Consider the following 72,089-nt stretch of genomic DNA (forward strand, 5'->3'; position numbering starts at 1 on the left):
CCTAGGTTCATAACGATTACCCTTGGCTCGTTTATTGTCGAAGGTGGAAGGCTCATTGTGTGGCCGTTTCCCACCATTCTTGCCATTACCGTTGCCGTTTCCGTTGCCGTTGCCATTGCCATTTGGTTTGGTGCCATTGGCGGCTTTGGCGGGTTTGGCAGCCTTCTTACCCTTGTTCGAGGATTTTCCATCATCGGCAATGGCTTCTTCGAGTTTGATATACCGATCAGCTCGGTCTAAGAACTCCTGGGTGGTTTTAACCCCATCCTTACGAAGACTTTTCCATAGGGGAGAACGGCGCCTCACTCCCGCGGTTATAGCCATCATTTTTCCTTCGTCCCTGACTGTCTTTGCTCCGGCTGCCGCTCGCATAAAGCGCTGGATGTAATCTTTTAGTGATTCTCCATCTTGCTGGCGGATCTCAACCAGTTGGTTTGCTTCGGTCGGGTGGACACGACCTGCGTAGAACTGTCCGTAGAACTCCCTTACGAACATTTCCCAGGAAACTATGCTCGCAGGTGGGAACTTAAAGAACCATTCCTGCGCGGCTTCAGAAAGTGTTGCAGGAAAGATCCTGCACCGAGCGTCTTCGGACACTTTCTGAATGTCCATCTGGATTTCAAACTTATTCACATGCGAGACGGGATCCCCGTATCCATCAAAGTTTGGGAGCGTAGGCATCTTGAACTTGCCGGGAGTTTCTGCGTTGGCTATTCTTTGGATAAATGGAGTGCCTTTTCTTCTATCGTGATCGATGTAAGAGGTCCTTCCTCCGACCAGCTGTTGCACAGCCTGATTTAGTGCGTCTATCTGGGCTTGCAACGCAGTAGGAATAGCTACGGTCTCTGCTGCTGGGGGGATGTTCTCACCATGCTTCTCTCGACGATCATTGAGTATGTCTCTTAGATCTTCCTCTCTTCTCCGTTGCTCGCTACCTCCGAGCCGGTTGAAGACATTATTTTGCCTGGGTTGCCCCCCAGCATCTTGTCTATTTGGTTGATCATCTTGAGGTATTTGGCTCCTGCTCTTACCTCTATTTTCGTTCCTCCCATCAGCATTGTCCTTGCCTGAGTCAGCCTCGTTGTAGCCGTGGCCATCTTTGAACTTTGACTGGCTGTGGTAAGACTGGTTGTTCCCTCTATTCCCGTTTCTGGCAGAAACACCCCGAGCGTTAGAGGGTGGCCTGCGCTGGTCGCGATGTCCCCGTGCATTATCATGCCGTTGGGATCCACGGACCGCAGAGCCTAACTCCGAGTCTCTCCTGTTACCAGGAGGGTAGTGACCCCTGTTCGCTTGGTGTGGCCCATCATTCTCGCGGCGTCTAGGACTACGAGGCTGTCGCTCGGCCCTATTCTGCCTCTGCTGCGGGGGATTACCCCGAGCAGCGTGGGATGGTGGATCTGCCTCGGGGTCCAGTGGGACGTCGTCATGGGGCATCTGGGCCTGTTCAGGCCTTTGCGGACTTGAAGGATGGACCGGTGGGCTAGGATTGGGACCTCCCTGGGGTGGCCCATTTTCAGGTTGATTAGGCTGCGAGGCAGGCGCGGCCTGATTTCTGGCCAACAGCAAGGCCGCTTCAAGGGCTGCCATGGCCTCGGTCTGGCGGCGATCCACCTCCGCTTGTATCTCGCTTAACTCCGCCCGCTGACGATCAAGTTCCTGCTGCTGCCTTGCCATAACTTCTACGGCAGTCTCTTGATTGGCTCTCAGACTAGCCAACTCTTCCTGCAACGTGCCCAAGGTGCTCCTCAGAGTCGCATCGTCCATTTCCTCCTCTTCAAAATCTAGTTGTGGCTCATCTTCCGCCATGCTTGCAGGTGGAGGAGGAGGTGGCAGATTCGACGGTGCAGCGGCGGCGGTCTGAGCAGCTTTCTTCCCTGCTTTCGCCATTAGTTTTATCAACAACGATGAATTGTCCTCTCAATGAAAGCACCAGAATGTTGACCCTCGATTTAGCCAACTGACACGGAGTCAAAATATGAATGATATAGACGAATATGTATAGATAATAACGTAATGACAAAAGTAAAGAAAACACAGTAATTTATAGTGGTTCGGCCCCAGGATCTGGTAATGACCTACGTCCACTTAGAATGATATTGATATGGGATCAAAAGTGTGATCAGAGAACTTGGGTTCAATGAGTTTCAACACTCCTCATAAACAATACAAGTTTTCTTAGATAAATTCTCTAATCTCTATGATTTCTGGGCTCATCCAGTCCCCTTCTCATGAGCCATCCCCTGCTATTTATAGGCTCATGGAGGGTTGCCCAATATTGTTACAGATATTATCCCCTGAATCGTGGGATATTCAGAAGATTACATGAGATAAGTTCGGGATTCATAAGATCTTTCCATAAATGTTGCTTTGCCAGCGGAACCACCGACCAGTCTGGTCGTGGTAAAGACAGGTCTGTCCTGCTTCTGGTGTTTCTCCTGGTCGATACTCTAGCAGACGCTCCAGGTGTCAGCCACGTGTCAAGAGATTATTCGCCACGTCACAAATGCTAATTTATTGGTTAACACTAATAATAATAAAAAGAAATTATTATCTTTTACTTTGACTTTTATTATATATATATATTCGTATTTCACTTTTTTTATATATTACTTTTATTAAATATAATAGTATATTACCTTTAATATATATATATATATATTCAGTGCACCCTCACCACATTTCCCACACCCCCTCGTCGACCACAGCCGCCACTGAAACCCCAACCCCAGAAATCCCTCAGCCGCCATCCGCGACACCCACTCGCCCAAACCACCCAGCTCCGCCCCACACCGCCTGACCACTCCGAGCCATCCCATCGCCTTACCCATCTCACCCACCCACGGACCCAGCCTCGAAACTCTCCGCCTCTCCACCTCTAGAAAACCCATGGCCGAGCCACTTCCCTGCCATCACGCAGCGACCCAGCACAGCCGAGTGAGCCATGACCCCTTCGTGCGTCTCCCCAAGTGCATCCGACAGTCCCTGCCTCAAATTTGGTCAGCCGAGAGCCATCTCTCTCCAGCACCCCTGCTCCGTGTATCCTAGTCGAGCACCGCTTCTCTCCGCCAAGGCACTCTCGGCTCAGTGCAACCATTTGGGGTACTAGTCCTTTATTCAGATATACATTTGTGGCTGTTGTTGCTATTGTTGGGGGTTTTGGTTTCTCTATTCGTGTATATTTTGGGGGAGTCAGCCAATGGATTCTTGGTTACCCGTGTTTACTCTACTGCTCTGTGCTGTCTCACTCTTGCTGTCATCCAGAAATTTGCACTCCTAGTCTACAACCATGCCAAGGGTCAAGAAGTGTGCGTACAAAGCCCCACGAAAGCCCTTTGCCGAAGTGCCCAAGTTCTACTGTGCGACGGCCGAAACAAAATACCGCACCACCATCTCCAACCGTGGTTTCTATATGGAAAGGGGCGTTATGGATAAAAATACGCAACTTTCTGAGCTGCCCGATTAGGTGGCCGATATTATTCGTGACCGGCATTGGGAAGTTTTTTGCCAGCCACCAAAACCCGCGATTATGGAGCTAGTCAAAGAATTCTACGCAAATTTTCTTTCCCATGAGTGGCCTACCGAAATCATTGTACATGGGGTGGAAGTCCCCTTTTCTGCTGAGGTGATAAATAACTACTTCTCGCTGGATGCGGTCGAGTGTTCCTTCACTGCCTATCGAGGCAAAGTCACCGATGACCTCCTACAAGATATCATGCCTGCCTTGGCCAAACCTGAGTCGGAATGGGATTTGGACATCCATGGCAATCTTCGTTTCCGTCGCATCGATCTTGACCATGACTTGAAATGCTTATACAGTTTTGTCCAAACTTCCTTGTGCCCCACTTCGCATGATTCCACAGTCAGCCGCGACATCGCTTGGATGCTGTTTTGTCTGATAAAAGGCATGCCCATTGATGTTGGCACGGTCTTAGCGCAAGAAATATTCGACTGTGCCCATCAAGGAAGTGGCAAGTTATTCCTGCCCTCCACCGTCACTGCAATCTGCCGGGATGCAGGCGTCCCGGTGTGGCCCGAGGAGGGGCTGCTGCATCTCAAAGGTCCCATTAATTTCGGGCCTGACCGAGCTCTTAAAATCTATCCTGCCTCCGCCTCTTCCTCTAGCAGTGATCCCCTCCTGGAGCGCTTCACTCAATTCGAGCAGATGCAGCAACAAATGCATCTGAGGCAGGAGGAAATGTGTGGCCGACTGCAGTCTTGGTGGTTGTATGAGCAGCAGCGCGATGCCGTCATGGAGCGCTCGCTAAAAAAAGTGACACCCCGAGTGGTTCCCCAATTCCCACAGTTCCCCCAGTAGATACTCAATCCGTGGACAACTTCATCGGCTCCAAATGCGGACGTCCCTCACGAGGACTCTGAGTAGAGGGGGTTTCCTTTCCCTAAATCTATTTTATAGTTTCTGTACTGTGTTTTGTATTTTTGTTCTGTCTGTTAGTTGTTAATTATCTAGTGTCCAGTAACTGTTTTTGTGGTTCTGTTTGTGTGTGTTGTCCAATGTGTCTTTGGAGATTTGATGATTTGGTCTGGCTTAGTGTACTGCTCGATGATGAATTTTTTCCGCTCACTCCTTTTGTGTTTGCTGCCTGGATTTTATATGTTGTTTATGCTTGATGAACTGCTAGGATATCATTGATGCTTCCTCTTAGGCTCTACTCAATAGTGATGTACTTTTGTTCTCCCACCTTGTTTTGAGTTTTTCCAATGACTGCTGTTTGTGAAATTTTAAGCATCTAGAATTGGTTAGTGCACCCCTTGAGGCGAAATCCTAGCTAGTCTTATCCTTTAGACATGATCTAGGCCATTTTTGGACGATTGAGCCTTTCTCGCCTCCCTTATATCACAAGTTCCCTTAGTGACCCCGTCTTTGAGCCTATAAGCCTATTTTTCTTGTTTATCCCGATCTTGCATGCTACATCTCCCCTCCTAAACATGAACTTTCCACACACCTCCCAACCTAGTTGCTTTCACTTGTCAAGAATTAATTCCTCACACTAAGTTTGGGGTGAGTGAGGTGAGTGTAGCTTTGTGGTGAGCTAATCCGAAATTTCAATATCAACCACATTGGGGACAATGTTGGGATGTAAGTTTGAGGTGGGGGAATTAGCTCACAAGACAAACAAATATATACAATCAAACCAATTCTCTTGCTTTTCGTTATACAGTTTATTTTACTTGTCTTTAGTATTTCCTTGCATATAAAGTAAAAAAATAAAAAATAAAAAATAAAATAAAATAATAATAATAATAAAAACAGAAAAAAAAATATTATAAAAATATATATATAGTAGAAAAGTTCAGAAATAATAGCAAGAGAAGTACATTAGAGCAATATGTCTTTGTGAGTATAAAAGAAATGTTGGGGAAGTGAGTTTGAGAGATATGAATCATGATAAGGAGGTTTGGTTCTTGACAAGTGAGGTGGTTAGGTTATGAGCTAGTTAAATGACATCCTTTACCGTACCCTAACCCAAGCCTTACATTACAAGCTTAATAAAGTCCTTTTGATCGAGGGGATAAGATTAGACTACATTAGTGGAGAGGAGTGCACTAATCCAACTTATGGGAGCAATAGTTAATTTTGAGGATCAAGGGGCAGTTGTTAGAGGAATTCAAGGTCAAGGTGGGAAGCATATGTATACACTATTGGCTAGGTGACTTTAAGGAGGTATTAATGATATCCTGAGTACTGAAATTGAGAAAAACAGCATATAAAGTCAAGGCATAAACACTACATCATTTCATTCCATTCCACTTTTTTGAGAGCAACTTGTTCACTAAGCCATATTGAATTATTTAGATCTCTCTCTCATGTTTTATGGCGTTTGTGTGTATGTTTGGTTTTGTGTGTGTTTTTATTTATTTCTGTTTTATCATTACTCGAGGACGAGCAATAGGTCAAGTTTCGGGTGTTGATAACTCTAGGATTTAGAGTTATTTTTATAATCTTTGAACTTGCTTTTCAAAATTAAAAAGAGTAATGAGTCCTTATTTCATGTAATTTTGTCAGTTTTAGTGTGTTATTCTAGGTAGTGAGTCTGGGTAAGAGTTAGGTTTGTATTGTAATATTTCTCAGTGTTTTTTATGTAAATTACTGTGTTGTGTTAATCAGGAAAGGAAGCTTACAAAATATGTGAAAGGGGACTGCTGGAAGCAAGGGGAAAAACGAATTCTGAAAGGGGCGTGTTGCTACTTCAATGCTGTAGCATCACCACACAGCAATGCAAGGGATCAGGCAGGTAACGTGGCTAGAAGACAGCTGGACTTAACGAGTGAAATCAGCGCCTATGTGGCTAGAATTTTAATAACTTAAGTCAGCTGGGTGATGTGGCACTTGGAGGACAATGTGGGAATTGACTTTCCTATTAGGGTAAAGGAAAGTACCCTAAAACAGAGGGGGCAGCCGCAACATAGAGGGGAACCATTATTCTGAAAGAAATTTTATCACCATTTGAAGAAAGAAAAGAAGTACAGAGGAAAGCTGAAGAAAACAGAGAGAAAATACCAAAAAGGGAAGAGGACCACGGCAGACGCCTAGGAGGACTTGAGCTCATCAATTCATTCTACTCTTTCCTTCTTCCTTTTAATTTTGTATTAAATTTTCTCTCCATTTCAACTGTGAACAACTCTATGGATAATCTATTTGCTACTGGTTTTGTACTTTTCATTTCAGACATGAACTAATCCTTAGAGGTTTGGGTGGTTATGAACCCTACAATATGAATTAATGTTTTGATGCATGGTTAAAGTAATTGTATCCTTGTTCAATTAAGTGTGACTACTGCTATTGATTGTTATTTACTGGCCATAATTGACAATTACTGAGCTAGATCTAAGTTTGGAAAAACTTAAGCTAGCTGAACCCATTTAATTGATGCAAGAAACTTGCCTATTTGTAGGTAAATTTTAGTGGTGAAATAGGGATATTTTGCTGCCTTGTATAACACAATATTTGATGCTTAATAGACTGTTTGCAATCTGGTTTAATACAGGAGTGTGTTGAGAGGGTTGTATGCATTATAAAGTGGGTTTTGGAAAAGACTTACTGGGCGTTTTTTTTTAAATCTGTTAACTCTGGATGTAATTGCTGAGCCATTGCTGAACTTATGCTATAGCAACTGGAAAGAAATTATAGGGGGATTAACCACCCAGATCATGTGTTCACATAGAATTTCCTCACAGACTTGATTTCTCTTGGTTCCATTATTTTAGTTTAATTAATTCTGCATATATACTTTTAATTCCAGATTCAATTACCCATTATTCCCTTGAATTGGTTATTGTCTTTTTGAATTGTTCTTTAGTTGATTTTGCAATTATTTAGTTTAAAATCCCTGTGGAGACGATACTCATTTACCATTATATTACTTGTGCGACTACGTATACTTGCGTATTTTAATTGCTATAATTTTCGCACCAATCCCTGTGTTGCTTAATCACAGTGCAATATAGTGAGTGGCGTGAGCCACATTAGGGTTTTTCCTAATTTTCTCATTTGTTTGTTTAATTAATATTTAAGACAATAAATATATCTCAAAATAAATATCGGTTAATTCAAAATTAACTGTATCTTAAAATAACAGTTTTAATAAATAAATAAATATTTTATTATAAATAAGATAATTATTAATCTATCTTTATATTAATCCAAACATGATTAATATTTATTTTAACATATAGTTTTTCAAAATAAAAACTATGTAGTTAAATAATTAATTAATCCATAATTAATCAATTACCCATAACTATCACATAATTATTTCATTGCATTGGAAAATTAATTCCTTCGCAATTTAGTCATTCTCTCTACAAATCTTTTTTTTTTTTGACATCATTGCCCTTGACAATGTAGGACAAATGTGATCTAGGGGCCATGGACCTATAATACGAAGCTCAAATAAACCAGAGTATTAATTAAACTCTTTAATCTAATAATCTTATTTATTAATTCCATGATTACCCCACTATAAATATGGAATTGCACTCTAAGTATTTATAGAATTATATTTATAGAGTTTTCTCTTGTAGTCCATAGATATAATCAATAAATGTAGTTCTGTCCTCCATTTATTGGTTCATTAATTAGAGTTGGTTAAGATTATTTTTTACCCTTCTAATTACCTCACACTACAACAAAAAAGGCAATTTGCGTCAGTTTATAACTACCACAATTGTGTTTTTGTGTCAATTTAATATGTGACGCAATTGCCCATGACGCAAACCAGAGTGACATTTGCGTCAGTGGGGCACTGCCACAAATGCTAGATTTCTGGCAGTGCCCCACTGACGCAAATGCCACTCTGGTTTGCGTCAGTGGGACACTGCCACAAATGTTAAAAAAGAGTTTTTTTTTTTGCGTCAGTTTGGAACTGTCACATAAAGTATTAACCAGAGAAATTGCAAATGTTTATGCCAATTTTCCTGGCCTATTTTGATAAAAAAAAAACAGCAGCAGAAACAGAAAAACATCAGCAGAAACAGAAAAACAGAAGTATGAACAGAAAAACAACAATATAATTTTTTTTAAACATTTATCTAGAGTTAACATTTGTGATCAAAACTATAAAAGTAATTCAGATTTCAAAGTTAATCAATGTATATATGTACTCTTGTGTTCTAAATTTCTAAGTATTAAACCTACTTAAACGAAAATTTCCTCACCAACTTGCTCATTTGTTATCTGATATACGCCATAATTGATTCAGTCCACTCATCCTGTATCTTGTTGATTTCGTCAGCCAAATATGGACTCGTATTCATAAACTAATTAGAAAATATTTAAAATAATAAGTTAGAAATCATCCAAATAAAATCATGAACGATAGGTTAAATGAAAATTAAAAAGTAAAACAATACCTCATTTTTCAAGTAGGTCTTCGGTCTAGGCTGTGAAATCAACTCTCTAGCAAATTTCATAATGTAAAAGCCACACTTGGTTGGCCCAGTCTGGTTTCGACACTATTACAACATAGTTATCCAAATTTAAGTATTATATTTAGAAAGTTATTATAATAGAAATATGTCAAAAACTTGAATACGAGAAGTAATATAATTTACTTACCTTAGGAACACAAACTTTTAGATTGATTGACTCTTTTAGTCTTCGGTGTGTATCATATTGATCCAATGCCCTGCACACAATATTAATATTTACCCATATATGAGTTTGAAATAAAATCATAAATTAATTAAGTAATATGAAAAAATTACATGATAATTATCTCCTTGATTTCCAGACGAAAATGAGAGTTTACAGGATCCAAAAAAGCCACCAAATGACTGTGCGGCTGAATTAATACTAACATCCAATGAAAGCTACAATAAAAAAAACTTGTGTAACATATTTATCATTAAACAAAATATATGAATATAAAATTAAGTTGACTTTACTTGTTGTTCCAAGGACAAATTAGAAATTGTGTCTCTTGCTCCATCTGTAGAAAACGATCGAAGAGATTTTTAGCACGTATTTCATTGGTTCCTAGATTAGTGGACGCTAAAGCAAGATGCATGAAAGTGTACATGTGGTTCAATCCATTCGTTTGCACTAAATCATCAAGGAAGCTACATATAATTAAAAAAGTTAATAAACTATTAAATTTCAAGTTAAACTAAATAAACTAAAAGATTAGAAACACCATTGTACCTCATATATAATGCTAGCTCAGTCTGTCCAATCATCTCATAGTTGCAAAATTTGACGATATCATCTTTCCCTAACAGAGAGATAGTTTGAAATCCAAATACCCTTTCAACAATTGGAATTTCTACCATGCAGTCAGCTTTCCATTTATCAATAAACTTCACCAAACACTTCAACATTCTTGTCATAGGCACTTCTGTAGGCTCCTGTGTCAACGCCTCTACTCTTTTCTTTGATTGTCTTGGTTATTGAGTAGAGGGAGCAAGTGGCTCTTTCGTTTGTTGATTAGTAAGAACTCAATGTTGTGGCCATCCAACATCATACCCGACTGCTTGTCCAACCAATGTATTGTAACGTCCTGTATTTTCGGGTACCTTAAAATGACTCGGGTAGGGATTTTTGTCCCCAAGTTAAGAATATCATTTTAAATAATATTATATTTATTTGGAAATTATTCCATGAGTTATTGTTAGCCAAATTATGAATTTTGTGATTTAAAAGTCAAGACAAGACTTTCGGTCCTGGACCGACACAAAAACCTTGATCGGGTAAAAATCTCAGAAAATAAAATGAAAATCTATGGAAAATATATTTTGGGCATAAAATACATTCATAAAAATTAAAGTTTGGTAAAAAATAATAAACCTAAGGAAAAATAGAAATTTTACGGCATTTTGTGTTAAATGCCTAATTTTACCGAAATGGGGAATTTTATTCTATGAATGGACCTTAGGTTAAATTTTATAGTGTGATTAATTAAATTAAATGTGTGAGACATTTAATTTAATTATTTAATATTAAGTTTTGTGATTTAAAACTTAATAAAAGTGAAAAAGGTATCAAAAGTCAATTTGGACTTTTCTTCTCGTGAATTAATTATTCACATTTATAAAATATATATATATATATATATAAAACATAGATAGAATAAAAAGGGTGGCCGGCCATGTGGTTTTGTAGAGTTGTGTGAACTCAATTTTATTAAGTTTAAATCCCATTTAATTAAGACGTCAAGTGGGCAAGTGGGTAGAAAAGCACTCAAGTGTTTTGTGAGCAATTCTAACCCTAAGAACCGACCACTATCCCTCTCTCATTCACTATCATCTTTTTTGAAAACACTCTCAAAGTTTTCTCTCAATATTCAACCTCAAGAACACCAAGGAAACTTGGAAGCTAAGTCTTGGTCTAGGAAGGGTTTTCCCTAAGGTAAAGTTTCATTAATCTAGACTTTTGTCAAGTTTTAATCATAGAGTTTCAAATAGCTAATTAACTATGTTGTTGGGGGAAGTTGATTAGGGTTTTTGAAAGGTTTTGAAGGAACCAAAGCTAGTAGGAAGATCCACACCTTAAGCAAGAACACCAAAGAGGTAAGAAGTTTACTTTTTATGATTTTGTTGTAGGGTTTTTAGTTTTAAGCATTATTTTGTATATTTAATGCTTACAGTTTCTTATTGGTGATGTAATAAGGTTATGGTAGTTGTTTTATAATTTTTATGATGCTTGTGTATTGATTTTTGAAAATAGGAACCAAAACCCCCAAGGGTTTTGTAGGAAACCCTAAAACAAAACATGTTTTGAGTTGTGACTTCCAAGGGATCAAGCAGCCACTGTATATTGATTTTGTAAAATTAAATTGTACAGTGATGTTTTTGAGATTGAGTACATAAAATTGAGGTTTTGAAACACTAAAAAATGTTTAGAAATGAGTAAGTTATGCTATTTCAAAGTTTAGGTAAAAAACTGTTTTTTTGTATTCTTATTTTTGGAACCAAGTTTGGACAGCCACTGTATAGGGCAAATGAACCCAGTTTTTTCTAAACTTTTGTGGACATATTTTTGGTATAACCTAGTATTCCACTGTAAAATTTGGCAAGAAAATATTTAACGGTTTGAAAGTTATTAACTGTCAAAGTTTGGAAAAAAATAAGGACTTGAAAATAAGGTCATTTTTACCTCATTGTTGGAAAATGATTTCACCAATAAAAAATGCTCATTTTGACCTAAGATTTTACAAATACCTAAATGGCATACCAAAAATGGAATTGGAAAATTTTGGTAACAATTGGGTAAGTAAATTTCAAGTTATGAACTAACGAAGTATGTAGTTAAAAATGTGAAAAATAGGCTTTTCACACTTAGTGTAAAAATGAGATTTTGGAACTTAAGGTAAAAAGTAAAATTTTGCTTATTTTAAGATATAAATTGGTAAGTCTTGAAAACATATTTTCACTAAAATTACCACTTTGAGTTTAGTGTGAATTATTTTTATTAAAGAATTTTTATTCTTTTTAAAAATAAAAGATTTAATTATTAATAGTTAATAAATTAAAAAAGGGTTTAAAACCCTATATTTTGAGAGAATAATTAAATAAATTATTTTTCTAGTAAGTAAAATTGATTAATTGATTTTGGAAAATTAACTAGTCAAGATGGGAAATTTTTAACGGTTTTCCTAATTAATACAAATTAGGCAATTTTCTTAAAACGATTTTTAGAGATTAAAACCTTAAGAAAAATGAAAGGGAAAATTAAGAGTTTATTTTCTTTAAAAATAATTAAGGAATTTATTAGTATTTTCTGGATATAATTTTGGCTAAAATCTTACATATTTTAACCGACTTGTCGAAAGTGCGGGTTAATAACGATACCTTGAAAGAATAAGATTTTTAGCAGATTGTGGGAAAATACCATTGTGATACCCGAGCCTAGGTATCGAGACCTTAGGATAGGTCTCCCCGAGACGTGTAGTCTCAAATATTTTTGCATGAATTTTCTTAATGGGTTTAAAACCAAATAAGGATCATAAATCCTTACAAATGATTTTGAAAATAACCAAAATGCCCAAAATAATAATGATGAATTATGTGCCATAATTAATCTGAGTATACTGTATGGATAACTACAGTATTTGCTAAGCGTAACTGGACTGAACGTTGGAGGGTGAAAACCTACTGAGCGCTAAGGACTCCAAGTAAGTCAACTTATATTGTATGGCTGCAACATGAAACGATTGTTGTCTTGTATGTTAGTATAGGGATACATGCACATATATAGACTGTCGTAGAAAGTTGCTTAAAGACGTTAGTCTAGTGAGTGCTGATTTAGAAAATATGAACGGTAGATATCCTTCATATCCTAGACGGCTGCTCCCCGTCACACTGCTTGATTTTATTATGTCCGGCTCATTACCGCGACGAGTGGCCAAGAGGTGAGGATTAACTGGTTAAACCTAGGGGCGCCAAAACAAATGGGACTTAGGGGAACTTATGCTTACTTAATCAGTGAACGGTTAGAACCCGAGTAAGTGCTCTGATAAGTTATTCCCGGATAACAGCCGTGAATATTGGCCATTCAGTGAGAGTGCCTATAGATACTAGGGGTTTCCAGATTGAGTGAGGCTGAACACCCTAGGGGCAACTACTCACCAGCACCACTGATTAGCATAGAAGTCTCTGTAAAACCGTGTAAAGTCGATTTCACTCTTGGATAAGTAGTGATGCCCTAGGTAACGCGATAGTTACCCTTGATGGAGATATTTATTGGCTAGATCTTAGTATTGAGAGTCGGTTCTCTCTTACAGATTAGCAATTATGTTGGAGGGTGCATTACGCCTGAATTGTTGGAAATTGTCGAGCGTTGGTCTCGAATTATATTGTGATATGATATATCTGCTTGCTCTGTGATTTTCTGAGTGCAGGGATATATTTGTTGATAAGATATAGTTGTGAAATAATATATCTGCTTGATCTGGAATTTTCTGAGTGCAGGGATATAATTGTTGATAAGAATTAGTTGCGATATAATATATCTGATTGTTCTGGGATTTTCTGAGTGCATGATTTTATCTGTTTATAGGAAATAATTTATCATTGGTTATCAGGCATGAGCATAAGTTTGCCAGGATGCTTTGCGTTCTTCAAATTGATTGTGTAGGGTCCGGATGGATCCGGAACCCTAATCCTCTACATGCTTTTGTTTGAAGGTTGAACTTACTAAGCATTTTCACTTACCTAGTTCCTTCATGTTGTAGGTAAGAGCAAGGGCAAGGCAGAGAAGTGAGCGCTGGAGTCTACCTTGCAAATGTACATGTCGAACGCCTTTTGGGAAACCGTTTTATTTTTGGAAATGTAGTGTAATTTTCCTAAACTAGGCTCACTCTACTCTTTATAAAATATGTTTGTAACTAAATGTTAAGTATGGCCATACGACTCTTTAAAAAGTTTTTTTTATACGGGTTTTTGAGACATTTTGTTAAATGAAAATATTTATATTTCCGCATTATCGAGTCTTGAAATCTGGGTCGTTACATGTATAACCTTCCATTGTAAGCAGATATGGTAAACTAGTCTTGTCTTGAATGGATACCTCAACTCTCACACGATAATTTCCAGGAGGCAGTTGAACGCTATGTATTTCTGTGCAACAAGTACTTAAAAGTTTCCCCTCTACAACTATATTTTGTCGAACCAAGACACAACTTACAATTAATCTGTTACATTCCAATTAATCAGTTAGACTTTTTGATAAACTAGTTTATTTTTACTGTATCAAATATATGCAATAATGAATTAATAAGAAATTATTACCTCATCAGGAAAATCTGACTGCGGTGGTGGGGGAGCACATGGTGCCTGTGTCGGTGGTGGAGGAGCATATGGTGGTTGTGAGGGTGGTCGGTGGGCATATGATGTCCACGTCGGTGGTGGCGGAGCATATTGTGCCTGTGTCGATGGTGAAGGGGCATATGGTGTGTGTGGCGTGTTTGAGGATCCTCCTACACCCGAACCAGATGCATTTGATGATCCAAACACACCACTTTGTTGAGATGCAATATACGCCATCAACTTGTTTAACTTTTCCTCGTGTTGACGTGCCCTTTCTTTATATTGACGCCATTTCTCTTCAAGGTTTTTATAATGAGCATCTTCCACGTCTTTTTGTTTGTGACTTTTTCTTCTTGGCAGTGGGACATGAAAAAATCGATGGGGAGCGACATGTGCACCGACCCCCCTAACACGTCCCCCATGCTCTAGAGTTCCTAATGTCATTGTCAGTATATCGTTTGAACCTTCCTCCACCAACTCGCCTTCTGCTACTTTTTTCCTGTATTCTGCCTATATACATAGTAAATAAATAAATCAATTAGAATTTAACACACACATTAATCATTAAAATTATTTAAAAAAATCGAATAACACTTACAATCTTCTTCACCACCTCTCGAGCTTCTTCATGCAATAACTTCTCCTTTCTTGTTCATCCGTGCTCGTGCCCACATCTCAGCTCTGTCATATTCGGTCAACTCATGACCCAATTCCTCTTCCATTTGTTGCTCTACCAGTGCATAACCGCCACGCCCTGAGTGATGTGGATACTTGTTCTGAGCCCGAGAATCTTGTTTTTGTTTTCTCATCTCTTCCCAATATGGGGTTAGTCTTTTTGCAACAATTTTTTTCCAATCTTCAGGGTCGTAATATTCGATGTAGTCTAATGGCGGATTGGAAAGAAGCTCAGGAGCTACATTCTTATATACATAAATAAGATCTTTTGTTAGTCTTGTTTTCCAATTCCTCCATGTTTTTCCCGCTTCTTTGAGGACGTCTGTTTTAGCAGAATTTGGAAATTAGAACGTAGTCTGCACAAACGAACCCAAAAATATTATAATTTTTTCAATATATTAATTTGTTATGATAAATTTAATAGTTAATACCATAACTTACCTGTATTTAACCCCATAAAGTCTCATTTTTATCCTTCGACATTTGTTTCCAATTGTCGATATCTAAAGGAAGGGTTGTGCGTGATAGAATACCGATGGTGCTGTTCATCTTGATCCCCCCTTCTCCCATCGCTCGACCTAAACGATTGTACTCGACCTCATAATTGCGACCCTCACTTCTTGCTTTGAATACATCACTACAACTCGTTTTACCCCTATACTTCTTATCTTGTGTATTTGTTGGTGCGGTAGGATTAATCCCCTCCAGACCATTACCATGATCATCAACAAATGGATCGCCCTCTTCACCATATGATGGTTCTATAATCAATAAATCGGCAATTAAGTAAACCCAAATATTTATCTGGTATAAACTTCACAAAATACATAAAAACAAAATCACAAAATTAATATATATACCTTTAATTATCTACCCACAACCCTTCACTATTCTCGCGTATATAGTCATCATCATTATCAATGGTGACATCAATAGGCGGTGAAGCAATGGTAAATGTTTCTTGTTCAAGTATAATGTCATCGCTCCCAGACTCTTTGATCAGATAATCTTTTGGTTGACTTGTTAGGACAACTGACCATCCAGCATCTACTGGATCACTCACATAAAATACTTGCTTGGCTTGTGACGCCACTATAAAGCGGTCAGATTTATGTCCTATTCGGTTTAAGTCCACTAGTGTGAATCCTGAGTCATCTGTTTTGACCCCATTATCACTTTTCATCCAATCACACAATAAGACAAGAATTCGAATAGTCACATAATCTAGTTCCCAAATTTGTTTGATCACCCCATAAAATATCATATCACATTTTATGGGATTTTTATCTTTGGAACTAGATATTTGAAAAATCTTGTAGTGCACCAATTTTTTTTTTTAGTTATTAAAATTTTTGTGTTTTATTTTATTTAAGTGTTAAGTGTAGTGATTTATTTTATTTGAATGTTTGTTTATTTTATTTAATTGTGTGTTTGTTTTATTTAATTGTTTGTTATTTTATTTAATTGTTAGAATTGTTGGTAGCATTTTTGTGAAATTAATTGTTAAATGATATGTAATTATTTTTTTAAAATGTGATTATGTGAGATTTGGTTGAATGCACTAAGGTGCATGGTAGGTAGTGATGCACCCTAGTGATTGAGTGTATGCATGTGCATGGTTGCATGGTGTGCATGTGATAGTTTTCTACACAATAATTTCCTTTTATTGGGTTAAAAATACTTATTTAATTAAGGGATTTAAAAAGGAAAATAAAAAGAAAGGGAAATAAAGAGGCTTGTGTTCACACAAGAAAAATATTGGGAAACAAATGGTGAGAAAGGATAGAGTTGTCATTTTTTTGAATTCCCGTAACCTTAGACTCAGCCTCAGTAAAACGGGTATAACATGGGTTGTGGATATCTAATTTAGACACAATTGGTACCGTTAGAAAGCTAATAAAATTATCTACATTTTCTGTTAATATCATTTTTCCTAAAACGTAACAGAAACAGGTCAAAACCCAGTCCCAAGTCTCAGCACCCTAGAGTTACGAGAATAGCATTATTTCCTTTATTAGCCATGGACAGCCAAGGAAGACAAGAGAGGAATTAGTGTACTGTCAATGATAAAATGGATTGATTTTCTGAGTATGATTTTTAATTGAATTATATTTTGATTTAGGGAAAATAAAGGAAAATGATAATTACATTTTCCTTAGCTAGGTTTTGAAGATTGAGGCATTTAAATAGAAAATAAGAAAGAGGTTGAAGGCTCATTTGGTTTGGTGGCTGCCGTGTGCTTAGAGAGAAGGGAGAGGGAGAGCTCGTGAGTTCTAGAGAGAGAGGTGGAGAAGAAGAATGTGAAGGAGAAGAGAAGGAGAAGAAAGAAGAGGCCAAGGCTAGGGATCCTAAGGTATGGGTTAAGGTTCATAGCATTATATTTTGTCTCCTCTACATCTTGATTCTAAGCAAGGAAAAATGATGGTGATGATAGATTTGGATTTTGTTGCAAGAGGATTGGAGGCTAGTGTTCGAAATCCCTAGGGTAAGTATTTGGGTTCATAGTGATATTAATTTCTACCTCTTCTTGAATCTAAGATCATTTTCTTTTCTTTTCTTCATGTGGGTTTCGAAACCCTAGGCTTGAACCAGTGGTGACCATAGTTTGGGTTATTGTCACTATTGTCCTTGAATTCTAGCAAGAGAGGTAATGGGAACCTTTTTTTTTTCTTCTTATGGTTATTGTTTTTATCTTTGGTTTCTTGTGGTTTGGAGAATATTGTTTGAGAATGGTGATTCATTGTTTTGTTCTCCTCCTTTGATATATTAGATGATTAATCTTATTGTAATGTGGTGTTGATGATATGTTGTTTAAAGATCTTCTATGACTTGATGATGGGTATGATTTGGCTTAAAGACTCTATGTGAAAATATACAAAGGTTTTAAATTGTGATCTATAAAAATGATGATGAATATCTCTTTTAAAAATAACATGAAAGGATTTGATTATTTTGGCTATGGGGATTTCGGCCTAAATGTGATATTCAAAAGCATGATGGTTATTTTTATTATGTTTTATGTCAATGAAAATCTTAGAAACATGATAGGTTGTTGTAAGATTTTAAAAGGATACATATTGGTTTTGTTTCTTTTAGAATACTTGCATGGTAGTAATATGACAAGAGTATATTTTGACAAGATCAAAGATGATTATTTGTTTATGACTTGTGAGTATGTTTCAAGGTGGTTGATGAATTATTGTATGCTCATGGTGTGATTAAAATGGTTAAAGAGGTTAGAAGCATGCTAGGGTTTGTGTTGGAATATTGTACATAAATAAGCATGAATTTTGTGAATACAATGAAAAGAATGAATTTTATGATTTAATGTGCTTGCTGATTTTTGTGCAAAAATGATGTTGTTTATGATGAGAATAGTGTTTTGAGTGCTTAAATAAATTTTGCAAGTGTTTTGATGTTTTAAGAAATTTAATGGGAAATTTAATTATGCCTTGAAATGATCTTTTGTGTAAATAAATACATACATTTTTTTTTATATATTTTTGAGAAAATATGAGTTTTAAAAAATAAAGATTGTGACTTTAATGATAAATTTGATTGCTGTAATTTTTGTTTAAAAATGTAAAGTGTGTTTCAATAAAAGGATTTTGATTGGTATTTTGAAATAAATTAATATCCTAAACTATGGTAATATTAAAAATGGTATTTTTAATATAGTATGAGTATTTATTTTAATAGTTATGATATTTTTTTTATTAAGAAAAATATTGAACTTAATTTATTTGTGATTTTTAAAGAAATTAAATGGTGGCTGAAAGTTTAGTTTAATAAGTTTAAGATAATCACTTAATTGCCACATATGAATTTGTGTTACATAGAATTAAGTCTTAAAATAATTCAAGAAAAAATATATTTTTCCTACACTTAAATATATATATTTTCTCACATCAATTATCTAACACAATTAATTAAAATTAAATTGATATTTTCTAAGGAAACATGATAATCATGGGTATTTTAAATAAATTTCAAGCCTTTGATAGTTATTTGTAATTTGAAAATAATAAATGGATTTATCACATTTATTTTAAATGGCTAAATAAAATTATTTTTATGAAATAAAAATAATGTCTTGAGAGATTTAATCAACCTAGTAATTTTTAAGAAGATAATGAATAGTAAACAAAGCATGTTACAAATCTATTATTTTAAAACGATAGAAGTAAGATGCATATAATTATTGTTTTAAACGCCTCAATTACGCAACGTTCTCACGTATGCATGTTACATGCAAATTTACTTTTACGTCCAAAATTATGTCTATTATGCAACCATGTAGTTTTTATAGAAGGATCAAGCATGCAATATAGGTAGAATGAACATTATTCTTTTTATGACCTTATGTGTAACTAAGCATATTTGTATGTTGTGTGTAACTCTCACCATGTGTGCATGGCCCATGCACACATGAGTTATATGAACGGGTAAAATAGTAATTATGTGAAGCTAAGGAATGTCATTTTGATTATGGTATAGGCTCGTTGAGAAGTTGTGGTTTTACTTAGCTTGGACCTGGGGTAAGGAAGTTAGATAGAATTTATGATTGTTTATGCTATGAATGGTAAGACTGTTTGTATGAATGAAAATGTTATGAGTTATAAAATGCTATAATGTGATGATATGTTGGCTTGTATGAATGTTGTATGATATGAATGGATGTTAGCGTGATGAACGCGACACATCGAATAAAGAGGTTACTAAGGATGTGAAGATGTAACCGAGTAATATGTAATGGTTGTTAGCGTGTTGAACGCTACTCAACAAATGAGTTACTAAGGATATGAAGACGTAACCTGAGTTAGTAAGGATATAAATACGTAACTCCAAGGGCGGACGCGCCGAGGTTATTCAAGGACCAGAGACTCCTCTTTACCTCAAAGGGTGGCATGGACAAGTTAGCGGACCATCTTCACAAGGAATTGTTTATGATTATGTTATGATGTTTGGTGATGTTTATGATTTTGTTATGATGTTCATGATATGATAGATGACATTATGTTGACGTGGATATGTTTATGATATTGATGCCAATTTTATGATGATGCTATGATGTATAAAGATGAATGATAGTGTTTGTAATTTGTTGTATTCTTACTTGCTTGTTGTTTGTACTTCCTTACTGGGCTTTTAGCTCACCCCCTTACTTTCCCTTCCAGGTAGCAAATAGGTTCTCTCTGTGGCACGCGTGGTGATGTGGGGAGTTTTGTCGTCCTGGTGTGTATGGCGTGGGGGCATCCTATCACTACAGGAAAAAGGGGTATTAGCGACGATTTTTTTCGTCCCTGGAAGGGGATTTGTTGTCGCTGGAGCCTCTAGTGAGGACATGGTCGTCACTATTTGTAGTTGCAAAAACCCGGTCGCTAATTGTTTTTTATTAGCGACGATTCCGTAATCATCGTCGCTAGAGCCTCTAGCGACGACAAATGTTGTCCCTAGAGCCCGTTAAATTTCGTCGCTGGATGGTTTCTTTTTTCCGTATTTGCGTTTGCTCTAGCGACAACTTCTTCCAAAAGTCGTCGCTAGAGCGCTCAGTTGTTGTCGCTAGAGCTTTCACTTTTTATTTTTTTTTCATTTGCTTTTTTTCTATAATTATTATATATTTCATATGATTTTTTTTATTGAAACATAAATAAATCTAATTAAATTTAATAATCATAAAATTTTATAAATATAATGTTCCAATAAAATAAAGTAAGTCTAAATAAAGTAGAATGTCATATAATATTTTCCTAAAGTCAAATTACATAAAGTATAAAGTCATAAATAATGTTCTCCAGCATCCTATTGAGTAGGAGGTGTCGGATCCTGACCATCACCTGGCTGAGAAGATCCAGAACCTGAGGCTCCACCAAGCCTAGCCATGTACTCCTCAACGATTTTAAGACGTTGGACCACATCCCGCATCTCTTGTGCAGTAGGGGGCGATGACGGTGGTTGAAGTGTGTCAGTCACTTCACGTTCCACGCTCGAGCGAATCCTACGACCAAGTCTTGTCTGATGGCCCCGACGGCGTCCAAAGACTATCTCAACAAAGGCAATGTCGTCCACCTCAGTTGTGGTAGTACTCGCACTGGCGGTGGTCGTAGAAGATTGTGTCTGTTGAGTTTGACGTACCTCCAGCAACTTTTCCTGTATTATTGAATTTTTAATACAACTATTACAAATTTACAAAGTAAGAAAAATATAAAATATATACAAGTACTTACATAGTTATCACGCGCTACTTGACTGACCCAACCTCTCCCTTCTTTATATTTAGTATCCATCCAAGTTTCTGGAACGCCTGAGAGATGGCCAGTTTGCATATTGCGCTAATATACAAAAATTATTTAGAAATTTAATAAAAATATATGAATTTTTTTAAAAATTTAATAAGAAAAAATACCTTCTTATAACGAAGAGCTGGCGTAGACTACGATCCTTGGAAGCTATTTTGTTTTTGTTTTGCTCGATTCGCAGCGTTAATCTCAGAGCGCCTCTACAAAATGACATTGTGTTAATTATATATATTTTATATTAACAAAACTAAATTAAAAAGAAATTTTACCTTCACTTCAGGTCGATCAAAATAATCAAGCGCCTTCTTCCATTTTTCTTCTACCAAACCATTAGGAGCATGTCTCCGACCATGCTTCTTTATGTGAGCAGATAGATCATTCTTCCATTCTGAGTAACGATCAGCGCAAGATCGTTGAATGCCGAGAAGAATGCCACTTCGGTGTTCTGCCCCATAGCGAGTGAGACCAATATCGAATAAATCATCCTAATTTAAAATAAATTAAGTTAATTAGTCAAATTTAACATTAAATTCAACAAAATAGAAAAGATAAGAAATAAATTACCTGTAGACGAGGAAATATTCGATCCCTAACTTCCTTTGGTACTTTATCCCATCGATCGTAGTCGGGATCGACATATTGTTGAATGAGAAGGTCGATCTCCCGAGACAAATGGTGGGAATATTCACCAATTTCCTTGTACGTCTTTCCTCGAACATCCCACTCAAGGGGTAATGGTCTACCTAAGGCAGCCTTAGCCTCTCGGGTTGATATCCCTTTGTTGATGCCATGCCTTTTTATTGCAGGCACTATTATTTTACAATTGCATAATATTAAATTATACATCTATAGTTATAAGGTCAATTTATGAATAAAAACAGTAGATAGTGCATGAATTACCTCTCTCACAGTCAGCCTCTATATGTATTGGATCTCGAGGAGGATCTGCCCCACCATCACCTCCGTGATGTCGCATTACCGCAGAAGACATATCTAATAAATTTAAATATAATGATATATATGTGTGCATATAATAAAATGTTGACAAATAAAGATAAACATAAATAATATGGTTATCCATAAATAATAAGTGCAAACAATCTTTGAATGCAAAAATTACAACTTAATCATCACTATAATATTCATTATCACTATCATTCTCATTTTCTTCTACATTTTCTTCTTCTAAGTCCATCTCTTCCTCTTCCTCTTCCTCTTCCTCTTCATCGACCATCTCCTCTTCCTCTTCATCGACCATTTCCTCTTCCTCTTCATCTTCCTCTTGATCAACAGGAGTATCTACATTGACAATATATGGCGGTTGATCTCTACGGAAAAAATTGATTTCTGGCAACGGACCAAGATCGACAAACAATTGGAAATCAGATGATATTGTGTCATGCATAACATCTATTTCAATGGGATCCAATTGCTCATCAGCTGCTGGGATGTCCCACACATTTCTATGATGAACTTCTTCAACAATTTTCCAATCCCGGTCATTTTTCAAATCATCAAGATAGAAAATTTGTTTTGCCTGAGTTGCCAAGATAAACTTGTCATCTTTGTACCACTCGAACTTAGTAAATATACTGGTTATATTATTTTCATGCTTCATCCTACTCTTGGTAGGATCTGTATCAAACCATTTACACTTAAATAATACAATAGAACAACTAGCAAGGTATGACATCACTGTAACCTCTTCTAATTGCCCGTAGAAATTTTTGTTGTCTACTCCGGGTACTAAGACACCACTGTTTTGAGTTTTCAAATTTTTATCTCTATCATAACACAAAAATCGAACTCCATTGACAATACACCCAGTGTATGAAGAAACAAGATTAGAGGAGCCGCTTGGTAAGGAGAATAACTCTTCAGAAGCTTCTGCAGATCCCGCTTGTCGAAGATTGTAAAGCTTATTGTAAAACCACATGGGGAACTCCTTTTTCTGTAATTGATCTAGGTTTTCAGCACCACTAGATAAATGGATCTGCTTGTGCTCTCTACACAGATAAAATATGAAAGACTTAAAAAATTTGAAAGATAAATGGAAGAGTAGATAAATATATTGTGAGTGTGATCAAAGTACTTACTGAATATATGGGAGAATCTCAATGCAATTGTTGAGAATGTACCACTTAGCAGTTTTTTTAAGTTCATCGTCCAAAGTTGTTAATGTCTTATTACTGATCGGACGACCTTGAGATTGAAACACAGACAACTTCTTTGGTGATGGAATTGCATCAACATTTCTATCTGGACGATTAAACCTTGTTTCCACCCCTTTGAAGTACATAGAACAGAATGTCAATGCTTCATCGACGACATAACCCTCAGCTATGGACCCCTCAGGACGAGCTTTATTATGCACATAATGTTTCAATTTTTTCATGTATCTCTCAAAGGGATACATCCACCTCATGTGTACTGGACCTCCATCTATTGCTTCTTGAGGCAAATGTATCATTAGGTGAACCATAACATCAAAAAACGCTGGTGGAAAAATGATTTCTAGTCCGCAAAGAATTTCAACAATTGATGTTTTCACTTTCTCCAAATTAGAAACAATTAGAGTTCTAGCACAAATAATCTTGAAGAAAGTGTACAAGTCAATAATGGTCTTGGCAATAGGTTTTTCTAGGAATGAATGAACACCAATTGGCAAAAGACGTTGCAATATGACATGACAATCGTGGGATTTCAACCTAGTGATCTTATTGTCATTTTCAACACATTCTTCCTTAGATTAGATGCAAACCCATCTAGAAATTTGACTGATTTCAAAAATCGACAAAACTTATGCCGATTTTTCAGGAATAAATGTGTATTTTGCTGCCGGCTTTTCCATTCGACCATTTACCATTCTCAGATGCAATTCTGGCCTTATCTTCATCTTCTCCAAATCTACTCTAGCGCTAATTCTATCTTTGGTCTTATTTGCCAACCCGACTATTGTGCCAACTAAGCTGTCGCATACATTTTTCTCAACATGCATGACGTCTAGGTTGTGTCACAACTTCATATTGGCCCAATATGGGAGCTCAAAGAAAATGCTTTTTTTTATGCCAACCAACTTGCTCTTTTGTGCGTTTCCTTTTTTGTCCACCGTAGCTAACATGCTTACCAGGAAGAGATTCAGGCATAAAATTCATTTGTGTGAAAATAGTTTCAGTGCTAAATTCCTCTGGAGGTGGTCTTTTCTCAACTGAACCATATAACTTCTTCTTTTTTCTAATTTGGTGTCCCATTGGTAAAAAATGTCTGTGACCGTAAAATGAAACTTTATTTTGCAAACGAACGGATGGTGTTGATACATTGCAAGTAGGACAAGCAGTGTAACCTTGACCACTCCATCCAGAAAGACTACTCCTCGCTGGAAAATCATTTATACTCCACAATAAAGCTGCTCGAAGCTTAAAAAAACTACCATCAACAACATCCCGAGTCCGAACACCGTTCACCCATAATTCCTTCAACTCATCAACCAATGGCCTTAAAAAAACATCAAAATCTTTTCCAGGTGAATGTGGACCAGGAATTAATAAAGTCAACATAAAGTTAGTCTCTTTCATGCATAACCACGGTTGCAAGTTGTAAGTCGTTAACACAACAAGCCACATGCTATAAGACAAACTCATATTTCCAAAAGGATTGAATCCATCAGCAGCCAATCCAAGGCGCACATTCCTAGGTTCCATTGCAAATGCTGGATTGCTACGGTCAAAATCCTTCCATGCTTTCCCATCTGCAGGATGACGCATGATACCATCTTCTTTAACACGCCCTTCATGATGCCATCTCATATGTTGAGAAATGTGCCTTGACGCGTATTTTTGCATCAACTGAGGGGTCAATGGAAAATAACACATAACTTTTTGGGGCACTTTCTTCCCCTTGGTATTTTTATCCACCCAACGATCCTCCCCACAAATTGGACACTTGTGTTTTCCTGCATTTTCCTTCCAAAACAATGCACAATCATGCTTACAAACATGGATTGACTCGTAACCCAAACCCAATTTCCTCATCAACCTCTTCGCCGCATAATGTGACTTTGGTATCTTATTTGGAGATGGGAATGCATCTTATAACAACTCCAAGATTCCATCAAAAAATTTGTTAGGAATTTTCCCCAACACTTTGAAATGCATCAACTTAGCTACGAAATTCAAAGATGTGTATTTTTCACACCCTGGGAATAACGGAGACTCCATCTCGGCAAATAAGTCATTATAGTATTGGCTAGTACCTCTGCATTCTGATGCTGGTGGTATCTCATCATCAACCTCATTCTCATCATCTTCACAATTGTTAGGTTGTGCTATATCATTAAGAACATCCATCATCTCGTCCTCGTGACGTTGGTGGACCACTCTATTGGTCGATATTATTTCCTCCTCTCCATGCCAGTACCAATTTGTATAACTTCGTAGAAAACCATTATAAAAAAGATGACTTTCTAGCACACCAATCGTTTGCAATTTGATATTAAGACACTTGTTACAAGGACACTTCCCTAGTCCCCTTGTATCCACAAATTGTTGAGCTCTCTCAACAAATGCAAACGCTCCAACAACATACTCATTAGAAAATTTATTTGAATTATTAATCCAAGTCTTGTCGATCGACATTTTATAGGACATTGCACAGTGTAAGAAATTATTATTTGAATTATTAATTCTTACACTGCACAGTGTAAGAAATTATTATTTGAATTATTATTTTTTCAATCAATTATCATGTTTTACAAATAAATCATCAATAACTTATTAGATTAAAGTTGATTAATTAATAAATTAAGTGAGTAATTAATAATCAATTTAATTTCAATTTTATATATAATTTAGTAATTACTTTTATTTGATTTAATTATTTGTTTTATTATACCTATTTTATTAATTATTAATTTTATTGGTTATTAAATTTAGTAAAAAATTTATAAGTTTATGCATATTGACCATTTATAAAAGATTTATGAAAGAGAAAACCACAAAATGAATAACACAAATAAGTTTATGCATATTGACCATTTATAAAAGATTTATGAAAGAGAAAACCACAAAATGAATAACATAAATCTTATGATTATTATTTATTGTATAATTTTATTGATTCACTCATTACTACTTTTTTCTTTCTATTTTTTTTAATGGACGCAAATTGCTTGCTCAGAGTTGATGTATGGTACATATATACATAAACTTCCCTAAAAAAAACACACACATGTACTATACATCTTAATTAGAAATATATCATATTTTTTCTTGGGTAAACCTGACTCCATATTTCTTGAGGAAAAATAGTTGCATCAAGAAAATGGATAGACTATTACAAAAGGATGGGAAGTAATTAAAGAAAAATAACATCACAAAGAACAACAAATATACATATTATTATGAGAAACTCAAAACTTGTAAAAATAGTAAGACTTATTTTTCTTGATAAAAAACAAATATACTATTTTAAATAGGACTGAATATGTGTAAATATCAATCTAGTTATAGGTAGCTATAGCTTAAACATATTGTATTAATTACATTGAATTGGACTAACATTGTATAAATGGGCTAGGTGATCCTGTTTTCCTGAATACTACTAGCTAGCCCAAATTTTTTTATTATAGTTCCAAAAAGAAATACCAAACCCAATACAATAGATTGTTTGTTTAGAAAGTCCACACCATCTATAACTATAACTATAGAGAACTATGTCTAATGTCAATGCATATGAAAGGGACAAGTCGTCCAATTTGGTCATTGTTTTCTTGGGCTCTAATTAATACTCAATATGGTTGTTTTCATTATATTATAAAAATAGACATAATATAGATAACTTTCATGTTGTTGAAAACTAGCTCATTTGTATCCGTATATTGGTGGTTGTGATTGATGCTTATATTGTTTGTTTTGTTGACAATAGTAATGTAGAGTCCAAGAACTTTACTTAACTAAGATAGATAGTAGTATTATAGTATTATCTTTATGACTGTGGATTTTTGGTTCAGACCGGGATTTATTTGGACACTCATAGTAGTACTTGTAGATTTTCTAAGTTTAACCTATAGTTTAAGAATATTAATTTTAACCTAAGGTTTGATTAATATGACTGATATTAAGGATAATATTTATTATACTATAAGGTTTAGATAAGGACCAATAGGATTTTAAGCACATGTTATGAATGGGTGATTAAGGATTAAGTATTTTGAGGATTAAATTTAATAAGGCAAAAGTTTGAATGCTCTAAGGTCAGTCAACAGCTTTGAATACGTTTAAGGGCTTAGTCAAGGCTGTTTACTCCATTCAAACTTAGCTAAAAATGTGTAATTTCGTGTTTAAATAATCAGCGTGTGCCGATATATCGCAGCACGTAGATACGGAAAACACGAAACGATGCACGACTGCCTCGGGCATGCTGGCCTAGGCGATATATCGCCCCTCTCAGCTTATTTTGAAAGTTTTTGAATTCTTTTTCCATTCAGCCATTTAACCTCTTGATAAGTCCAGCACCTTTTTGAACGAGTCTTCAGCCTCTGCTGAACGATTATTCAAAATATTTTCACCTAAAAAGCCATTATTTTTATTCAAGTGAAATTAAGATCCTTTCATTCCTAAACTCTATAAATAGGACCTAGTACCCAGCCATTATTCATCTTTTTCTCTAAGTTTAGAGGCTGCAAGTTGCTAGGTGAGTGTGAGAGTGTAAACACTTGGGTGGGAAATCATAAGCTTGATCATCATAAGCTTATCAAACACTTGGGAAGTAAGGTTCTATAGTATTTCGGTTCGAGGTTTAGATTGGTCTACAAGTCTTCAAGGTATTTCTACACCTTAGTTCTTTGGTATTATTTTATTTTAAGTTCTCATAGTCTTCTACTCAGCCTCTAACCTTAATCTTTATTTTGGTTAGGAAATCTAAGAACTTGCACACAAGTTTTTGGTAAGTATGTTTCTCAATGGTTTAGTCCTTCCATTCCTTTCATTTCCTTTTCTTCATTAAACTCACCCTTTCATAATGGTTAATAGGAGTGTTCCAAAGTCCCAACGCTGTCCTCTTATCCCGGTAACTTTGGTAAGGAAAATAGGATAGAAATTCATATGTTATATGTTTTACATGTTATCTTATGTTTCTTATGTTATGATAAGTGTTATGATATGTATGTTTGTAGGCTTGGGCATATGACCCATATGACTAACAAGACCCCAAATAGATTATGGGCATATGACCTACTTAGCTAGTAGGACCCCACTAATCTCATGGGCATATGACTTGTTTAGTCTATGGGACCCCAAGTAATAATGGCCATTATAGTATGTGCATGATATAAGTGTTATGTTAAGTTTTTATGTTTCTTGTGAAATTTATGTATATGAACTATGTGGTAGATTTTCCTTGCTGGGCATTAGGCTCATTCCTTTTTGTTTATATGTGCAGGAAAATAGCTATAGTGGCTGTAAGGTTCGTGGATGCTTGGGGTTTGTGTATCGGTGATGAACGGATTCAAGGAGTCGAGAGTTCGATTTTCGAGGATGTAGTCTTGTTTTATGGTTTTACATGTATTTTTCCGCACTTGTTATGTAACTCCTTTTATTTTAAATTATGTTTTGTTTTTAAGACAATGGGATCCCATATCCTACTTGATATTTTATGTAAGTAACTCTTATTTCTACAAGTTTTCTAATAAAGTTATGGTATTTTCGCAATGTAAGTTTTATTAAGGGTTTGTATGTATAGTTTCGTTAATGGTCCAAAAGTCTAGAGTAGTTGGGTCATTACAATTAACTACCTCCTGATGCTAGATCTCTGTTTTAATTGAAGGCCGAAGCAGAGTATCCCAAGCCAAGACTTCGATCCACATTAATGGCATGAATTATGAATATAAGTTGTGGGCCATTCTATATTAATTATTAGGTTGCAAGATGCTTAATGACCAGGCTTGTTTATGACCAGAATTCACATTAGACTCCCTAAACCATTTCTAAAAGATTTCAAGTAAAATATAATATATAATTTTATATACACATTAACATGTTCAGCCCCTCTAGAAAGTAGAATCTATCCTCCATTGTCATTCCAACCTCCACTTGACTCTATATTGGGCTCTATTAGAACAACATATATTTTTCTACATACATTAAAGTTTTACAAAAATTCAGTTGAAACATGTATTCTCTTCAACTTATAGCACATAATGAAAAAAAAACCAAAATAAACAATCCTAAATACAGAGAATAAACACATTTGAAGAGAAAATACCTCAATAAATCAATCAAAATCCAAAGTCCTTCGTTATAGAAAATCCTGCAAAACCAAGCCCCTGCTCAAATTACAATCAGCAATTAATCATGAAAATTAAAAATGCAGTGGTTAGTCAACAGAGTACAAATTAATAAAAAGAAGAATAATGCAGTAGTGATTTATTATGTGGTTTGGATATAAAGACACATCAAATACTATTGTATCATCACTCAATCCACTAATCAAGAGAAAATAACACTCGCAGCAATTTCTTTGTTTAGTTTTATTCAACAAAAAACACTCACAACAACCTCACTCCCCAAATCCCCTTTTACAAAAAACACTCAGATTTTATACAAAATAACATTAGTTTCACAAACACAAAAAATATCAAAATTAATAATAAATCAAACTAAATATATATATATACCTGAATAGCAGCGCTTGTGCAGAGGGAGCTCGGAGGAGCCGTGTCCGATGGAGCTCGGAGGAGTTGTGTCCGAAGATGACCAAACCAGATGACCCAGCTGCCCAAGAACAAACAAGTGGAATGAGGAAGAAGAAGAAGAAGTAACTGAGAAAAAAAATTAAAAACGGGACTGAGGGAGGAAGAATATATCTTACGGGTCTGAGGGAGAAAGGGATTGAGGGAGCAAGAAGAAGCTGGAAAAAAATGAAAAAAAAAAATCTAACTGAAGCTTACGTGAACTGAGGGAGGAGAACAGTGGAGAACTGAGGGAGGGAGATCGGTGGAGCTTCAATTTTTTGGCGGTGGAACTAAAGGAGCACGGAGTAGCTTCAATCTTTAGACGGTGGAGCTGAGGGAGGGTTCTTTGCTTTTGGGGTTGTTTGGAGTTTCAGGGTTTGGGTAATTAAGGGAAGGCAGAGAGAGAAATTTCGAGGGAAATTTTAAAAAATTGGGCCTTTTTTATTTCATTTAGCGCGAAAGGAAGCCGCGTGCCTGAAAGTACCTCTAGCGACGAATTTTTGATATCGTCGCTAGAGTTGTCGTCGCTAGATATCTGTATTCTTGTAGTGTATGGACAAAAAACGATCAATTAAAAACACCATTTTTAATAATGTTATGTTTTATGAAACTTTTCTTTTTTAAACTTATCAGTGGGACTTGAATTATTAGTTGTTTTAGAACTTTGCATAAAAACTGATATTTTCTTTTAAAACTATTGGGCCCAACTTGCATGTTTTTAAGCAAGAGCCCACTGAAACCTTTATAATAAGTGGCTTTTCTTTTATAGACCAATGAAAATGTGAGTGTTTTATTAAGTACTAGTCTAGGGCATTTTTACAAGTCTGGGCGATAATAGTAACACCACTATTTTGTGTCTTTCTAATATTATCACGTTTCATGGTGTTGAATTGAATACCGTGAATATTATAGCATTGATACTTAATTACACTCATTGAAGGGCCTTGTGTTATCCATTTTAGTGCTTTAGACACTTTGTTTGTGGTGTTATTCAGAACCTAGAATACAATAAAATAAAACAAAGTATATTAAATTCTAACAAGCTAAAATACAATAACACTCAAACAAGAACAACGCAAGTATTTTACCTCATTCTCGAACCAAGTGCTGAAATTTCAATAATGTTCATCTTGTACCCATTTTTTATTTCGAGACTTATTAGGATAAGTAGTCTTGATCCAATTGAAATGTTCTCTTCAAGAAAAATCATTTATATCAACAAACTAAATTCATTGCCAATATAATGAAAGAGAAAAATAAGATTGACCATGCATATGTATGGGATCTTACTCGATGTATGGTTGAACATCATCAATATTTCGTAAGACTAGGCAATGTGTTTCATCTCTATCAAAATTATTTACTTCAGAAACAACACCACCTCTACCGCCTTTACTTATTTCAAACTCAATTTTAGAAAAACATAGTCTAATGCTCGCAACACCTGATAAGTATTATGAGAAGAACTCCATTGCTTCTTCAACGATGTAGAATTCAACTATGCAACCCTCAGGTCTATTTCTATTTCTAACATAACCTTTTAAAACATTCATATACCGTTCAAATGGGTACATCCATCTCAAGTATACTGGTCCACACAATTTTATTCTCTCACCAAATGAACTATTAAATGAACCATTATGTAAAAAAATGAACGTGGGAAATACTGCTCCAACTCACACATAGTTATCACGATATTTGTTTGAAGATTGTCCAACATTGACACATCTACCACTTTGCAACAAATAGATTTAAAGAAAAAGCATAGTTTGGTAATTGCATATCGAACTTTTTTGGGTAACACAGAACGGATAGCTACCGATAGAAGATGTTCAAGTAGTGTATGATGGTTATGAGACTTCATTCCAACTAAATTCAAAATTTTCATATCTACCAGAGAAGAAATATTTGAAGAATAACCTTCTGGTACTTTCACATTCGACAAAGAATGACATACAATTCAGTTTTCTTATTTAGACAGGGTATAACACGCAAGTGGTAAATAGGTTCATCTCTCACCAACCTCTGGTTGTAACTTACTACGTATACCCATTGCTTTTAAATCCAACCGAGCTTTAATTCCATCCTTACTCTGACCAGGAATACTAAGCAATGTACTAATTAAGCTATCCAATATGTTTTTCTCAATGTGCATTACATCCATATTATGCCGCAAAACCAAATGCTCCCAATACTCAAGCTCAAAAAAATTAGATTTCTTCTTCCAACAACCTGTCACACCATCTACAAACTCCTTTGTTTTTTCACGTCTAACATTTTTTCTCTTATTTGTATAATTTAAATGTTTACCGAACTTGCATTGGACTTTGTTCAACTTTGTTAACAATTGTCCTCCAAGTAAAGGTGGTGGAGCCTTTCTAAATTCAAGTTTACCATTAAAGGCATCTGTCAAACTTCAAAATTTATGTTTTTCGGATAAGAAATTTCGGTATCCCATATAAGAAATCCTTTTAGAATGTTTTAAATATTCAAAATGAGTCCCTTTTTCACAAATGGGACATGCTTTGTACCCTTTCACACTAAATCCAGAATGATTACCTAAGGCTAGAAGATCATTAATAGTTCACAACAACACTTCTTTAAGATTAAAATTTTCTTTCTTATAAGCATTGTAAGCATTAACCCCCTCATACCACAATGTGCTCAAATCATCAATTAAAGGAGCTAGGTATACATCAATATCATTTCCAGGTTGTTTAGGACCAGATATCAACAAGGTCAACCTGGTAAACTTCATCTTCATACACAACCATGGCGGTAGATTATAGATGAATAGAATTACAAGCCAACAACTATATTTACTACTAAGGGAATTGTGTGGATTAATTCCGTCACTAGAAAGACCCAAACGAATATTCCTTGGTTCATTGCCAAATTATGGCCATTTAACATCTATTGTTTTCCAAGCTGGCGAGTCAGCTGGATGTCTTAGCTTGCCATCCTTTACTCTATCTTTGGCATGCCAAATTAAATTTTTAGCATGATCATCATTTCAGTACAACCTAACCAAACGAGGTATCGGTGGTAGATACCATAAAATCTTTGCAGGGACACCTTTTATAACTGCATCTGAATTTTTTTTCTTTTGCCATCAAGACTCGCCACATGTCGGGCATGCAATTGCATCTACAAATCTCTTTCAATATAAGATGCAATCGTTAGGACAAGCCTAACGAACGCGATGTCTTCTTTGCTTTATAAAATGAAGACGGCTTTTCATTACCTTCGGGTAATAATTCTCCTACAAATGTTAACAACTCTGTCATTCCCTTATCAATCCACCCATGTTTGCCTTTTAAGTTATACAACCTAAGCAGTGCTGATAATTTAGTGAACCTTGTACAATTAGGGGAAATAGGTTTCTCAACATCTTCTAAGATTGACTGAAATTTAATTAGATCCACACGTGATTCATATTGTGCATCATCAATCATTTCTGCAATATCATCAACTTCGTAATCCACATCAAAATACTTATTATTCTTAGATGGTCCCTCATTAGTGACTTTCATTCTTTCTCCGTGCAAAAACCATACTTTATAACTTTTGTCTATTCCATTCTTAAATAAGTGATCTTTTATTTTAAAAATTGGCATTCTCACAACGTTACCACACTTAACACATGGACAAGGAATACTATTAGGAGATTGAGTATTTCTTGCACAAAATTCCAATAAAATCTCAACTCCATTCCTATATTTCACGGATAACCTATCCGCTGACATCCAGTCTCTATCCATTGTCAAACTTCACACAAAAAAAAAAAACAAAGCAACAAACATTAAAAATTAGGTTCGTGGATTACTTAATTGACAAGTAAATAAAGGAAACAATATGTCCAAAAAAAATTGGGTAGCATTTCCCCTATTTCTATCACATTTCCCAAATTTAAAATGTGCATTTATACAACACATGGTATACACAAAAATATCCAACAAATCAATCAAACATGCATAATTCTCAAATTACTAAATCTTAAAAAAAATTGGGCAACATTTCCCCTATTTCTATCATATTTCTCAAAATTTAAATAAACCTATATTTATCACATAAACACAACAAACCAATTAATCAATCAAACATGCCTAATTATAGCCTTATATTACCGCAACACACAGTCCCAGAACCTATCTCGACTATTTTATAATTCGTACATTCAACTAAGTTCAATATCTTAATTATACATTAAGGTTTAAAATATTACCTCTAATATAAAATCCTCCAAAGCTTGATCTCACCAACAAAGTTCTCAACAAAATACATACTCAAATATAACAATAAACAAAAAAATAATAAAAAAGTTGACAAAATATAAAGAAAAATATATTACAGCTATATTGTAACTAAATAAACAATAAAGTGCTTAAAGAAAACAAATAATTTGTTATATGTACTCATTTATATACTTAAACCCGAAATAAAATATATATTTTAAAAAAAGTTAACAAATTACATAAAGAAAAATCGACTATAAATATCCTAACTAAATCAATAATAAAATATAACTTAAAAAAACAAACAATTTTAATACATACATATTTAACCAATTAAACCCAAAATTTAAAAATAAATTTAAAAAGTTAACAAAATATAAACAAAAATTTACTAATAATAATCAAATTAAACAACTAATAAAATGAAACTTATACAAAATATATACATTAATATATATATACTCATTTACATAAGTAAATTCGAAATTAAATTAAATTTTAAAAAAAAATAAGAAATTTATAATAAAAAAAATTCTAAAAAAATAAATATTAAAATGCAAAGTTTAAACCTAAAGCAATTACATAATCATTAATATAAAACTATTTGTTACACCCAGATTTCGAGACCTGAGGGTGTGGCCTCGAAAGCTGGACTCATCAGGTGTAAGCTCGTGATGTCTAAAGTGCATGTTCGTGATCCAGGTGTCAAACCCTTGAAACAAGGTGGCAACCTCAAAGATATGTAACCTCATAATGATATCTAAGCTCAAAAGACGTAGCGTCGGAGTATATCTGTTGTCGGGTGTCTTTGGATCAAGTAGCCCGAGCTCGGCAAGGGTATAAGCTCGGAATATAATGGCCTCGGTGGTATTCACCCGCTCCGAGCTGGTCTTGGGGTAAAGTGACTAGCTCATAATTTACCTAAACACCTGGTCCGGCATGATACTGATTACCGATCTCGAACAATGTAATGGGTCATCTGATGAGACGCGGTCCATGCATTTAAAAGATATTTATTGTTGTAACTCCCCTACATTAAAGGGATATTAACTAGTCTGTTATATGCCCCCTGGATTTCAAGGGACGTTTCCTTGTATATGGGAGTTACAGACTTTAAAGTAATTAAATTTATTAATTTACAGAATAACTTCCCGGAACGTGTGGGACTGGATTCTGAGATCTCCTCTATAAATAGAGATGTCATGTACCTTTGTAAAGGACCGAATTTTTGTAATCTGGAGAGAAATTCTGGAGAATTCATCCCTGAAGGATTTCTAGAAAATTCCAAAGTCCTAATAAAATTGACTCGTGGACTAGGCAGAGTTAACTACTGAACCACGTAAAAAACTCTCATTGTTCTACTGTATTATTCTTCTTTGCCATAGTTTTTACTGCTTACGTGCTCTACATTTTAAGTTGACGAAAAAAGGCGTCAACAGTTTGGTGCTTTCATTGAGAGCCTTAATCAGTACAATCCCTGAACAACTATGGCCGCGAATGATCAGAATATTCCTGAAGAAAACTATCCACGACGCCATGGGAAACAGCCAATGGTAAATCCAGAAATTGAAGAGAGAAGTGAGTCCTACGATTCTCGGGGACCTCCAGCACCTCTGGCCCCAAGGGATGATGAGGACATGTACTATAATCCTGAATGGTACGTCCCCATTGTGGAACTTGAAAACCGACAGTTAAGAAAATAGTTGGCTGAGGCCAATAAGCGGAACGAGGAATTAGCTAGGTTAGCCGCGGAGGCCCAGGCGGCTCAGCCCCCGCCTCCGCGTGAGAACCAAGCCCCACCTCAGCGGGACGTGCATGTTCCTCCCCGCAGGCCTCGTGGGCGACCTCAGAAAAATGCTGCCACAAGGAGACCACAGCAACCTCCGCCACCGGCAGAGCAACCTGCTCCCTCGAGACCCCGTAGAAGTACTCAGGCTAGGGCTCCGGTTAACTCAAATGCAGAGGTACCAGTGGAAACTGGGAATAACTGAGCCCCTGCTGAGGCTCAGACTCAAATTCCTAGTAACACGTAGAATGTTACCGAGCCAACACGGGCGAATTCAGGACCGTATTGACCCCGAAATGGGTTGTAGCCACCGTCACCCATACGATTCCCTCCGTCGCCTATAAGATACCCTTCACCACCTCGTAGGAATGCTCAACCAGCTCGAGATGATGAGGAAAGGCGTGCAGGAAGGAATTAAGGAAATAGACAAGCCTTCAGGGAGCGGAGAGGCGCCCAGTCTACGAGAAGTCAAATGTCTCGGTCTTGCACTGCAGAGACGAGGCAGCATGAAAAAGATCCATCTCGGAATAATCATGCCACAAGCCTTGCCAGTGACGACTCAGGAGACACTAGATCAGTCAGCATGTATGATCAAGGTCGAAGAAATACTGGAAACCATAGGAACCGCTCCGACCTACGGGAACACCTGAATCAAAATCGGGGTAGTGGTAATCCATCAAACCCGGACCTGAGAGATCGCCTAAATGGGTGCAAAGATCCCTTACGAAGGTGCGAGCCTGTAATTATGATCAATGATAGCCAATTTCAGGCAAGACCCCCTACGGACCCGGTTCAGGAAAGAATTGATCAACTGGAAAAGGCCTTTAGGCTCTTGCAAAATGAGCAAGGTCGGAGTCGGGATGAGGATTCTGATGAGGAGCTCGAACCACTTCGTTTCCTCAAGGGTTTCAGATTCCTCATGTCCGGCCTTTTGAAGGGAAGTCCGACCCGTACAGTCATTTGAGTACATTTAACAGCATAATGAGAGCAAGTAATGTGGGTTAGGAGCTCAGATGCATGTTATTTCCAGCATTGCTTACAGGACCAGCAAAAAGTTGGTTTGAGAAATATAAAAGACATTCAATCACTTCTTGGGATCAGCTATCAAAGGATTTCAAGAAACAGTTTAGAGCCATGATCGGGGTAAGAACCGAGGCATCAACTCTGACCAACGTTCGGCAACAGCCAAGCGAAACGTTGAAAAGCTACCTTACGAGGTTTAATCTGGAGGTTGCCCGAGCTCGAAATGTGAATGACAGCAGTCATCTAATGGCTGTCCAAGCTGGGGTAATTCCGGGAAGTCCTCTCTGGGATGATATGTAGAGAAAACCAGTGAGGTCCTTAACCGAGTTTAATAGGTGAGCTTAAAGGTTTGTCAATGTAGAGGAGGCGAGGTCAACACTGAATATGACTTCTCAGCCCGTAACTACAACGATAAACGTAAACTCTGCCTCGACCTCGGTGGACCCACCAACTTCAAAACCTCCTGCGGAAAACCCTTCCAAAAGGAAGAAGAATGAAGGAAGTAACTCTGAGGCAGAAGGGGGAAAGAAGAAGAAGGGGGAAAAGGTATTTCTCTGTGTACAAAGTGTACACCGAGCTCAATGAGTCTCGGGAGAATATATACCTGGCTAATGAAAACCAGGTCCCTTTCAGGCGTCCAGACCCCATGAGAAATCAGAAGTCCAAGAGGGACTCCAGCAAGTACTGTCGATTTCACAGAGACACTGGGCACACTACTGATGAATACATGTAGTTGAAGGACGAGATCAAAGGACTGATCTCGAGAGGATATTTCAGACAGTATGTCAAAAACCAGAGTAACAATCAGGCTTCTACTAGCCAGAGGGCAGCTGCGCCACAACCTGCTCAAAACAATAATTCCCGAGCAAGAGAAGAAGATAGGCCCCCTCCAATTGATGGAGAAGACGTGATAACCATCTCGGGCGGGCCTCATCTCACAGGGATGGGCAGGAATGCCCAAAAGCAGTATGTGACGAGTTAAAAACTGGGGACGGGTCCCCCTATGAACCCAAACCTAGAGCTCCAAAGTGCCAAAAGATTGAATCTCAGCCGATAACCTTTACCGAGGAAGATGCGTCCCATGTTCAGTTTCCCCACAATGACCCACTGGTCATCACTCTCCAGCTCGCAAATAAGAGAGTTCACCGAGTTCTCATAGACAATGGGAGCTCAGTGAACATTCTCTATAAGGCCACCTTAGAAAAGATGGGACTCGCGCTTCGAGACCTAAAAGTCTGTGCAACGACCTTGTACAGTTTTTCAGGAGAGGGGATTGCCTATATGGGGTCCATTAAACTCCTGGTAACCTTGGGAGACTACCTAGTTTCAGCAACCAAGATGATGGAGTTTGTAGTAGTGAACCTGCCATCGGCCTACAACGTGTTGCTCGGGAGACCCGCCCTAGTAGGGCTGGGGGCAGTATCATCTGTAAGGCATTTGGCCATCAAGTTCCCGACTTCTAGTGGAATCGGGACGTTGAAGGGAGACCAGTTAGCTGGAACGGAATGATATAGCATTTTCGTAAGAGGAAAGAAGTAGGCGAGCGTACAAGCACTCGTCGTTATTCAGACTAAGGACGGGACGATCTTGGAGATAGATGAAGAGATCGATCCAAGAGTGGAGGAAAAATCTGATCTTGAACCATTGGAAGAGCTCGAAGAAATCAAGCTTGAAGAATCAGATCCCTCGAAAACAGTAAAGGTCGGGAAAAATCTCCATGAAGAAACTAAATAGCAATTAATTTTCTTTTTGAAGGAAAACCAGGATGTCTTCGCGTGGTCACATTCAGACATGGTAGGAATAAGTCCAAATATAGTGAGCCACGCGCTGAATATCGATAAAAGCTTTCCGCCGAAGCAACAAAAGTGAAGACAACTGGACGACGATAGGAAAAAGGCCATAAAAGAGGAAGTCGACAGGTTAAAGGCAAACTGATTCATTAGGGACATGGCGAACCTGCATTGACTACTAGGACCTCAACAAGGCCTGTCCTAAGGACTTCTTTCCTTTACCATGAATTGATTAGCTCGTGGATGCCACGGAAGGGCATGGACTAATGTCATTCATGGATGCCTATTCTGGATATAACCAGATTTCCATGCATGCCCCCGACCAGGAACATACGAGCTTCATAATAGATAAAGGGTTATATTGAATGGATAGAGGAGTGTGAGTTGGCTTTTCAGGAACTCAAGAAACACCTTGCAGAACCCCCTATACTGTCAAAACCTATTACGGGAGAAGTTCTGTACTTATATCTTGCCACGACCGAGCACGCCATAAGTGCAGTACTCATACGAGAGGAAGAAAAGGTGCAAAGACCCGTATATTACGTCAGTAAAAGGTTACTGGGGGCAAAATCGAGATATCCCTTGATGGAAAAGCTAGCTCTCAACTTAATTCACTCATCTCAGAAACTTCGACCCTACTTTCAAGCGCACCCCATCCATGTACTAACTGATCAACCACTAAGACAAGTCTTGTCTAAGCCAGAAGCTTCAAGTTGACTTCTTAAATGGGCAGTTGAACTCAGGCAATTCGAGATCACCTATCATCCGAGGACGACCATTAGGGCGCAAGCCTTGGCAGACTTCATAGTGGAATGTACTAGTATGACCAACGATGAAGTTATAACCCCAGCCCACGAGCTGTGGAAACTTTACGTTGATGGGTCATCTAATGAAAATGGATCGGGGGCAGGAGTAATTTTGATCACTCCTGCAGGAAGCAGATTTCATTCTGCCTTGAGATTTGACTTCAATGCATCAAATAATGAGGTCGAGTACGAGGCTTTACTGGCGGGACTTCGTATAACTAAGGTGCTCAAAGCTAAAGCAATACATTGCTACAGCGACTCCCAGCTAGTGGTTAACCAAATTTTGGGAGAATACCAGGCTCGTGGTACGAGAATGGTGGCATACTTAGAAAAGGCAAAATCAGCATTGGAACATTTTGAGTTCTATGCGATAGAACAGGTCCCCCGAGAACAGAACTCAAACGCGGACGCCTTAGCCAAGCTCGCTACCTCTATCAAGAATGAGGAACTAAATGTCGTACCAATTGAACATCTCTCAGCACCTAGTATTAATGAGCCAGAGCAGGAAGACGTGTGTATGATCGATTCCGAGCCTACCTGGATGACTCCGATAATTGAATATCTCGAGATCGGCGTCCTTCCGAAAGATCGGAACCAGGCTCGAAAGTTGATGTATCAAATCCCTCGTTATACCATTATGGATGGAAGGCTGTATAGAAGAGGATATTCCATGCCATTACTTCGGTGTGTAACTCCACCCGAAGCCAAGAAAATCATTGAAGAAATTCATGAATGGTTCTGTGGAGACCATACTGGGGGGGCATAGCCTGTCTAAGAAAATCATACGCCAAGGTTATTTCTGGCCTACCATCAAGTCAGATTCTTTTGCTTACGTAAAAAATTGTGATAAGTACCAACAATTCGCCACAATTCCTCGAGCTCCACCGTCCGAGCTAACTATGATGACCTCCCCATGGCCATTTGCGGTATGGGGAATCGACCTCATAGGCTCTCTTCCGACGGGCAGGGGTGGAGTAAAATACGCGATAGTCGCCGTAGATTACTTCACAAAATGGACAAAAGCTGAACCGTTAGCAACTATAACCTCCAAAAAAGACCTTGACTTTGTGGTGAAGAACATCATATGTCGATATGGGATGCCGAGGAAGATTGTGTTTGATAACAAAACCCAGTTCGACAGCGATCTGTTTACCAACTTTTGCAAAAAAAAAAAAGGAATAATAAAGAGTTTTTCGTCAGTGGCCCATCCCCAGGCGAATGGCCAGGTCGAAGCTGTGAACAAGACTCTAAAAATCTCACTGAAGAAAAATTTGGAAGAAGCAAAAGGAAGATGGCCCAAAGAGTTTCCTCGAGTCCTATGGAGATATAGGACTACGACCCGTACATCGATAGGACATACCCCGTTCTCTTTGGCGTACGGTTGCGAGGCTATGTTGCCAGTTGAGGTCGAAATTCCCACAATTCGAGCCCTCGCTTACGATCAAGCCTCGAACCACTCTCAGCTCGAAGAAACTCTTGACCTGATCAAAGAAAGAAGGAACGAAGCTCAACTAAAAAATGATGCATACCAACAGCGAGCTACCCGGTACTTCAACAAAAGAGTTCGGGATCGAAAATTCGGTGTGGGAGATTTAGTGCTAAGGCGTGTAATCTTGGCAACGCGGGATCCAGCAGCTGGCGTGCTCGGGCCAAATTAGGAAGGACCCTACCAGATAGAGTCAGTCATCCGACCCGGTGCTTACAAGTTGGCGAGATTGGATGGAAATCTAGTACCGCGAGCATGGAATGGCGAACACCTACGACCGTACTATCAATAGTATAGGAAGGATGTTTCCTGTAACCATGCTTATTTATTTGTACTGTTTTTCTATTTTTGGATTTTGTCAAATAAAGGTTGATTTCGTTTAATATGTTATATTTTTTGCAATCTCTCTTAATTTAATAACCTATGGTCACACTCATAGGATATTAAGGGGGCATTAGTGGTATATATACCATTAGCTTGAAAAATAAAATAACATAGATGAAATACACACAAGTATTTCGAAATAACCAAATGCGCCAGATGAGATAAGTTTGGATATAACCAAGCTAGCAAAAAGATAAAATGTTTGGATATAACCAAATATGCAAACTAGATTAAAATGTAAGTGTATGGATTACAAACCTAACACGACCTTAATAGGTTTGGAACAAACCAGCTAAAACTAATCGGAAGTAAGTTGGAGCATAACCCACTTCGTGTTAAGCTGAGATCAAGGGTGGAGTGTCTTGCAAAACAATAGTTCGACCTCATAACTTCGGAGAACTAACCGAGGAAGACAAAAAGTAACTAAAAAGTAAGTTATAACTAAACCGTTTGCATTACACATCGTATAAGTACTTTCGGGTGCATGGTTAAAGTAATATCCGACCTTGATAAATAACGAGATCGGAAGTGGATAATTCGAGCAAACTGTGCATGAATGTATTGAACCTCGAGCTTAAATCCAAACTATGTTTTTGTGATTAAACAAGCATATATGACTCTTTAATATAAAATCTGCAAAATATTTCCAACCGAGAAATGTAAAGCATATATATTAAAAGGAAGTCAAAAAGAAAGAAAAATTGTACCAGCCCTATGGGCATAAATTAAAAGAAAACAATTACAAAAAATAAAGGGATGCATCCCTGAGGTAAGATTAATGAAGGAGCAATCTCCTTAGCCTTCTCAGCATCAGCAACACTAGACTCACCAGGACGAATAGCATGACTACCCTTCTGAGCCTCCTGAGAAACCTCCTCCGCTTCAAGCCGAGCATGCCATTTGGCCACGAATCCTGCCTCAAAAGAGCCCAGGAAGCTGGTGTCGACGTCGGCGTTGCTGGCCCAGATCCTATACATGGCTAGATCAACCGCCTTTTCCTTCTTCTCTTTAAACTCGGTAAGGAGACGAGCCTTTTCATTCTCCATTATCTCGAAAGTTGCGGCCTTCTCCTCCTCAAGCTTGGCATTGGCCTTCTCCAGCTCTGCAAGCCGAGCATTCACCTTTTCAAGCTCGGCTGTCTTAGCCTCCACATCTGTCTTCGTAGCCTTAAGCTCATCAGCCATCTTAAGCTGAAGATTCTTCGACTCTTGGGCAAAAGACATGCTCGAATGCACCTCGTTGGTCAGCTTATAATTAAGCTGAGCTGAGACAATAAGAGCCTAACACAAAAAGAGATTGAATTAGAACATATGCTAAGGCACATAAACAATTAAAAGTAAGTTGTGGAAAGTTACCACGACAGTAAGCTCAATACTCTTATCATAAAGAGTATTGCAGTCCCGAGCTTTATTCAAAAACTCCCAATGCGCAGCGTCGAAACCACCAAGGCTCTGACCCACCCGAGACAGGATATCTGAGCCGAGTATAGCTCCGTGGGCCCCAGCAGCATTGTCAATCATGAACTCATCAACATGAGTACAGATCGACAGCATGTGTGACTTGGAAGTTGAGGGCTTCTTCGGGGGTGGGCCGAGTGCTGGGTGGACTGTGACCGAGGGAGGCATGGAAGAAGTGGCCAAGATGGGCTTCGACCTGGGCGGTCGAGTCCTCAGCTGTGCTCGCAGTAGTCGGAGCTGCTGGAGGAGTCTTCTCAGTGCGCTTGAGGACTTTGGAGGGTCGGTCCGTCCTCCGCGAGCCTCTCGGGCACTTACTTTTTTGAGCCCCCTCACCACTAGCGAGCACGACATCAAGATCGGAATCCATGGCACCTGCACAATTGCAATGAAGATTTAGCATGGTGCTAGTAGACAAAGAATAAAAGAATAAGTAAAGAAAAACCTAACTGGAACTTTCCCCCGAGCTCGTGCTCGGCGACCAAGAAATCCCTCTATCTTCAGAGGAGGCTGGGGGAGTACCTTCCCTATAGGTGGAAGTCAATCTCGAAAGGTCCCTATAGTCATTAGTTTCGTACTGAACGGCTATTCCATCCCACACCTCGTTCAGGCTATACATGGTGTCGTATTTCCCGAGCCAGCTATCAAACCTATGTACCCTATCATCTACCCAAGACCATACATAGAAATGGTCCCTATCATCCTTACATAATACTAACCTATCATGTCTATGTTTTAGCAGTGAGGGAGACCACATATTCGAGCTAAGGATGATTGTACCTTGCTCATCGGAGCCCGAGCTCGAGGCCTCATTCCCCGATTGTGGACTCCTATGGCGAGATAGAGATGGGGGCCTCGCATCTCTTCTCGGGGGGAGGTTGCCGGTTGGCAGAGGAACGAACTCCCATCGGTCGTATTTCTTATTGTACCAGTCCGATGTAGACTGATCCTCCCCTATGAGCCCACATGCCCGGAGCTTGTCTTCATGCAGGAGATAGGAGAGGGATCTCCTGCCGTAAGGTAGTTAGAGCAGAGTCTCTCTATGCTCCTTCATATCATCAGTGGGAGTAGGGTGATAATAGTTGGCTCAAAAATCAAACGCATTTCAACTAAGTACGGGACTAAAAACAAAGTTCGAGCACAGAAAAGAAGGAGGTTGAGATACTTACGAATTCGCATGAACGAGTAGTATCGAGACGGGGCTATGCCATCTGTCCAGAAGAAGGCCTTCTTGAAGTCAGGAGGATGATTGGGAAGATCCTTGAACATCTTCTTCTCCTTGGGATAACTTGAGAGATAGTAGAAGCCATCTCTTCCCCAAGCTCGAGAAGAATTGATTTTCAAACAAAAGAGATATAAGATCTCTTCAGGCAAAGGCCCTTCCTACTTCAGCTCGTGGTAAAGCGACCTTAGGGCAAACATAACCCTATAAGAATTGGTGTTGAGTTGGAAGGGATCCAGCTCAACATAGTCCAAGAAGCCTTTAAAGAAGGACTTCAAAGGAAGGATAACTCCCGCCTTCATGTGCTCCTGGCTCCAAGCTGCATACATCAGCTTGCTGTCAAGGTTTCCATCCCCCGGAGCACGACAACTTTGCTCGTGGGCAGTTGGAGCTCGGCACCTAAGCGAGCCCGACAGCCCTAAGCCGTGCAGGGCCAGAATATCAGATATCTGTCCTAGCGACGTGACCAAACTCCAGTAGTGTTCGGCCTCGAAGAATTCCCTCCTCGGCTGCGAAGTGGAGGGTTCCCCCATCAGTGAGAATCGAAGATCTCCCGGCTTGTACGCAACTGTCACTTTGAGCCTGGGATTAAGGGGGATCGGTCTAGGCTCGGAGTCAAAATCCAGATAAAGAGTCTCTCGGAGGATTTTTCTCTTCTTCTCTATGACCTCGACGATTTGACGTCGGTAATGAGCTCGGGTTTCTTCTTGTTCACGAGCTAGCTCGTATTCGCGAATCAGACGTTGGTTCCGGGTAAACAACGACTCCAGGCTCAGAGTTTTTGGCGAATACGGGATGGCAAGCAACGACCCCCACCGTCTTTCCAGATTCTGTGACATCTAGCAAGAAAGAAAAAATGGTGAGGGCCATGCACTCAAGGAATCAAGAATAACGATCTAGATGGTTCAAGATTGAAAATGCTTGGATACGAAATGAGCTCGATCATGGGGACCCGATTAGTGTCATGGCGTGTATTTTACGAAAAAGGGAGGAAAGTGGATTTAATCTTTGAAAATCCCGAAATATTAGGGAAAAAAGGTGGCGGTTATTCAAAAGTGGTATTTTTGGGAATTGTGCATTCTTTAAAACCCAGATTTTGTACCCAATATCTTGGTATACAAGATATGTCCTCCAAAAATTGGGAAACCCATAAAAAAGACCACATTTGGGTCTTCCTACACATGAACTAGGTTTAGAACCAGTAAGTGTAGAAACCTAAATCTAATACCAATTAATCGAAGCATCTTAGTGCATTAAACTAAAGAATGAACTAGCACAGTCCCAGAAACTAAAAAGCAACAGAGGCAGAAACGCACGTAAAAAAAATATATATATAAAGCCAAGAACAGATACTTACACACTGAAGATGGTGGATGCAGAGAAATAGATAACTTAAGAAGAGGATGCAAGTATATTCTCACAGTCTCGAACAAGCTGACGGTTCTTTGTTTCTTTGGCTGAGAGAACATGTAAAAACAAAGCAAATGCTTTCTGGGCTTGCCTCTGGTTTTCTCTCCTTTTTTCCCTATGGTAAACGTAAAAATGAAAGGAGGAAGACGTCTGGAGTCTTATTTATAGGTCCGAGGGAGTGCAAAGGGTCGGATTAATCTGGGCCATTGGCCAGATTCCGTATCAAATCCGACGACCAGGGATAAGTGACATGATGGTACCATAAAGGTGGCAGGCGAACGATCGTGGGCAAGTTTCCGAGGTACTCAAGTACATTGAGTGAGCAATACCCAGCTGACGTGTGTCCATACTCGAGTATGTGTGACGGTACGGTTCCCGAAGAAAGTAGTTCAAAAGTTTCCTTCTCATAGGATTCGAACTAATACTTTTGAGGGGGAAAAATGTTACACCCAGATTTCGAGACCTGAGGGTGTGGCCTCGAAAGCTGGACTTGTCAGGTGTAAGCTCGTGATGTCTAAAGTGCATGTTCATGATCCAGGTGTCAAACCCTCAAAGCAAGGTGGCAACCTCGAAGATATGTAACCTCAGAATGATATCTAAGCTCGAAAGACGTAGCGTCGGAGTATATCCGTTGTCGGGTGTCTTCAGATCAAGCAGCCCGAGCTCAGCAAGGGTATAAGCTCGGAATATAATGGCCTCGGTGGTATTCACCCGCTCCGAGCTGGTCTTGGGGTAAAGTGACTAGCTCATAATTTACCTAAAGACCTGGTCTGGCATGATACTAATTACCGATCTCGAACAATGTAATGGATCATTTGATGAGACGCAGTCCATGCGTTGAAAAGATATTTATTGTTGTAACTCCCCTACATTAAAGGGATATTAACTAGTCTGTTATATGCCCCCTGGTCTTCAGGGGACGTTTCCTTGTATATGGGAGTTACAGACTTTAAAGTAATTAAATTTATTAATTTACAGAATAACTTCTCGAAACGTGCGGGATTGGATTCTGAGATCTCCTCTATAAATAAAGATGTCATGTACCTTTGTAAATGATCGAATTTTTGTAATCTGGAGAGAAATTCTGGAGAATTCATCCCTGGAGGATTTCCAGAAAATTCCAAAGTCCTAATAAAATTGACTCGTGGACTAGGCAGAGTTAACTGCTGAACCACATAAAAAACTCTCGTTGTTCTACTGTATTATTCTTCTTTGCCATAGTTTTTACTGTTTACGTGCTCTACATTTTAAGTTGACGAAAAACGGCGTCAACACTATCCAAAAATTAAAAAATCTGAAATATAGTCAATTTATAAAAAAATCACAAAAATTAAATTTAAATCATAAAAATTTATGGGTTTTTTTAGAAACCCCAAAAAACCAAGAAAGTTTATGGGTTTTCAAACAATAATCTTCAAAAATACAAAATCTATACAAATTTTTTTAAAAAAAAAACTATATATAAGTTTCAAAAACATATATACATCATTATTTTTACATTAAAATTGAAATTTTTTTTTGATAAAAACGTACCAAAATGAGCAAAAATCGAAGGGGGCGCCGCTAGTTTCTTCAATTTATGTTTATGAAAGTTTAGGTATAATAGGGTGTCTGTTTGGGGACGAAGGGGGTTTATTTAGCAAAATGGTCGTTTGCGTCAATGGGCCACTAACGCTGTTGACGGCCCGTTTGCGTCAGTAGGTCACTGACACTAATGGCCCCATTAAACACCGTCAGTGTACGTTATGACGCAATTGCCCCCTCATTTGTGGCAGTGCCCAACTGCCACAAATGTTAATTCTTGGTCAATAGCGTCAGTCAATTGCGTTGACTGACACGCTTGACTGACACAATTGCCCTTTTTTGTAGTAGTGTCTCCTGATCCTTAAGTACCATTAATTCACTAGCGAATAATTAATCTATAATCAAGTTATAGATTTGAGCTCAATAATTATTCAGTTCCAGAATTAACCCTTAAGGGAACCAATATTCAATCTGTTAGGAAAGTATGGATTCCATTATTGTAAATCATGTTCCCAACCATTCATGATAATAAATCTCCAAAACAAAAGTCAGTAGCCTCATTATACTAAGAAACCCTAATGAGTGAATCAAAAGATCCAATAAACACAAACAAGAGTTCATGAATACTCAAGATTTAGACTGATCTACAAATGATCATGTATTATGATAATAATTAAATCTTTATATCAAACGACAAGTTTATAAAGATAATTAATTCTCATTGGTCTTGTCATATATAATCTCTATTATATACATTTTCTAAGATGTTTATCCACATCAGTTTTCTGAATCTAGATCACTTGCATCCTGTATGCTTAGTAAACCACACTGGTAACCATTCATTAAAGATTCCTTACTTTAATATGTTACTGACTATTTTATTCATTATATATGATCTTAATTCTCTCCTACAAATACAAGATTATATTCTCATGAATGAGTATTCAATTTTCTTGATATTATTATATAATTAATTCAATCAATAATTATAATATTCAAATATAATAAAATTGTACTTTTATTTAAATTAATAAAATGTCTTTACATGCTTTTAGGGAATTAATCCTAAAAATCTCCAACTTGCCCTCAAAGCAAGTGAGACATCTCCCTTAATCTCATGTTGCATACATGTAGTAACCGAGGTTACTTTTCTCTTAGATCTCTTTATTTATGTGACTATAGGTTGTCTTAATTTTATAGAATAGATTTAACTTGAGTTGTGGTGATAGAATAAGGTTTAATATTTTAAATATTTAGCGGTTATAATTATTATAGTATAGTATAGTTTTATGATATTAGTAGCATTGTTTGTGAGAAAATGGGTGATTGCGTAAGAATAAATTAATTATAGTTTTATTAAGAATTGTTTTGGATCGAGTCTACATGAAGCCCTAAAGCCCAATAAGATTTTGGTCTTAGTAAATTAAAAATCAGCCTAGAGAATTAGAGTTTGTTATTTTATGGTCAGTTAGGATATTTGTGAATTAAGTTGTTATTTAGATAATTACATAGAATTTTCGTAACTATAGGGTACTGTAACGTCGTACCTATTTTTGACCCAGTTATGTTATGATTTTGGGAAAATAGTATTTCTAAAAAGTTGTAGATAATTGTATTATATTTCTAACGATATAAAGATTGTCTAAATCAGACTTTTACAGCTCTAGTTATGTTGATTTTACTACCGGTAGTTAGAGGTTAGGATATTTTTTTCCTAGGTAGTTTGATGTTAGATTATTCCTCAATTATTTAATAAAAATATTAATAAGATAATTTAGAGATTTTTTCAATAGAAGTTAGGATTCTATTTTATTTAAAGTTAAATTTGGATTATAGTTAGAATGAAATTTAGATTTTTGAGAGCCTATAAATAGAGCTTATTCCTTCTCTTTTTTTTTTTTTTTTTTCATTTACGCTTGCTCCTATTGAGACCCTCACACGCACACTCTCTCTCTCCCTATTGTGGTCGTGTACCACCATCAAAACAAAACCCCTAAGGTCAAAATCATCATCACCTCACCTCTTCATATCTTTGAAACCCTAGTACACAAAGAGGCCCCACGACCAAGCTATCTTTCTTATTGTCAAAACCCTACAAGAAAGCATTTAAGGATCTAGGGTTTTTCTTCAAGATCAAGGTTGAGGTATAGTTAAGTTTTGATTGTGTTTGAGTTTTAGATATATTAGTTTATGTTTTAATAATGGTATCATGTTTATGAAATAGGGTTTAAGCGGGATTATCATATAAAGGACTCAAGTATAGTTTCTGTGCACCACACTCAAGGTAAGGAAAATTAGGTAGTTTAGTTTATGACCTAGTTTATGTTTTGTGTGACCTAACATTTCAGGTACAATAAAGGGGTAAGTGTGGTTGGACCTAAGGTGTCCAATGATGTATGACAGACTTATGTCCGGTAGGCTCAGTTGCCAAACTTGTATGACAGACCTAAGTTGATGTCGGGTAGGCTCAGTTGCCAAACTTGTATGACGGACTTATGTCGGGGCTTAATTGCCACCCCTGTAAAAGCATTTATCTTTTTATTATATCTATCTTGTTATTATGACTTATGATTTATGATTATGACCTATGGTTATTATTATGACCTATGACTTATGAATATGAACTATGATTTAGATTAGGATTTATGATTATGACTTAGGCTATGTTATGACCTAGGGTTTTATGATGTTGTATGATTAGTATAAATAAGTTATGTTATGACGCTTGTGAAATTTATGATATATTTGATTATATGATTATATAATTGACTCTAAATTGTTTCTTGGGTTGTGCTGATTTGTTATTTTTGTGTTTATAACTAATGTTATGATTGTAGGATACAATTTATGATCTAGATCTATGTGTGATCTTTGGTATGACGGTGATATAGGATAGATTATGACCTTGGTTTCTGTTATGAATATATTATTGCATGTGAAATTATTCGTTATAAGTTTATGATTGATTTATTTATGAATTGCTGTGTATTTTCCTTTATGGGCTTAGAAGCTCATTCCTTTCTTTTATTTTTGCAGAATAAGTTAACCTTAGATGACTGATGGCAAGCGGATTCCCAATAGCAAGACTGGTGTGAATATTTGGGGGTCATATAGCCGCGTGTTATTTTCTTGGGAAATTATGAACTTTATGATTTAATCTTGCCTAGTTTTAATTTTTATTTTATTGTAAATACTATTATTTATTTTCCTTAAGCCCAGGTTATGTTTATTTTAAATTATAAATAAAGAAGGCAACATTTTTTTACGATTTATTACGTTTATTTTTCAACCTCTTTATTTTCTACAATTAAAGCTAGGATTTAGGGTGTTACAATACATGACCCATAAACGACTTTGTGGGAAGTGTTTTGGTAAATGGGTCTGCCAGGTTCTATTCCGACGCTATCTTCATAACAGTCACATCACCTCGGTGCACAATCTCTCTGTGATGGTATTTCATTTCTATATGATTTCCTCTATTGTGGTTTCTGCTAGGTTCTTTGGAGTTAGCTACTACTCCACTATTGTCACAGTACAAGATTAGTGGCTTATCCATATCTGGAACTACTTCCAGATCAGTGTAGAACTTCCTCAACCAAGCTGCTATATACTCGACTTCCATGGTTGAATATATTATACTAGATTGTTTAATACTTCTCTAGATTGCAGCTCCTCCACCAAGAGTGAACATTGACCCAGATGTTGACTTACGATTGTCTTTGTCTGATTGGAAATTAGAATTAATGTATCCAGTAGGGTTTAACTCACCCCCTAATACACAAGCATATAATATTTTGCTCTCCTAAGATACTTGAGAATGTGCTTTACTGCAATCCAGTGTTCCAACCCAAGATTTGATTGATAATGGCTCACAATCCCTACGGCATAACATATGTTGGGCCTAGTGCACAACATATCATACATCAAACTCCCAATTGCTGAAGCATAGGGATATTTTCTCATATCCTATTCCTCCTTAGGTGTCTTTGGACATTTCTTTTTGGAAAGAGTAATTCCATGTCTGGTTGGTAACTGACCTTTCTTGGAATTCTCCATAGAGAACATTTCAAGTACCGTGTCTATATAATTAGCTTGAGAATGTTCCAAGAGCTTGTTCTTCCTATTCCTTAGGATTTGGATTCCCAAAACATAGCTCACCTCGCCTAAATCTTTCATTTGTAACTTTTTGGCTAACCACTTATTTACGTTTGACAATGTCTCTACATCGTTGCCAATGAGGAAAATGTCATCCACGTAAAAAACTAGGAAAACTATCATTTATCCTTTGATATATTTATATATACATGCTTCGTCGACATTCTGTTCGAATTCATATGTATTAATTGTTTCATCAAATGTGATATTCCAAGATTTAGATGCTTGCTTTAATCTCTCTCTCTCTCTCTCTATATATATATATATATAAATGAGAGCACCAAAGACATGATGTGGCGGTCTAAAAACTATTCAAATCACTCTATCTATTTTCTCCTTTAATATAAATTTTTTATTCATTTTATAGATTATGTAATTTTTTAAATTTAAATGAGTTATTTATAAGATAATATTATTTAAAAATAGATAAATATCTATTTGTAAATCTATATATTCTAAACATTCTCTATTAATCTCATATTTTTCTCTACTCTAATTTTTTTTTCTTCTCTCTGAATTCTTTCAATTTCAATTTTCAATGAATTCCAATTCATATCTCCAAATTTGATTGATTTACATGTTAATGATAACACAATCCTCCCAGGTATTTATTCAATTATTAATATTTGTTAATCTTTCAAGTTTTTATTTTAAATTATTGATCTTGATATTCTAACATCTTCATTTTATTTTTCTATCATGTTTTAGATGTTATCGGGTATTTATGTTGTATGGGTGATATTGAGATTGTTGGAGGTGATTGGGAAAAAAGAGACATCAAAGTTTTAACAAATTAATAAGTATAAGTTAATCGATAAATCTTCAAATAGATTCCGTAGAATCATTAATCGAAAGATTTTCCACCATCTTCAATGGTGTGGAAGCTATTGCGAGTTCTAATATATTTATATTTTATTTAATTACTATTATTATTTAAAATGAATAAAAATAGAAAAAAAAAATAAAATTGATATAACCACCTTATTTTTTATCTGCTTATTTGTGGTTAATTAATTTACTATTATTATTTTAAATGAAAATAAGATATTATTATTTTTTATATATAATAATATGTTCACATCTTTTGTAGACTTTTTTTTTTAAATTAAAGATATTTTATAAAAAAATATCTTTTTATATATGAATTTAAATAATTATTTTTTAAATTAATCAAATGTTATTCTCGATGGATATTATTAAATATATTATTATTATATGTGAAGTTTTGGTACAATTTGAATTGAATCTTATAATTATGATACGAAACCCTATAATCTCTCTCAATAATCCTTCCCTTTTTTCGAAAGAGGTACGAGTAAATACAATGGAAAAAAAATCTAAATTTACCATCCCATCAAAATATGTTGCTACATAGAAAATTTAATATATGTATATATATTGTAATATCTTTTAGTAGCAATAGTATATAATAACTTATCACAAATGCCAACTTATAAAACTAACAAGTATGAATAATGTCATTGATCAATAACTTATTCGCACATTTAGGAAGTTAACATAAAGGTAAACAATAATCATGCCTAGAAATCCAATTCATCAAATCTAAATGAAGTAAACTATCTCTATCCATAAATAAATTTAATAATAGGAAGCAAAAGACCCTTAAAACTTGGCTTTATAGAATTAAGTTACTTAAGTTCCATTTGTTCCTAAGCTCAAATAATCAACAAATCAAAATCTGGGACACTGCCATTTCCTTGACAATAATGTTATAAGCCAATTGAAGCAATTTTGTTTGGCAAAAACATAAATAATACCTATAAAGTTCATTGTCAGATATATTTAAATGACAATGTCAAAATTGGAAAATGTCACACGTTTTTTTTAAATAAAAGGATAATTCAAGTCAAAATCCCTAATTTATTTCTAATTTTTCTACATTTTTATTTTATTTTATTCAATTTATGATTATTAAATTATTAAAAAAACAAAATATATAAAATCATCAATAATGGAAATGCCTCTTCCGTAACTCTTTTTTTTTAATATTTATTAATAACTAATTTTCTAATAATTATTATAATATATCAACCATATATAAATTCACATTTATCTTGAAGATTTTCCAATTTATGATAATCTTTTTATTGTTTCATATTTCAAATTCAAAATTTAAAATATCTTAATTTATTATAAGTAATAATTTTTTTAATAATTATAATAATAAATAGTCACATATAATTGACATTTATTTCAAAATTTTCCATCTATATTTATCTATTTATTGTTTTGACATTTCAAATTTAAAATAATAATATTTATATTTATATTTAAATAAAATATTTAGAAATAACTATTTTCTAATAATAATAATAATAAATGAATCATATATATATTTACATTTATCTTCAAAATTTATTGTTTTGATATTTCAAATTTAAAACCAAAATATCTTAACAATTAAAAATATCAATATGTATACATGTGATATTAATTTGATTAAGAACATTATTAATTGAATTAATAAAAATATTTATTTAAAAAAAATGAATGATCGTGCAAAAGGTCATGATTTATAAATTTTCTACCCTAAAAATATCAAAATCTTAAAAGATTTATATAATAAACAAAAAAGACAACACTAAGCGTATAAAATAATACTATTAAATAAAAGCACACATACAACAAGTAGTTTGAATTTTATTTTTGGCACTTTAATTATTCGAGATTTCTCGAAAACATGCAGGAGGTTCACTATATAATGAACATTATCATGAAAAAAAAATTACGGTCAAGACGCCATTACGTATCCATATAAATAGCATGTTGTATTGGTATGATGAAAAGGAATCCCTTACACACAATCTCCCAAAAAATATTTAAAAATATATATTTTTTAATCATTACAAGAAACTGCGAGAAGAGCGGCTATGTTTTCTAGTCCATAAATAAATTTCAGCAACTTACACATATTTTGATCTTCCCCATTCTTGATGAACCCTTCTGGTTGTACCGTATAGATACTTTCATCAAGATAACCATTAAGGAAGGTTGTCTTGACGTCCATCTGCCATATCTCATAATCATACGTGGTAGATATGGATCAGAGGATGTGAATAGATTTCAGCATAACCATAAGAGAAATGTTTCTTCATAATCTACACCTTCTCCCTGAGTGTAACCTTTGGCTACTAGCCTTGCTTTGAAAGTCTCCACTTTCCCATCTACACCTCTTTTATTCTTTGTAGATCCATTTGCATCTAATGGGCCTGACATCTTCAGGTGGGTCTACAAGTTCCCAGACAAAATTGGAATACATTGATTCCATTTATTGGTTCATGGCTTCTTGCCATTTCTCATTTTCAGGAACATCCATAGCCTATTTGAAGGTTAATGGATTGTCCCTGTCTGTATAAAAAAACAAGGACATGTGCCTCATGTTCATAGCGAACAAGTTGTCTCACAATCCTCCCACTATGACGTTCAACAGGGGTTTCCTTTTCAGGAATAGTGGCTTCCTTGGTTTGACGTTTATCATTTAATAATGATGATGAAGGTGATGGAATCTTATCTACTGTGAGTTTCTCCAATACTACTTTGCTCTAAGGTTTATATTTATTCATATAATCATGTTCAAAGAAAATCACATTTGTTGAAACAAATACCTTTTGGTCCTTGGGACTATAAAAGTAACCGCTTCTTGTTTCTAGAGCATAGCCCACGAAAATGCATACTTCAGATCTCAAATCAAGTTTTCCTTATTTAGGTCTAAGAACATGAGCAGGACACCCACAAATGCGAAAATGGTGAAAACTAGGTTTGTTTCCATTCAACAATTCTAGTGGCGTTTTGCTTATGATCTTAGATGGGACCATATTAAAAATGTAAGTCACTGTTTGAAGTGCATATCCCAAAATGTCCACCAACGCCCATTTCTTCTTTCTAAAACACCATTTTGCTGTGGCGTTCCAACTGCTGTGAGTTGGGATAGAATACCATGCTCCAACATGAAATATTTGAATTCTAAATCCAAGTATTCACCACCATGATCTGATCAAAGTGTTTTAAGAGTCTTACCTAATTTCTTCTCAGCCTTAGCCTTGAATTCTTGAAACTTACCAAAGGTTTCAGATTTCCTAAGCATGAATAATCATCAATAAAGTGATGAAGTACTCATACCCACCTTGCTTGTACATTGATTGGACCACAGACATTGTTGTGTACGAGCTCCAAAGGTTCTTTAGCTCTATTGCCTTTCGCTGAGAAAAGACGTTTGGTCATTTTTCCTTCTAAACAAGATTCACAAACTGGAGGAGTTCTGACTCTTAGTTCTCTCAAAGGTCCATCATTTGTTAACTAGTTTATTCTGTCTAGTCCTATATGACCAAGTCTAAGATGCCAAAGATATGTGTCATCCTCATTTGAAACCTTTTGTCTTTTGTTTTCTTGCGGTTTTTCTACTTTAAATAATTTCGAGTTATTTAGTGTGTTGTTCAATAAATGAAAGCATTAAAGTCTGAATATTCATTTGCATGTCTAAAGAATAATTAAGAATAATCAAATTATAAATAAAATATTCTAAAGTCAATATATGAAATGAAATTAAAAATACTAAAAGAAACAAACTAAAACATTGTTCAAACAGCAATAAAGTTTTCTTTTAATAAAAACTAATGAACTTTAAAATAAAAGGACTTTCTTCAATGCTTTCTTGAACTAGACGCTTTTTCACTCTTCTTTCTAGTTGTTTTATCTCCATCTGCAAGTTCCTCTTGATTGCTCAAGTGTCTGTAAAGAAGAACAAAAATATGATTAGTGGTTTCTAAATAAAAGATTCAGAAGGATACATTATAATTGACTATTAAGCTTAAGGTAAAGGCAAATAAAATTTACCTTTTTCGCGAATGTCGTATTGTCTGTATATCCTCATAGACAACATCCCACATATCACAAGTGTATTTAATATCTTCAAACTTTTTCCTCAACTTTTCTTCCATGGTGCTAAGAATATAAAATCTTGCCATGTGATTTGATCTCATCCAATTAGCATATTTATCATGTTCCTCTTTTCTTGCATCCTATGATGACATAGGAGGAGGTCGTGTAGGCCTAGAGCACTTGCAGGAGCTGTTCAAGCCATATCCCTTTAGCAACTTCTAGTCACTTCTTTAAGCTCGCCTTTAGGGTTTTGTTTATTGCCTCAACCTGCCCATTAGCTTGAGGGTATGCCACTGAAGAGAAACTCTTCATTATGTTGTATTTCTCGCAAAAGGTTGTGAATAGGTCGCTGAGAAATTAAGTTCTGTTAGCAGACACAATCTTCTTTTTCACGACGAAATCTAGTACTCACTTCGAGGTTATAGTCTCCAGAGGCTTGGTCTCAACCCACTTAGTAAAATAGTCGATTGTGACAAGTGCATAGCAGACTCCTCCTTTTATAGTAAGAAATGAGCCGATTAGGTCAATTCCCCATATAGCGAATGGTCAGGGCGAGGAAATCATGGTTAGATCCATAGGTGTAGCTCGAGCAATGGTGGCAAAACATTGGCATTCGTCACACTTGAGGACATATGAGGTCGAGTCCTTTTTCAGTGTGGGCTAGAAATAACCTTGCCTTAGTACCTTTAGAGCCAAGTTTTTCCCCCAGGGTGGTCCCCACAAAATCCTTCGTGGACTTCTCAGAGAATAGCCTACCCTTCCTTGGGAAAAACGCACCTTAGGAGGGCCAAAGAATGACCTTGCCTATAGAGAATTCCCTCAACCATGAAGTATCGCAAGACCTGATACAACAGTTTCTATGCATTCTTTCATTGATGCTTGGTTTATCCAAGAATTCTACGGGGAACACATTTAATGTGTCCACTTCTTTGGTTGTGGCGAGTCGGGCTAAAGCATTTGCATTCGTATTATGCTCACGAGGGACCTATTCAATGGAATAAAACTCAAATTCTAATAGTCCACCTTTACCTTAGCTAGTTAAGCTGCCATTTTATTTCCTCGAGCTTGATATTCTCCTAATACCTAATTAACCATGAGCTGAGAATCGCTAAAGCATTGAATTTCTCTTGATTTTGGCTCTTTCGCTACCTAAACTCCGGCCAATAATGCCTCGTACTCCCCTTCATTGTTTGAAGCATCAAAACCAAATATGAGAGCCATATGGAAGCGATGTACTTTGTGTAACGCCCCAACTCCAGGGACCGCTACAGTGCCCATTGCAAACAATGCTAAACTCGCTAATCGAGTCGTTTGACCATAAACGTGTAACTAAGTATGATTAGCGGTTTAGGGGTTAAAAACTTTGGTTAAGATATAACGTTTCACTAGAACGTTTACTGTATACATTGGGATCCCAAAAATATAATTTCAGAGTTTATTACAAGAAAGTGTTTACAACAGGCCGTTCTAAGCGGCAAAACAGGGTTCAGCCCTAGTTCCACTTTCAAACCTCGCCCAAGTATTGGTCGAGCAGCTGCATATGTACACATCATCACCTAATCTCTCCAACTCAAGGATGGTCCAGCTTCCTTTTGCCTTTACCTGCACCACAAAGCACCCGTGAGCCGAAGCCCAGCAAGAAAACTCATATGCTCATAAACGGTCATATCATGATATCAAACCATATCTGGCATGCCTAGCAAACACAGCTTTATTCAAGCATGCAAATGACCTCAAAAAATGTAGGGGTATCCAGGATAAGAAATCCTGGCCTTCTGATTGGAGGACTATTAAGTCAATCCTAATCAGATGAGTGTCGCAACACTTGAGGTTCTGATAAACCATGCTGAGTGACTGACAAGCAGGTCACTAATTCAAATGGAGGAGTGGCTGTTAGGTAAGCCACCAGCCCCAACAGGTTCTGGTAAACCATACTGAGTGACTGACAAGCAAGTCACTAATTCAAGTGGAAGAGTGGCTGCTAGTTAAGCCACTAGCCTTCAAGCGCTTATAATGTTCATCGACCTTGGGGTCGGTCCGGCATTAATGCTCTTTGAGTCATTCAATGCAGATAGTTGATTAGATCTAATCTCTGTTGGCTTGCGTGATACATGCTAAGGTCGTTCTGACTAATGAGTCAGTGCAACGTGACCAGTGCCCAGCACCACTGCCGAACCTGACTAATGAGTCACAGCTTCACAGTTGATACTAGCACCTTTGCCAAATCTGACTAATTAGTCAGTACCATGCACAGCTATCAATGTGTATCATATGCCAATTATCCAAGAATAGGGCATTCAGCATGCTTACTAAACAGTTGCTAGCATAATTATGATCATGCACAAACACAGAGACTCAAGCTCTGACCAATCCCATATTCATCATTCGTGGTATGCCCTAATCACATGTTTCTCGTGCATTACATGCATCACACTTAATCATCCAGTATGCCTCAATAATAACCATATGCAAATGGGCAAAACTGCCAAGCATACATTATGCTATCAATGTTCACATTCAACAACCAACATGCATCAATCATAGCCATGCATGTCACATATGGGGTGCAGTTTTCTTACCTTGGGTTCGAGCAAGAATTAATAAAAGAGACGACCTTTGAGAACGATCAGTCCTTTGGTCCTTTAACGGTCACCTAGTCATAACCAAAAATATAGGATACCATCAATGAAAATGAAAGCAAAGGTTTCCAAACCAATATCTAGCCTCCGGGACATCAATCCACACTTAACCGGGTAGTAGGATCGACCCCGAGGCCTAAGGCCAACATCCCCAAGTCAAAAACCTATTTCCGGCCAAAACTGCCCTGATGGGCTGCAACTCACCATAGCCATGCCGCGGCTCATCCTCAGACAGAGGCAAAGACTTTCCCAGAAGCACACTCAGGCCGCGGCACACCATAGCCAGGCCGCGACACATTACGCAAACCAGCAACAGTCAGATTTTCTTCCCCTGCGTTTCCCTCGAAACCAAACCTTCAAACCAGTCCCAAACCTCAACCCAACACCCAATTCAACCACTAAACATCATCTACAACTCACCCACATTAAAACCCAAGTTAAACATCAACTAAACTTCCATTAATTCCAACTATTTACCAAGAAATCACAAGCTGAAAGTTTAAAGCCAAAACAGAGTATACCATGAAACTAATGGTTGGAACTTACCTCAAACTTGATTTTGAATCCCCTTTAATGGTTGAATCAAGTTCCTAAGCTCCCACCTTTGATCTCCTAGCTTAACTCCTCAATTTGGGCTCTCAAAATTGAAAGGAAAGTGAAGGGAAGAACATGTACGGGAGAAAAGAAGAAGATGAGGATGAGACTCTGTTTTGGTTCTGTTTTTCTACAGCCTTAAAGTCAATATAAATCCAATCCAATGACCTAAATAACCCTTGGTCACTTAAGGTTCCTAAAGCCACCCCAAGGGCAACATTGTCCTTTCCAACCTATAACGTTAATTATAATTAACGCTCTCCAATTCCCGCTAATCTCAAAATTATCAAATACCCATAAATCACATCCCGTTACCCTTTAATTCCCAGCAACGTTCTAATCACCAAATTACCCCGAGACTCACTCTGAGCCCCGAACTTAATCCCGTTATGACTAGACCGAAAACTTGCATTCCCATGATCGTCTCATGTCGAATGGCTCGAACCAATCCACATATAATGTGGTAAAATTTATAATTCACCCATATGCGTGAAATTACACAATCACGCCCCCAATGGCCAAATTACCAAAATGCCCTTGCAATTAAAATATTGGCCCATATGCATGCATTCACCATCATATAATAATATAATTCACATAAACATGCATATAATCATTAAATACCATAATAAATCAATTATGGTCCTCCCGACCTCCTAATCAAGATCCTAAACCTTATTAGGAAATTTGGGGCATTACACTTTGGGTGAGATAAGGATTATTCCAGCTCCAGATCCGTTCTTGTTTGACGATCTATCAACAAAGAGTTTCCACAATTCTTGTACTGGTTCCTACATTGGTTCGTCCTAGAACCCCGTACATTCAGCCACGAAGTCAGCGAGCGCTTGGCCTTTGATTGTTGTTTGTGGTTTATATAGTATCTCGAACTAACTGAGTTTGATGGCCCACTTTAACAAACGCCTGATATCTTAGGCTTTTACAAGACCTGCCTTAAAGGTTGATCAGTTAAGACGTGTACAGTGTGGGATTGGAAATACGACCTGGGCTTTCTTGAGGCCAAAATAAAACAGAACATGAGATTTTCAATTACAGGGCATCTGGATTCAACTTCTAGAAGCCTCTTACTCACATAATACATTGGTTTCGGTGTTCGATTTTCTTCTTGAACTAACATAGCGCTGACCACGTTTTTTGTTACAGCTAGGTGTAAGTACAAACAATCCCCAACAACTGGTTTTGATTACATGGGGGGCTCAGCTAAATAAGTCTTTAGATCCTGAAATGCATGTTCGCATTCTTCTATCCATTCAAACCATATATTTCCCCTGAGTAAGTTGTAGAAGGGAAGGCACTTGTCCATGGACTTTGATACAAACTAGTTTAAGGCCGCAACCTTTCCAGTTAGGCTCTACACTTCTTTTCGTGACCTTGTTGAAGGTATTTCTAATAGTGACCTGATCTTCTCTAGGTTTGCTTCGATCCCCCTTGTGTTTACTATGAAGCCTAAGAACTTCCCTGACGAAACCCCAAAGGTACATTTTTGGGGGTTGAGCTTCATGTCGTACTTTCTCAGCACGCCAAAACATTCTTCTAGGTCTGATACATGGTTATGGGCAGTCTTTGACTTGACGAGCATGTCGTCGACATACACCTCCATGTTCTTCCCAATCTGGTTGATGAACATCTTATTGACCAGCCTTTGATATGTTGCACCAACGTTCTTTATCCCGAATGACATGACCTTGTAGCAGTATACATTATGTTCGGTCATGAAGCTAGTGTTCTGCAGGGTTCATCATGATCTGGTTATAGCTAAAATATGCGTCCATGAAGGATATAAGCTCGTGGTCGGCTGTGGCGTGAACTAGCTGATCTATTCTCGGTAGTGGGAAATAGTCTTTAGGGCAGGCTTTGTTGAGGTCAGAGAAATCAATGCAGGTCCTCCACTTTCCATTTCGCTTTGGGACCAAAACAGGGTTGACAATCAAGGTCGAATACTTAGCCTCTTTAATGAAACCACATTTCATTAAGCGAGCAACCTCTTCCTCCAGAGCTTATCCTCGCTCTTTTCCCAACAACCTATGTTTCTCCACCTTCGTAGGCACGCTTTTGTCTAGGTTTAAGGTATGCATCATCACACTTCAACTGATTCCCACTATATCCTCATGCAACCAGGCGAAGACGTCAAGGTTTTTCCTTAGAAACTCCACCAATTCCTTCTTTCTTTCAGCTCTAAGATTTTTTCCAACATTTACTATCCTCGAAGGTACTTCTAGGTCGCGAACGATTTCCTCTAGCTTTTCTAAAGCCTGGAGCTAAGATCTGTCTTTGTCTAATCTTTGATCAATTTCTTCGATTTGGGCGACCTCATTTCTAACTTCCTGAAGTTCTTCTGCTTCTCCGAAAATTACCATTGCCTAAGGTTCCCCATTCTCTTCGGTTATACCATGGCTTGTTGTTCGGGTTGTGATTTTCCCTTCATAACAATGCTATAGCATTCCCTGGTTGCGAGCTGATTTCCTCTCATGATACATATTCCCGAGGACGATGGAAACTTCATGGCCAAGTGGTGAACTAATTTTATAGCTTCAAACGCCATCAACGTAGGTCTCCCCAAAATTTCATTGTAGGCAGTCGAGCAGTTGACTACCACAAACTCGAGCATCTTGGCGACAACTTGTGCCTCATCGCCCAATGTTACTACAAGCTCAATTATTCTTATCGCTGCCATTCCCTCTCCTGAAAATCCGTAGAGGGTCGTAGAGGTCGCCTTAAGACCGGCTACAAATAGCCCATATTTTCAAGGGTGAACCTGAATAGCACATTCATGGAGCTCCCATTGTCAATCAATATTCTGGGCACCCTCCAATTTGCGAGTTGAATAGTAATCACCAGCGGATCATTATGAGGCAATTGGACATGGCTAGTAAGGGTGTTCGTAGTGCAGGTGGTGCAGTTTTTCTCTAATTTTTTGGATCGCACCACATAGACCTCAAACCGCATAAACTGCATCGCAAAAATGCGGTGTGATGCAGTGCGGTGTGGGCGGTTTATACCTATCGCCAAATAATTTAACAATTAAATATTATAATTAAGAAAGATTCATAATAAATCTCATAACCATAGAGTGTTTAACAAAATAATTAAATGTACAACAAGCTAATAAACTTAATTAAAACAATAAAAATATGACAAACTAATAACAAAGAAAAAATGTAATATAAAAGTAAATATTATTTTAATTGAGGAATATATTTAGATTGAAGTAGAATATGTCTTAGCATCCTATGAAATATTATATTTTTTTCTAGATAATGTGTATATTATATTATACTATATAAATATTTATGCATTAACTTTAAATGTAGTAAAATTGAAAAAAATAATATAATTTTTTTTATATATATAATGATGCGGTGTAGTGTGGTTTGAACCGCATTTATAAAATTTAAAATCGCAAACCGCACCGCACCGCGCGGTTTGGCAAAAATACAAACCGCAACCGCACCGGGAAGGGTTCTAAACCGCAAATTGCGGTGAGGTGTGGGCGGTTTTATGAACACCCCTAATGGCTAGTGTCTTATTCAGTAAAAACAATTGGATGTTTATCCAATCAGTGTTGTTTAGATAACCTTTGCTCTGGAAGAATCTCGGTGCCATCATGTGTTTTCAGCTCCTGGATATATGGCTTCTGGGCTCCATTGCTCATTCTTATCAGATGAGGTCCGTCTGCAATAGTGACTATGTCCCTCCCTTCAACGGGGGGAGGCTTGATCTGATTTCCATGAGCTAGTTGAGCTTGTGCTAAATTAACTTGGTCACCCGGAGCTGGTTAAGGGTTCAGCCTTGCTGGTTGATTAGAAGTTACCCTGCTCTGAGCGTATTGGGATAATTTTCTAGCCCGAATGAGTCTCAATCTCATCGTTTAACTGACGAAAATTGTGTGTGTTGTGGCCAATATCATTATGGTATCGGCATAACTTAGTCGGGTCTTTTTTTGCCTTTTGATGCTTCAGGGGTCGGGCTTCTTCCATGGAAGACAGGTAGAATTAGCCAGATAAATATGTTCCCGTGTATTTGTTAGGTTGGTATACGTGGTGAAGATAGAGGTGTATTTCTATCCGTGCTTATTTTTCTTGGTCCTGTTCTGGTCGACCTCACCATTCCCTTTTTGTTTATTACCTCCTGCCTAGCTATTCTGGGTAGCGGGCTAAGCCGTAGCTGCAGCATCAACCACCACTCCAGTGGGCAGAACGAGGGTCTGGCTGGTTCCTGCTATAGCAGATTCCGCCTCTTCTAGATTTATCCATTCTTGAGCTCAAGCCAAGAATTCATTTACACTTTTCACTCATTTCCTTTGGAGCTCCTTCCATACATTTCCTCCTACAAGGATTCCTGTTCTAATGGCCATGAGCTTGGCACTGTCGTTAGAATCTCTAGCTCGGGCCACTACATTAGTAAATCAATTGAGGTAGGCCTTCAAGAAATCATCGAGTTGTTGCTTAATGTTGGCTAGTGAGTTGGCCTCTACTCGAACCTCTTTTGCATCTCAGAATTTCCTCTTGAACTCGGAGGACAGATTTTTCCAGGAGGTGATTGAGTGTTTCTTATATTTGTTGAACCATAGCTTGGTTGGTGTGGTTAACGTAGCTGGGAATATAACACACCGTAGGTCGAGGTTCACATTGTGAGCCATCATCAGAGTGTTGAAGGTCCCAATGTGGTTGGACGGATTAGTGGTTCCCTTATATGTGGGCATAGTTGGCATCTTGAAGCCAACATGATATGGAGCTGCTGCGATATGAGGGGCAAAAGGCTAGAGTTCCTCATCAAAATCGCAATCATCTATATTTTTTTCCAGACAAGAGCCTCTTCATTTGATTCTCAATTATGGCCACCTGTTCGAGGGTTGGATCCTTTATCTCTAGGTTATTTGGGAGCTGGTTAGCACCTCCCATAACCAGCTCCCATCCTATTGTGCGTGTTAGGTGGGTTATTGTCCCTCCATGCTTGAGCTCAATTAAGCGGGACGTTCCCATTATCACACATGATAGACAAATATCCCTTGTTCTGAGCTCACATTATCATAGCAATCTGACTATCCTCTTTATGTGTTTAGATGATCACGCAGGTCAGACTGTGGATTGGAGCGCAAGCTTTGAGCTAAACTCAACTGATTTCTCATATCACTTTTGTGCCTATGGGAATTCATGTTGCGGGCATTACCAATCCTGCCACCATGATGGCTCTCTATCTAATAACTGCCATCCACGAAGCTTACTGCTCATGGTTGAGGTCGAGGGGCTGGATTATTAGCGCGAGATCACGAGGCATATGTGTCTTCTACAGGTATAGAATGTCTCATTTCATTCTCGTGCCCTAAAGCATTCCTTTGTGGGCATTGTGGTGTTGGGTGAAGAATAGGTGAGGGAGGATGCCTTATTGGAGAAGCAATCTGTGTCCCATCTGGGTAGACCAGATTGACTCGCTTATAGTCTACTCTGATTTCCTAAGTTGATGGAAACACAGAGTTATTACGTGGTACCTAAGTGGTTGGCTGAGGCACTTGTGGATTTATAGGGATCTTTTCCATTCTTGATGTGGTCTCAACTCTCTCTGTCTGGCTAGGCTGATTTCTATGAGTGGGAGTCAATTTTCCATTCCTGTGGTTATTAGCAGGATGGTTGTTCCTAGGAGTCCATTCAAAGGGCATAGAGCTTTGTGTTGCTATTATGACGAAATGACTTACATTAGTTCGATTATTTTGGTGGGTCTGAGATCTTTGGGACCCAATTTTCCTCCTTCCGACATTCTCGTCGCATGTAGGAGAAGGTAATAGACTCAAGATCTCATCTATTAGCCTGGGCAAGGTGGCTCATCAGCTGAACATTCTCCATTTCAATGGAGGTCAGGTACCCAGGATTAGGGTTCAGTGGGCGTGAGGATGAACTTCCAGTATCATCTTGGTCCACGTGTTGTTTTTTAGGACAACGTTGTGCAGACATACCTTCCCCAGTGGGAATGGTCATACGGTGACCTCCATGATCATCATGCTGCTCCATTTCATTGTCACGCATGGAACGAGTAACTTGCATATATTTTTTGTTTATTATTATTATTATTATTAGAATAATATTATATGAATATCAGAATTCCCAAATTCGTTATTGTGACTACAATCTTGTATTGGTACGAGAGGGTTAAGATTGTAAGAAATGAATTTAAACACTTCGTAGTAAAAAAAATGTTATATGGAATCTTTGGGTTAAATCCTGTAAGTATGGTTCACTAGTATTATGAATACATGTAATCTAGATATGGATTACTAATATAGTAGGACATCTTAGTGGAGATACTTTATATAAAGTGGTTATACATGATCAAGACCTGATATGTTATGAATACTTAATAATATTGTTTACTTTATAAGTATTAATTAAACATATCAATAAGATGATCATATACAAATTGATCTTAATCCTGAAGTTATTATGAACTCCTGCTTATGTCATATGAGTTCTTTGATTCACTCGTTCTGGTTTGTCAGAATGATCAGGCTGAAAACTTTTGTTTTGGGAACTCATTAATATACAGATATGGAATCTATACCTTTCCGAGAGAAATTGAATAATGGCTCTTTTAAGGGTTGGCTTTTGGAACTGAAAGATTATTAAGCTCAAATTCATAAATTAGTTTATAAATCAACCTTCACTAGTAAAGTTAATGGTACTTAATTAGGAAACAAGATATAATTAAAGAGATTAAACAGTGATTAATTCCTACTTTAATTATGAACCATTAATAGATTATTGAATTGTATTTAGTGATTAAATCGATGGATACTTTTTATACGTTTAAAAGTACTCAATAAATAAATGTCTATAATTACAAGAGTGCAATCTCATATTTTTAGTGAAATAATATTGAGACTAATAAATTAAGGTTATTGTATTAAAGATTTTTAATTAATAATCTGAATTTATTGGAGCTTGAAATTATAGGTCCATAGGTCCCTGAGATGGCTCTATCAACACTATTCAAGGTAAGAGTCGAAATTGGGAAAAATCAAGAAAAATGCATATTTGGAAGAAATTTATTCTTCAAGGTCAAATATGTAATTGACACAAATCAATTAATTAATAATTTAATTTTCAAAATTAATAAATAAATTAATTATATTTTTCAAAAATTATTTTTTAAATAAAATGGTATTTTCAAAAATAACATTTAAATAATTAAGATAATTAATTTTGAATTAATTAGTTTTATTTATTTAAGTAACGTGAAAATATATTTTTGATCATTCAAATTGGATTTGAATTTGAAATGATATTTATTTTTTAATTAATCTGATAAGATACGTTATCAGGTTTAGATATTTTTGAATAAATAATTATTAAATAATAATTTTAAAGAAAATGGTTGGAACACATCCCCGAAATCAGAGATGTGTTACACGCCAGCTACATTAGATGCACTGTTGTTGGCTTGTAACAAGGTCCAAGAAAGAGAATAATATATTTTATGTAGAGAAAAAAATAGGTCGTATTATTTTTCTCTATCCCTGAAAATTGTCTCAGATCTAATATTCCAAGATCTCACGTGTTGAGAATATCTCGTGAATCATAAATTTTTCTCTACCATTTTGTAGTGCACCAATTTTTTATTTTAGCAATTGAATTTTTGTGTTTTATTTAATTTAATTGTTAAGTGCTGAAAATTATTTTATTTAACTGTTTGTTTGTTGAAATTAATTGTTAGAATTGTTTGGTAGAATTTTGTGAATTTAATTGTTAATTGTTATTTATTTATTTTATTTAAAAATGTGATTATTTGAGTTTTGGTTGAATGCATAAGGTGCATGGTAGGTAGTGATGCACCCTAGTTATTGAGTGTGTGCATGTGCATGGTTGCATGGTGCACATGTGTAGAATTTTCTACACACTTTGTAGTTGCCTTTTATTGGATTTATTTATTAAAAAAAATAATGGGAAAGGGGTCTTGGACGTGTGTGGTAGAGTGTAAAAGGAAGATGATTCATTCCATTTTTTTTTATCAAATAAATTAAAATTAGATGACAAATGTTATTTTGGGTAAGGGGATTGTTGACATTCCCTTTTAGTTAAGTCTTTTATTTATAATTGATTTTTAGGCTTAATTAGAATAAATAATAAGGGGAACTTACCAATTATTTTATTGGGGTATTATGAGGGAATTAAAATAAACCGGGAAGAGAGGAAATAGAGAGCATTATGTTCTTGGGCTGTCGAAATTAGAGAGAAGAAGAGAGAGAGAGATAGAAGGAGAAGAAGAAAGAAAGGAAGAAGAAGAAGAAGAGATCAAGTTATTGTATGACTCTTGATTTTGTTTTATGATTTTCTTCCTTTTAATTCTAGTATGTTGATTATAGCTGTTTTTAATTGTTGGTGTTCTTCTTCTTCTGCATCTTGGGTTTTGAAAGCCCTAGGGTATTCAAGGGTGATTGCCATTTTGGTGTTGATTCTATCAAGGAGGTAGTTTATCCCTAAACCTTATGCTTGATTTTTGTTATTGTTTATTGAAAGGATTTGTAAGTTTTGATGTCTATTGGAATCCTTGCCATGTGTTGGTTTGATTTGCCATGAGATACATGAATATGATACATAATGATGTATGATTTTGATTTTTGTTAATTGAGGGAAGTATGATTAGGATTGTCAAGGATATTATTTTGATCTATTAGAAAATGAGGATTGTTAGTATTGATGTTTGTGTGTATGTAGACTTCGGCCTATGCATGTCTATGGATTCTCTCTATTTTTTTTTTGTTATTTTATTTTGTTTTAGGTTAGATCCATGTTCTAGGATCCTATGTAAATATTGGCATGATAAATTATTTGGATTTTTTTTATTTGAGTCCATGAAGGTTGATGAATATGCTCATGAGAATTTTGTGATATATTTTGTTGTGAAACATATGTGTGTTTCAGCCTATAGGGTGTGGAGCATGTTGTGATGTTTTTATTTATTTTTTTATTTTGTGTCCCTTATATATGTTAGGAGCATGCTAGGTTAATTTGGATAAAAGAAAGGATTGTTTTGAATTTCTATAAATTGATATATTAATGATTTCATGAAAGTTATGGATTGGGCTTTGAGAAACATCAACTAAATATGAATTTCATGATGCTTTATGCTTGCTGATTTTGTGAACAATTGGTGAAAAGTTTGGTGAAATAATGATATTCATGCATAAGAAATGTCTTTAATGATATGTTGTATTTAGGAGAATAAAATGGTGTTTTATTTCACACTTAAATGATATTTTGTGCAAATAATTACCTACTGTTTTTTATTTTATATATTGATGAAAATATGAGTTTTAAAAAAATAAAAATGGTGATTTTAATGGTATAATTGGTTGTTGGGATTTTTGTAAAAAAATGTAAAGTTGTGTTTTTAATAAAAGAAATTTGATGTGTATGTTGAAATAAATTAATTCCATAAACTATGGAAATATTAAAAGTGGTATATTTTGTATAACATGAGTGTTCATTTGAAGTTATGATTTTTCTTTATTTTTAATTAAGAAAAATGGTGAATTTAATTTATTTGTGAATCTTTAAGTGAAACAAATAGTGGCTTATAAAAATATTTTAAAAATAGTTATTGAATTATAACTAGTGAATTAATTCTATTTAAAAATTTAGTCTTAAAAATAATACAAGTAAAAATGTATTTTTCTACATCTAAAAATTATACTTTTTCTCACATTAATTTTGTAAATTTGTTAATTTGATTATAATGTTATTTTCTAAATAAACATGTTAAAATATGAGTATTTTCATAATTTTTTTGTCTTGGTTATTTTATGGAATTTAAAAGTAAGTAATGGAGTTATTATATTTTAAATAATTAAATAAATTATTTTATGAAATAAAATAATGTCTTGAGAGATTTAATCAACCAAGTAATTCTAAAAGGACAAACAATGGAAATCAAGGCATGTTACAAATTCATTATTTTAAAATTGATAGAAATAAGCGCGTAGGAATTATCGTTTTTAATGCCGCTTTTTAACAACGTTCCCACGTATGCATGTCACATGCAATTCCACTTTTACGTTTAAAAATATGACTATTATGCAACCATATAGTTTGTATAGAGAGACCATGCATGTAATATAGGTGAAATGTGCATTATTCTTTTATGACCTTATGTATAAATATGTCTTGTTTAGATGTTGTGAGTAGATTTCACCATGTGTGCATGGCCCATGCACACATGGTATAGGCTAAGGGATGTTATATGAGTGGGCAAAATGGACTTTATGTAATTGCTAAGGGATGTTATTTTGGTTATGGTATAGGCTCGTTGTGAAGTTATCATTTTTCTTTGCTTGGACCTGAGGTAAGGAAGTTAAATATAATCTTTGTTTATTTATGCTATGAATGGTAAGATTGTTTGTATAAATGGGAATGTTATGATTGATGATACTTTTGCGCTATGAATTATGTAATGCTTTATTGCAATGATGTGACTGGTTTATATGTCATTTTGAATGTTGTATGCTATGAATGGATGTTAGTGTGATGAATGCGACACATCAAAAAGGGGTTGCTAAGGATATGAAGACGTAACCCGAGTTACTAAGGATAAGAAGACGTAACTCCAAGGGCGGACGCGCCGAGGTTATTGAAGGACCAGAGATCCTGTTTACCTCAAAGCGTGACATGGACAAGTTAGCGGGTCATGATCACAAGGAATGATGTTTATGATTTGATGTTATGATGATGATGATTTTTCATATGATGCCAATGTTATTATGATTATGTTTATGTTACGATGTTGATGCTATTACGATAATGATGCTATGATGTGTGACGATGTATTAATGCCATTATGAGTTGTTGTGATTTACTTGTGTGCTGTTTGTACTTCCTTACTGGGCTTTTAGCTCACCCCCTTACTTTCCCTTCCAGGTAGCAAATATGTTTCTCTATGGCACGCATGGTGATGTGGGGAGTTCTATGGTCATGGTGTGTATGGCTTGGGGGCATCCTATGGACGAGAAACGATCAGTTTAAACGCCATTTTCTGAATTAATGTTATGTTAAATTGGACTTTCTAAACTTATAAGTGGGACTTGAACTTTGGTTGTTTTAAGAACTTTGCATGAAAACTACTATTTTTTCTTTTTTTAAACTATTGGGTCCAACTTGCATGTTTTTAGCAAGGCTCCACTGAGGTTTTATAATAATTGACTTTTCTCTTTTAAACCCATGAGTATGCAAAGTATTATAAAGTACTAGATTATGGCGTTTTACACATTTACTCTACGTGCCCACACACGTCTTGAGGTGTAGAGAAACATCTTGGAAGATCTTGGTCTGAGTATTTGTAGAACTGCTTTGGATTGGATGTTCGTTGAAGATACAAAAAGATAGCAATGATTCTTGATAGTTCTTCAACTGGTAAATCCTCATCTATTTATTTCTCTATGATTATTGTTTCTCATGTTAATGGATCCGATTATTTAAAGTTTGTTTAAATAATTTTTTTTTGAAATATCTGGGACCAACACCCCGTGCTTTCCACTGTGCACATGGTAAACCAGTTACCAACAAATTGCTGGGTTGAATATCGTGCAAAATTTAAAGCTTAATATGCTCTCAATGAAAGCACCAATCTGTTGACGCGGTTTTTGTCAATAGGGGATTTAGAAATCTGAAATAGAGAGATTGAGTTTACAGTAAACCGAATATAAAGAAATATAAACATATACACAATTTATGTGGTTCAGTGGTTAAAATCACCCTAGTCCACGAGTCACTATTATTGATCTGTTTAGGAACCCTAGACGAAATTGTTTATGACAATTTTCGCAGAGTTTTTGCATATAGAATGTCAGTCCCTTTTACTGTCTATTCCTCTTGTATTTATAGGGAATTATGGTGGATAATATTGGGTGACCGTATTATAAATAGTAACGTACAATATTGGGTAACTTCCCAAGTTAATGGACACTTAAATATCCTAATTAACTTTATTGATGTTTAAATCAATCAATAAATGTATATAACAATTGCATTCATTTATTGCGCATATCAGGCATCCGAGTCTGTAGGGATTCTACCATGTGCGTCGTTGAACCACCTGAGCTAGATGCAATTCTCGAGCTGGATATGACTAGAACACGATGGCTTGACCTAGATAATGATTGGGCTCGATGCAGGAAATCTGGATGTTGGATACCTCGATCTCTATCATTTGCATCTCCAATAGTCTAGAAGATCCTAGGCTGTTCCGAAATCAATGACACAACCTCGAGCTGTTTGGTCTGGAGTTAACGAAACATCTGCGAAGTCTTGCCTCCTTTATTTATTTTGCGCCAGCTGTACCCTAAGTTAGATATTTTAGCTCGTGTTTTTAGGGTACAACAGTTTCCACCATTAGTTGACACCGAAGTGACATAGAATGGGCCTCGAGGCACCTTCGTTTGGGTCCCCCTAAGGAAGATTTCTGACTATGTTGTTGTAGTGTCCCATAATATTTACTTAGCTAGCTAGATAGTAGTAGTAGTTAGTAGTATGTTAGTTACCGTGGATTTTGGTTCAAGTTAGGACATAGTTGGAAACTCATAGCAACAGTTATGGGTTTTATAATTTTAACCTATAGTTTAAGAATATTAATTATAACATAAGGTTTGATTAATATTGTTGGTCATAGATATATATTTATTATAACCTATAGTTTAGATAGAGCTAATAAGAGT

At 36.6% G+C, this 72,089-nt stretch overlaps 1 protein-coding gene and 1 long non-coding RNA gene across 2 annotated transcripts; both read right to left on the bottom strand.

Annotated features, from left to right (window-relative positions):
* Window positions 1-24,283: 24,283 nt before the first annotated feature.
* On the bottom strand, window positions 24,284-25,873 carry LOC133785754 (uncharacterized). The gene is made up of 2 exons (XM_062224970.1): window positions 25,492-25,873; window positions 24,284-25,326 (listed from the first exon to the last, which is right to left on the bottom strand). The coding sequence occupies exons 1-2, from the start codon at window positions 25,871-25,873 to the stop codon at window positions 24,284-24,286; spliced, it is 1,425 nt and encodes a 474-aa protein (XP_062080954.1).
* Window positions 25,874-29,356: 3,483 nt separating this feature from the next.
* Window positions 29,357-30,208, bottom strand: LOC133784354 (uncharacterized). Its single transcript, XR_009871297.1, has 3 exons — window positions 30,184-30,208; window positions 29,911-30,007; window positions 29,357-29,559 (listed from the first exon to the last, which is right to left on the bottom strand). It is a non-coding gene; the product is annotated as an uncharacterized LOC133784354 (long non-coding RNA).
* Between the last annotated feature and the right edge of the window lie 41,881 nt (window positions 30,209-72,089).

The sequence above is a fragment of the Humulus lupulus genome, chromosome 6 (genome assembly GCF_963169125.1).
Source record: "Humulus lupulus chromosome 6, drHumLupu1.1, whole genome shotgun sequence".
Classification (NCBI taxonomy): Eukaryota; Viridiplantae; Streptophyta; class Magnoliopsida; order Rosales; family Cannabaceae; genus Humulus; species Humulus lupulus.

What these genes read in the sequence shown, in the direction of transcription:
- LOC133785754 (XM_062224970.1), bottom strand. Translation starts at nt 25,873, where the DNA reads ATGTCGATCGACAAGACTTGGATTAATAATTCAAATAAATTTTCTAAT. An exon ending in ACCAGCATCAGAATGCAGAG is followed by an intron (nt 25,327 to 25,491) that starts GTACTAGCCAAT and finishes AGTTGTTATAAG; the next exon opens with ATGCATTCCCATCTCCAAAT.